At 43.6% G+C, this 71,784-nt stretch overlaps 1 protein-coding gene and 1 long non-coding RNA gene across 4 annotated transcripts in view; both read left to right on the plus strand.

Moving 5' to 3' along the window:
- The first annotated feature begins 3,565 nt into the window (after positions 1-3,565).
- FEM1C (fem-1 homolog C) lies at positions 3,566-25,701 on the plus strand. Of its 3 annotated transcripts, none has more exons than XM_063319991.1 (3): positions 3,566-3,703; positions 4,334-5,067; positions 20,065-25,701. In XM_063319991.1, the coding sequence occupies exons 2-3, from the start codon at positions 4,524-4,526 to the stop codon at positions 21,372-21,374; spliced, it is 1,854 nt and encodes a 617-aa protein (XP_063176061.1). In that variant the 5' UTR covers positions 3,566-3,703; positions 4,334-4,523; the 3' UTR covers positions 21,375-25,701. The 3 variants fall into 3 exon arrangements, with proteins under 3 accessions (XP_063176061.1, XP_063176062.1, XP_063176063.1); XM_063319992.1 differs by having other exon boundaries at positions 3,574-3,662; XM_063319993.1 differs by lacking the exon at positions 3,566-3,703 and adding an exon at positions 3,841-3,977.
- Positions 25,702-67,210: 41,509 nt separating this feature from the next.
- LOC134508669 (uncharacterized) overlaps positions 67,211-71,784 on the plus strand; it is a 4,662-nt gene continuing 88 nt past the window's right edge. The window contains exons 1-4 of the long non-coding RNA XR_010069119.1: positions 67,211-67,359; positions 68,623-68,674; positions 70,029-70,238; positions 71,773-71,784. The exon at positions 71,773-71,784 is cut by the window's right edge and continues 88 nt beyond it. This is a non-coding gene — a long non-coding RNA (uncharacterized LOC134508669). The remainder of the gene's footprint in view (positions 67,360-68,622; positions 68,675-70,028; positions 70,239-71,772) is intronic.

A 71,784-nucleotide genomic window follows, 5' to 3' on the forward strand; every position in this document is an offset into this window, starting at 1 on the left:
AACAGGTGGTTTTTGCTGTACTGAGGGAGAGAGGGATGTTTAGTGATGCTGAGGTTCAGGCAGGGTGAGGAGGTGCTGCCAATGCCTTGAGTTCTCGCCCCAGCCCTGGGGCACAGGTGGCCATCTTTGCATCCCCTGGACAGCTCAGGTGGTGCAGGGGTCTCCCACTGCCTCAGAAGGTGTCGCAGCCCCTGGGCGCAGATGTTTCCAGGGTGGGTGTCTCTGTCAGTCCTTGTGAAGCTCTTCTGCTTCATGTGAAAATGCATAAATATTCATGTGCAAGAAAGAGCAAGTGACAGCAACAGCATGCAGCATCACTGCCAGCATCTGTGCCACCACTGGGTCTGCCAGAGGTGTGGGCAGCCAGCAGGGGGTTTCACTAAGGTAAATTTGGCAGCAGATGCCACCACCACCTCTTCACACGGTCGTCAGTGCGTCTCAAGGAAGACCTAGGATTCAGGCTGTGCTTCAACAGGGTATTTCAGTTTATTGAATAATTTGGCCTAAGCACACATACTGGCATTCACTCCAGATGCCTTAGGCGCCTCTCTGCTCAGCTCGCCCTCTCATCCAGCTCCCCTTCCTGGGAGCCTTCCTGACCTTATACCCTGTATTCCCCTCCTGACCTACCTCTGAGCCAGTCCTGTGTAGGGGATTAGGTGCCAGTTCAGGATAGACACGTGCTACACGCACTACACAGAGCGGCTGGAGGGCACATCCCCCTTGCAAACCCCAACACAGAGTTTGGTGAGTTAGCTCAGGGCCCAGCAGAAGTATAGCCATGCTGGGGATACCGCCTGATGCATGCTGAAAAGCAGGATAAAAAATTTGAGGAAATCACCATTGTTAATGTAGACACATTGCTTCTCGTGCCAAAGCTAACAACTGAGATGCGGCTGAGGTTTCTCTTTGCTGTATTGCTATGCATAGCCTGCCTCGAGATGAAAACAAGCTCTGCACTATCCTCTTTTGTCCTTTGGGACATAGGAATAAAGAAGTGAAGAGTTGAAACTTAATAATACAGCACTTTACAACCAGATCTCTTGCTGAAAACAGAATTTGGCTCCCAAAATGTTATCAATGGCAGTTCTGAAAACCCTCCCACTGGTTCAGACCAAGCATACCATAAAGCATCGTCTGGTGACCTATGAGTTTTTTCGTTATGGTATTACCACTTGTACACAAAATGAACATCTCCCCCTCAATCTGGAGCGAAGGCCGTGGATGGAACAGTAGAACACTGGTCTGTGAGAGGCAGTGCCACAGCGGGTGACCCAGGCACGGAGAAGAGGTCTGCTCCACACCAAACCACAGGTAACTGCAAAGTGGGGAGCACATCAGTCCCTTGTGTATGTGACAGATCCCTTCAGCTGTCTCCTGTGAATAGCCGTGAGGACAAGAATACCCTGAGGTGAAAACTAAGCCATCATAACACGTGCCTTTTAACACCATTCACAGCTTTCAAAATCAGAATATATTTTGGGGAAGGAAACTGCAAAACTGATCACGCACCGAGGCTAACTGGTCTTTTCAATGGCATGGGCTGTGTTTGGGGCACCACCAAAAATCCCAGTCTGACAACACTCCTCTTCCCCATGGGCATGGTGCCTTTATTCGTGCATCCAGAGCCACAAGAGAGGGGGAGGAAAACCAGATCAAATTGTCCCTGGCACTGCATCCCCATGCCAGATTGACTGGCTGCCAATGATTAAAGTTGAAACCTTAAAGAAAGAATAGGTATCTCTTTTTTTTTTTTCCACAATGCTTCAGGTACGATGGGTCAAAATACTTGCTTTTTGCCTCTGCGAAGCAGGGCTTAGGTCTGCTCTGGGGGTCAGAAAATAACTGTGGCAGGGAAGCACTAGCTGGGGCTGTACCTGGACCCATGGCTCTTGGTGTCCCTGCAGAGTCAGGCTCTTGGTGTCCCTCCCTCCGTGTCCCTGTGGAGCCAGGCACTGCCAAGCAAGTGGAGTATAGCTCCTGTAAAATTTTGTTCAATAATTTATTTCTCTGCGTAATTAATAGATGCCTACACCTAATGACTCTAAGGTAGATTTTTGAAATGTCAAGGCAGATTTATTATTTGCCACATCAGACAGAGATTTTTATTTGACGAGGAAGCCTGGTGGTCCAACAGGCTGTGTCTAAACTCCCCGTTGTTGTGTCTCGCAGCTGCCTGCCGGGGTCCGTCTCCTGCTGTGGTCCAGGTGGGAGGTCTCTGCAGAAGCTGTTCATGTTCACCTGTGGCCTGCCTGCCCAATTTTCCTCCCATGGACCCTCTCCTGGGACCTCGGCCTAACTCAGGGCTGGGAGGGAGCAGGGACGTGCCGGTGTTTGACATCTGCAGAAGCACCGCCACATCCCCTACTTTACAACCAGCTGTAAAGCCCGGTATTTTGCGGGTCCATCAACACCGACTGCGCTGCATACCGCCTGCCCCAAAAGCTCCGGGGAGAAAGCTCTCTCAGGTTATCATCTCCCTGTCCCCTCCAGCACAGAGCTCTTCCCCGCAGTGCCTTATTTACATGAGATATGATTTGCACAGCTTTGTCGCAAATGACCCAATCAATGAGCTCCCACAACTTCTAAATGATTTTTCTGGCTTGAAGGAGCCTCCCTACCAGGATATTATTTTTGATGCTAAGTATGTGCTTTCCTCCTTTCATTTTCTTCCCAACTGCTGTTGACTAAAGCTTGTAAAACTCTTCGAGTAATTCCTCTGTTCCACTCACATCTCTAGAAAAAGTTGCCTGTTCTTCTTACCTCCACCTTACTTCTAATTTAGCATTTACACACATTTGCATCTTTTAATATGTCTCCATAAATAATACCACCAGCTCCTTAATAATTTTGACTGCTTTCCTCTAAATCCCCATGAGTTTGTTTTCATCTTTCTCATTCTGAGGTTTGCAGGCAAAACAATCATCTGCCTATGGACCGTCTTGCAAGGGGACAAACAGCAACCCAGGCTATGATATATTGCTTCTGTGCATAAAACTGCGAATTTAACTGTTTTCTCTATTATTTTTTGGTTTTTTTTTTTTTTTTTTTTTTTTTTTTTTTTTGTGGGGGCGGGTGGGAGGCTACTCGATTGCGTTGCAAACTGATGTCCAAATTACTGCCCGCGGATCTTCTCCCAAGTTTGTTTCTGCATATGGCGCCCCTCCTTTCCCAGGTTTGCTGGTAACACACCTGATTGTGAGAGAAGCTTCATTCCCTTGCAAAAAATCGGGCATTTTACCCAAAATTTATGAACTAACGAGGCATATATATAAGGTATGTGTTGTCTCATGGGTTCCTCGAGTCGGGGGGAGCCAGCACAACCAGCTCCGAAGACTCGGAATAAGCCCCGATCCCTCCCCTCCTCCCCCCGCCCCGCGCTATAGCGGGGTGCGGCGCGGGGCGGGCGGGAGAGCCCTGGGCCGCCCCCTAGCGGCCGCCTGCCGCCTTAAACTTCGCCTTTGAGCGGCGGCGTAGTCCCGCCCCCAACCCCCTCTGCGAGTGGCTGGAGGGCGCCCGCGCCCTTCTCTGATTGGTCCCGGCCGCGCCCAGGAGGCTACGTCACGCCGCGCCCCGGGCCGGTTCTGGGTGGCGGGGGCTGGCTGTCATGGAGGAGCTGAACCGGGCGCGGGAGGCGGCGGCGGTAGGCTCTTCCCTGTGAGGTCAGCTGCGGCGGGAAGGGGGCCGATAGCGCCCCGGGAAGGTAACCCGTAGCCCGGTGGCCCTTTCTGGCCGGCTGCGGGCGGGCGGGGAGGCCGGGGCGGGCCGCGAGGGAGCCGGGAGCGGGTTTGGGGCCCTGGAGGTGGGAGGGCGGAGGGGAAGGGGCTGGCTCTGAGGAGGGGCGGCAGGCCTCAGGGCGGACTGAGGGTGGCCGTGAGGTAGCGGGCAGGCTCAGGCTCTCCTGAAAGCCTGAGACTCGGCCGAAGCGCGGCGGCCGGGTCCTGCGTCGCCTTCCCCGCCTGGCTTTGCCCCGTGGGGTGCGTGTCTCCTTGGGGGAGCGGGGCGGGGGGGATTGGAGGGGAGTTCTTTCCTTAGACTGCGCCTCAAAGGCAACCGGGGGTACGGCTCGTAACGTTTTAAGGGAGAAGAGGAATTTTCTGCGGCTGGTATGGATAACACGCTGGTAGGATGAGGCCCCTCTTCCCCCCCTTCCCCCCCCCCGCAACAGCTTTCCTCAGGGGGTACCGCGCAGCCCGGGGGGTCCCAAGGAAGGCAGCTGGGCGTCAGTGCACCGCAGCAGCGAGTTGTTTGGGTATAGCTGTAGAAAAACACAGTTGCAGCTACTCGTTTGCCAAGTAGGAGGTGAAAACATCCAGAATTCTTTCTCTTGCAGATTTATAGCAAGCACAGCCTGTGCTTTGTCAGGACACTGTTCAGAGTCTCCATGTTGTCCCGTCTAGACAAAAAAAGTGATCTGAGAAGAAGCTGGGGACATTGTGTTTGGGCTGTGCGTTTCCAGTAAGCTTTCGACTCTGGAAAAAGGCAGGCGTGTATCCTTCAAGAAGCAGAGAGGTACAGACTAAATGGATCTAAAGACAGCAGTGTTCAACGCAGCTCGTGATGGCAAGCTGCGGCTCCTTTCCAAGTTACTGGCAAGCAAAACAAGAGAAGAGGTAGCCCTACTGATGTCAGAGAAAACCAATGGTGCCACACCACTTCTGATGGCAGCCCGTTATGGCCACCTTGACATGGTGGAATACTTGTTGGACCATTGCTCTGCGTCAATAGAAGTTGGTGGTTCGGTGAATTTTGATGGCGAGACCATTGAGGGGGCTCCGCCGTTATGGGCAGCATCAGCTGCTGGCCACTTGAAGGTGGTTCAGTGTCTGTTAGATCATGGTGCGTCTGTCAACAATACAACTCTGACAAATTCAACACCACTTAGAGCTGCCTGTTTTGATGGTCACTTGGAAATAGTAAAATATCTTGTGGAGCACAAAGCAGACCTGGAAGTATCAAACCGTCATGGGCATACGTGCTTGATGATCTCATGTTACAAAGGCCACAAAGAAATTGCTCAGTATTTACTTGAAAAAGGAGCTGATGTTAACAGAAAAAGTGTTAAAGGTAGGTGAATTTTTTCACTTTTCTTGGGGTAAGTAGGGGTAAAATTGATCATTTGCTGGTCTTAAGGAGGCCGATGTCAAAAAATATTCTTCTGGTCTCATAAAGTGGATAAGTAGGACATGAAGTGAATTTAGCTATGTTTTTACTGTGTTGGTTTTTTTTTTTCCCGACATACTCCTTTGTTAATATGGGCTGTGTAATTTCATCCCAAATGGATATATTTTAATCTTAAAGCCCTAATTCTTAAAAAAGCATGATCATATGAAACATCACATTCATGCATGCGTGAAAAGGTAATGAACTTGCTGAGAACTCTTTATAGTAGGTTGGTGTACCAACATATTCAAATATATGAGCATATATTCTTGTTTTTCATACTGTTTCTTAACGAACCCAATATGCTGCACATAAAACTGACCTATGACAATAAGGCTAGTCCAAGGAAAGATGCATAAAGGTGAAAAATGCTTTTCTACATTAGAAATTAATAACCACTTTGCATTTCACCCTCCTCTCCTCCCAAATTCTTGAATAATTTTGGACCTTTTTTCAGTGTTAGTAAACAAAAAACATGTATTAGGATTAAAGAAATGAAGCTGCGGGTGACAGTGATCCCAACAGAAGGACTTCAGTGATGCACAGATAGCAAAGGGCATCTCTTCACCCCGGTTTGCAGTTAACCTGGTGTTACCATTTGAAGTGAAGATTTCTGTCAGTTTTGTTGTGATTGTAATTATGTGGACCTCTTGGTTTAACCATTGGGGTGTTTTTATTACATCTCAAATTTGTATGCGGAGTCTGATATTTGCCTGAAAAGCATACCAATTATTTCACGTTACAGTTAATGTTTATCGCACTGAACCAGGATTGTGTTTCAGCGGCTTATTTTTAAATATGTATATATATTACTAATCTGCTAATAAGCCTTTTGTAGTGTAATACTTCCACTGCCTGCTTCTAGCTAATTACATTTGTAACAGGATACTGTACTTTACAGTTATTTCTTCTTAAAGTATATTTTGTATCTAGATTATTGTATGATACTGGTAAATGACAAATATGAGAGTAATTTTTGGAAAAGCTGTTCAGTTAAATATGCCATTTTTCAGCAAATCATGCAGATATGTGGGTTTAATGTAAAGAAAGCTAAACTACAGATTTGTCATAGAGGTGGGTAGAGCAAAATAAATCTTCCTTTGTAAGGATTTAAGGTTGCTTATGAATCATCATGGACTTGTGATAGGATAAAAATGTCATTTTTCTAGAGAGGGTTCTTGGAATAACAAGCTAAATATAAAGTGTGTATTGTTTTTTAGTTTTAAACCAATCACTTGATATGATGGGTATGAACAGAGCAGTGCTGTTAAATGTCTGATGTAACAGAGGAGAAGATATATCTCTGCACCTCTCTTTCCCCTCATTTTCTGTTAGTGGAGTAGGCTTTACTTTATTGGTCCCTATAATTCACTTGTGCATTAGTGTTATTTGCCTTCGTTTAAATGACTAGGTGGCAGCCACATGCTCCTGAGGAATTTTCTCAGTGCTCTCAGTTTCTCTATTATCTTAATTCCTTCTTCTCTCTGCTTCCTTTAGTTTCTGTGTAACTCGCAACTAGGCACATGAGCATAACTGATCCTTATTAAAATTAAAAAAAAGTCAGATTGGATACATTTTAGCTCATAAAAATTCATTTTTTTCTTTGAACTGCCATGTGTACAGGTGGATGTGTGTACATAATATTTCTCAGTTATCGGTCAAGTACGGCGTGCCTTTTTGTATGTGGAAGTCTGCTCTGATATGACACAAGCATAATTTTTCTTTTTGACATCTTAAAACAGTTTGACCTCTGAAGTTATTTAATAAGCAGTGGTGAGGTACAAGAAGAGAAAGTACTATAAACCCTGAAAGTGAAAGTCAGTTGTGGAAGGGCAGAAGACCCGAGCAAAACTGGTAGCCCTAAGTATTGCAGTAGCATGGGTATTGCAGTGGCTGAGGCTCAACGACTAACCTTTTGAGCTTTGTTTTGCAAGAATACTCAGTGGCTATTAACTTCAAAATTAGTATTTCCAACAGCATTCATTCTACATTGTCACATTCCACCTCAAAGCCTTTTATTTTCAGTTTCTACTCCTCCCTGCTGTGTACTGAATGGCTGATAGAATGTATCTACGCTTGTACTAGGAAGATACAGAGAACCTGAGTGCTTTGCTCTTGAGTAGTAAAAGTTGTTGCTGTCCTTGTATCTGAACTCTTTTTAGATAGGCCCCTTCCTGGGCCGTGTATGGAGAAGCCTATTGTTCTGTGTAAGATGTAAAAGCTTTAGTTACTGTAAATTTTGCTGCATTTAGAATTACAGTGGTCCTTGCAAGAACAAAAGTACCTAACTTCAGTAGTGGTGCTATTGTGGGAGATTACCATAGATTCTTTTCCAGATATTATTCTTAAAACCATGGGGGGCAGAATTACTTGAACTATTCCTTGTGGTTTTCCACTGGATTTTCCTATTGCAAAGTAGAACTTTATTCATATTTTAAAAACCAGGAAAATCTAAAGCTGGGAATAATACAAAAGAGTTTGGAAGTGTTAAAAGTTTCAGGGAAAAATACAAATACTTTGAGATGAGAAAATAGCTAAGTTCACAGGCATCTAAAAGTCAGGGTGGCAACTGAGGCAGAGTATGAAAGAGCAGGTGAAAACGTGCTAAAATTCTGCTTCTAAAATACAGACAGAATCCCACACTCCGATTTGGATTACAGAAATTCAGAATGCAGAGGTTCTTGAAAGACAGCTGTGTAAGGGCAAAAGTACAGCTAGGAGATGATTAAGATGTTCATAAAGACTTCAGAGTCTGAGTCAGATAAGATGCTACACCCAGGTAAAGTGTAGGTCTGACACTGTCTCACAGGAGATGGTGGTGAAGGAAGAGGTAACAAGAAGTTTTGGGTAGGTGAGGGCTATACTGTGAAAGATGGCTAATGGTTCTGAATTTAAAGTACAAGCCTGTTTTACAGATCCAAACTTTCACAATTTCCTGAGACTTTTATGAAGCACATAGGCAACACAGATGTAAACAAAGGATTTTTTTTAAAAAACATTTTATGTTACATGAACAGTGTTAGTGAGGGGGAAAAATTGGTACCTGGGCTAAGAAGGGTGGAATTTTTTCTCTGAGAATTGTGGAAAACAGCGAATGTATCTGTAGATATCTCTTTTTCTTTTTTTTTTTGGTAGAAAAGCAAAAAGCAGCCAAAGTGAGTTAATTCACCACTGTATTCCTAATTCAGAATCTTCTCCAGTCTATTCCTCCTGGTTTAAGAAGCTGCATATTAAAAATGACAAAGTTTTCACTGGTATAAAATACTATCTCAAATGTTATTTCCAAAAACAAAACAAAAAAACCCTCTTAAGACTTAAAGATCTTAAAGCTTTTATGCTGCTCTTAAAGGAGGAACAGTGTGGATAATGCTAGAGTAGCAGAAACCTGAGTTTTCAGGAGGAGGTAGAACCCTGGAACTAAACCTGAAGTGAAGCACAGACCTACCGTTGTGCTGGATGAGGAGGATGTTCTGTGTGTCGGCTGCAGGCAGTTTTCTGTTCTGCTGCATTGCGAAGTCTGCCAATGATCTGTCATTAGAGTGGTGCTCCCTTACCATGTTCAGAATAGACCTCTGGAATCTTGAACAGTGTTTCACTGGTGGCCTTCTATGCACAGTCTTCATTTGGCTGCTGTGTGTGGGGAGGGAAATAATTACTCTTGTAGTTCAGGTGGTAGCAGTCTTTGGGCCTTCAGATTATAGATTTGGTCTCTCTTGGGGATATTCCTGGGGTTGTGTTTGTTGGATTTTGTATTTAAAATAAAATATTTCACATCATTGGCCCAATAAAATTATTTTGCATGCAAACAATTTTAAAGGGAACTTATACTTCTGTTCTAACTCAAGACAGATACTTAGATCTTGTGTTCTGAAAATTAGCAACGCGCGTTTTGATAACTTCTGTCATGCTTTATCTTCCTCCACCAGACTTGCTGCAATAATGGAGATTTCCTTTCCTTTCTGCAATTAACGAGTTAAATTATAGATGAAGTACACAGGTGCTAATAGCCAGGATGGTCTGAATGTAATGGTGCAGGGAGTAAGGACTCTCTTCCAAAACACCTACTTGAAAGGCAGATATTTTTCCAGAACATGGCTTGTAAGTGTTTCCATTGCTCAGCTACTTGGTATGTGGTCTCTTTCTCTTCACTTCTGGTTTTTACTAGTGGTCTTCACTAACTCAGTCCCTCTTCTGTTGTTAGCAGACTCATCTGCTAGCCAAAAGCCTAATTTTCTTCCTATTGAGTATCATTAGAAGATTTCATAAGAACTACTGGAGTTAGGTGTGTGTTTAGGTGTCTTTTGAGATCTCCGCAGGAATGTTTATTTGCGAGCTGTGATTCTTTATTGTTTAGGGTCCTCCATACTACTGTAGCAGTCAGAGGGACTCATGTACTTTGAAAATGTGAAATAACACTATGATTCAGAATCTTGTTGTTCTTAGATTCCACTGGCACAGTATTTGATTAAAATAGCGTTGTAAAATAATACGGAGGATAAGGCCTGTTGACTTTACTTCCTCATTTTAGAAAGTATAGAAGCATACAGACCTCAGTCTCTATGGGTGCTGTATCAAGGTTACAGGTATAGTAGTACTATATCAGAGCTAGAGCTATTTCAGTATTGTCATTTATGTGAGATACTGCAAAGTGTAACACTCAAATCTGCTGGTAAGGGGATAAAAAAAATCTTTTACAGACTTGTCGGGCCCAAAAATAGGGGGATTAGAGAGATTCATGCTCTTTGCTCTATGATCGGTGTGGTTTAGTATGCGCTAAAAATTATTAATTTTCTCTTGCAGTAAACATTAAGGAGTCTGACAGGTTTGTTCTCTTCTGAGGTTTTGTGTCTTGTCTGCTTGCCAAGATTCATTGGGGTGGGGGGAAAACACTGAACAAAAAGCCAAAACAAAGCTCCCTTTTTTTTCCTCTTTTTTTTTTTTCACTTTGTGAATAAACCCTTGCTCTAAAAGTGTTTTGTGTCTTTTTTGTTTTGTTTGTGGGGTTTTTTTTTCCTTTTTCAGTTGGTATTACATGGCACAGTGCACTGCATTTTGTAGATACTTTGTGTGTGATGCTGTGTGGAAACTGAACTTCAGTAGGAATGTCTGTAAATAGGGAAGGTGCAGTTTAAAGGAATAAATTCTTGAATTTCAACTACAAAGGAGTTTATGTTGAACTTAAATGATTAACAGCATGCTTTTTATTGGTAATCTTGATAATACAAACTCTCATGAGGTACTCTGGAGAGCAAGAGAGCAATTGTTCCATTACAGAATATGGAAGCTAGATTAAAATAATTTGTTGAGATTAGCAGTTCTTTGCAATTTTTACTTAATCTCTTCTTAAAGGGAAGACATACCTTTAGTTTTTGTTTGTCATGCATACTAAGTGTAGGGATGTGCTTTTCTGCACTTTTCTTATGCACTATTCTTGTTTGGATGTATGTAGCAATACTGTTTTGTTTTTTGTTTTTTTTTTTTTTTAAATCAGTAAAGCTCTTGGAAGACTTCATTACTTCAAGTGCTCTGTTAGAGTCAATGTTAGGTGAACAATGTCACTTTAAATGTGATTGATTTCATCTGTAAGGCTGCAAAAATAAATACATGCAGTTAATTTTATACACTGGTCAGCCATTTAAATTAAATCTTTTTTCTCTTATTTTTTAATATCTTGGATATGAAATCAGATTGATACTAGATTTTAATGCAAGTTTTACTACCCAGAAATTTGATCAAGTATTTTGTAAGTATTAGGAAGTGGATGTACTTAATTGGTTTTAAATCAAGTCAGATCACTTTCTGTGTCACTGCTGCTTTTTCTTTCATACCGATGTCACAAGCTGACAGTCTATTTTGGGAGTTATTTGCTTCTGACATAGAAAGACATGGCCTGATTATGAATTTGAATGCCCACCCCCCACTCCAATAAGCTTTTGGTGACACTACATAGTTAGAGAATTAGTTCTGTGGTATGTGAAGTGTTTGTGTAACATTCATACTACTGCTAACAGAGTACTGTAACAAAAGAATAAAACACGAAGCTATGGTGTCAACTGACCATGTCTTTTTCCTTAATTTGTTTTTGCAAGATTTAGAAGTACTGGAGGTGGGGTTATTCCATTTCTTTTTTTTTTTTTTTAAAGTAGAGGAAGTTATTAGGTAGTGTCACTAGTAAAGTTTTATACAGATAGAAATGGTTTGTAAGCGGTGTTAGCAATACAGTGTAGTGGCACTCGCTTTCTAGCAGAGAAGTACTGTGACTACCAAAACACTTCCAGTCCAATTTTGTTTCTGTGCAAGAATAGCAAGCCTTTCATTATTGGTTTCATATTATTTCATCAATAAATTGTAATATTAGCTAACTTCTATATTTGATGAAATTCCTGCAGATCATTTTGGAATTAAAAGTGGATTAAGAAAGTTTAATGAAACCTATTTTGAAATAATTGTTTGTGCCTTTAAAAAAAATACTTTGATTTCACCAGCATCTTTGTATGTATCCCTTGGAAAACTGCCTATCAAAGTGAATGATTTTCAAATTACTTTTGCTTATTTTTAGCCTTTTTCCTTTTTAATACAGCAGTAGATATAATGTTGACTCACAGTTTGTTACTGAATAAATGATGTTACGGAAATTGAATTAACTGCTGAATTATGTTCAGCCATTGTTTATTCCCGTCACTGTAGACGATATAGTGTTTTTGAAATGGATGAGTTAGTTCACAGAATAACAGTTTATCTGCTATACATATTTGAACTCTTCAATTCCTGGCCAATATGTGGAACATAAACTTTGAATTAGGTATTAAGGCCATTGCCATCTTTTCTTACAAGTTTTTCCTGAAATTTAACACTTGATTCTTTGTAGGTGTAGGTGGCTGTTAATTTTGTTAATTCTTAAGGTTAGGGTTTATGGTTTTTGAAGTTGGCAGCTCTCAACTATCTGTCTCCCCATGCCCACTTTTAGTCTATGGAAACTTGTTTTTTTACCATGTATCCTTCCCACTGCTGTACCTGTACTATCCAGTCAAACTCTGAAGTGAGGTGCAGCCACTAAAAATTAGTGGTGATGGCCTTCCTTTGTTAGTTTGTACATGGCTTAAAGTAACCATGGTTATTTTAACTCTAAGGGCTACCACAATATAAGTAGCTAAAAAATTACACTGCTTTTGATATGCTGTCAGTAACAGCTGTTTAAGCCTAAGTCAGTAATAGTAATACGAATAAAAAACATAATTTTTTAAAAAAGGATGATAACCATTTGGACGGAGTAGTGAAATTCCTTGGAGTCTTAGTGCATTTCCACATCTTCTGCATAGCTGCATTGTAAATTAATGACATACAGACTGTTGGATTGGACCTGAATTTACCGAGACAATGGCCAAGATTAATTTGTGTGGATTTTTTTCAGTATTAATGTGTCATAGCATATATGCCTGGCAATTGATAACAGGGCGTCAAAGCAGCATTCATGTGATGGATCCATGTGATGGATCTACAATGTGAAATATGAATAGCTGCCATTGGTCCTATTGTCAAGGCCAGCAAAATGTATCTTAATAGTTGTGAAGCAATAGTAATAACTTTAGTGTTACTAATACCTTTTTGTTTATTTATCTTTAATATGCTTTTGTGTAACGACTTTTTAAATATCTTAAAATAATGACCTGAAGGTAGAAAATAAGTGCTAAATCCAGTGTTTTGGAGGTCTGCTGTGAGGACAGAATATGGACTTGAATACACCCAGAAGTGGCTGTAATTACTGGTGGCACAGCCAACACGCAGATGCGTGGGATGGAACAGAGGGATGAAACAAGGAAAGCCAAGGCTGCCTTGGAATTAAACCTGGCTAGGGATGTCAAGCTCAACAGGAAGGCCTTCTACAAGTATATTGGAAGCAAAAGGAAGACCAGAGAAGTTGTGGGCCCACTGTTGAATGAGACAGGAGCCATGGTGATGGAGGAAGCGGAGAAGGTGGAGTTACTGAATGCCTTCTTTGCTTTGGTCTTTGCTGCTCGGCCCAGCCCTCAGGAGTCCCAGGCTTTGGGAAAAGTAACGGGGAAAGAAGAAGACTTCCTCTGGGTTGAGGAGGATTGAGTGAGGGATCAATTAGATATTCACAAGTCCATGGGCCCCGATGGGATGCCCCTGGGAGTGCTGAGGGAGCTGGCAGAAGTCATTGCTGGGCCGCTCTCCATCATCTTTGAAAGGTCTGGGAGAACAAGCGAGGTGCCTGAGGACTGGAGGAAAGCCAATGTCGCTCCAGTCTTCAAAAAAGGCAAGAAGGAGGAGCTGGGGAACTACAGGCTGGTCAGCCTCACCTCCTTCCCTGGAAAGATGATGGAACAGCTCATTCTGGGCGTCATCTCAAGGCATGTGGAGGAAAAGAAAGCTATCAGAAGTACTCAACGTGGATTCACCAAGGGGAAATCATGTCTGACCGATCTGATAGCCTTCTGTGATGGCGTGACTGGATGGATAGATGAGGGAAGGGCAGTAGATGTGGTCTACCCTGACTTAAGCAAGGCGTTCGACACAGTCTCCCACAGCATCCTCATAGGGAAGCTTAAGAAGAGTGGGTTAGATGAACGGACAGTAAGGTGGATAGATAACTGGTTGAAAGACAGAGTTCAGAGGGTTGTGATTAGGGGCACAGAGTCTAGTTGGAGGTCAGTGACGAGTGGTGCTCCCCAGGGGTCAGTACTGGACCCAGTCCTCTTCAATATATTCATCAATGACCTGGATGAGGGGATAGAGTGCACCCTCAGCAAGTTTGCTAATGACACAAAGCTGGGGGGGTGGCTGGCACACCAGAAGGCTGTGCCACCATACAGAGAGACCTGGACAGGTTGGAGATTTGGGCAAAGAGGAACCTTATGAAATTCAACAAGGGCAAGTGTAGGGTGCTGTACCTGGGGAGGAATAACCCCATGCACCAGTACAGTTTGGGGGCTGACCTGCGGGAGAGCAGCTTGGTGGGGAGTCCTAGTGGACAACAGGATGACCATGAGCCAGCAATGTGCCCTTGTGGCCAGGAAGGCCAATGGCACCCTGGGGTGCATCAAGAAGAGTGTGGCCAGCAGGTGGAGGGAGGTCATCCTCCCCCTCTACTCTGCCCTGCTGAGGATGCACCTGGAGTACCGTGTCCAGTTCTGGGCTCCCCGGTTCAAGACGGACAGGGAACTGCCGGAGAGGGTGTAGTAAAGGGCTACCAAGATGATTAGGGGATTGGAACACCTCTCTTTAGGAGGAAGGGCTGAGGGATTTGGGTCTCTTCAGTCTGGAAAAAAGAAGACTGAGGGGGGGGATCTTATCAACACTTAAAAATACTTAAAGGGTGGGTGTCAGGAGGATGGGGCCAGGATCTTTTCAGTGGTGCCCAGCGACAGGACAAGAGGTAATGGGCACAAACTTGAGCACAGAAAGTTCCACCTAAACATGAGGAGGAACTTCTTTACTTTGAGGGTGGCAGAGCACTGGAACAGGTTGCCCAGAGGTGGTGGAGTCTCCTTCTCTGGAGATATTCAAAACCTGCCTGGATGCATTCCTGTGCAACCTGCTCTAGGTGAGCCTGCTCTGGCAGGGGGGTTGGACTAGATGATCTCCAGAGGTCCCTTCCAACCCTATGATTCTGTGCATCTGGTTTTGCCTTCATCACTGAGTGCAGAAGTGCAGATGGTCTGAGGAACCCAACAGCCTTTAGTTCTGGACTGACTGCTGTAGTTGCATTTTTACTAGGCTTTGTCCAGCATAGCAAGAAGACTTACAATGTATGTATGTTGGCAAGCTTGTGTATTTATCTGCTTTTGACACCTTCCCATCTGAGGAATTTAAAGGTCTCATGTTCATCAGTATTGAGGTATTGGCAGTTTTCTGGTCTGATGTGTGATAAGGACAGAGGGAATTATAGTTGAGAAACTATGCATGTCAAATATGCCAAACTTCACATATATTTGGTTAAATCTATTCCTGTGATTGGAAGTTTTGTTGGTCTTGGTAGAGACTGTAGTGTGGCCAGACTGACTGCACTCTATTAGTGATAAAGTACTTAAGGTATTAAAGATTAAAAATCACTTACCATTTTATGAACTGATTTAGCTTTGTGAATCTTGATCTAACAGATAATTTCAGGTGACACTTTGTGTCAGGGTGTCTTTCTCAGCTTGCTTACTAGCAAATTATAGTAAAATCACTGGCCACTATTCAGAAGCGTTTCAGGAAAGGAATATTTTTGCCTTAAGTTCACTGTCTGTTAATGAAAGAATCTGATATTTTCTGTGGTGGTATTTTTGGGGTTTTTTTTTAAGGTTTGTAACTGGCACTTAAAATAGCAGTTGTGGGACAAAATATGTTCATAGCTCTGCTATAATTGCAAAAAAAACTTTAAACTTGAGTCGTATGCTTTTGAAAATAACTTTTTACACATCTTTTCTATGAATTTGATTAGTGTGTCAGCTAAATTTTGGTATCTGATGATGAGCCTGGATTGAGCCATAGTTTGTCCTGAATAACTGCTGCTCCTTACCACTCTTCTTCTGGATGCTGGGATTGAGAGCAATAAAGAGTTTGTGAAATGTGCTGTCGGTTCTTCTTCAGATGGTCCACGAAGAAGTTTGAGGAAGAACCAGCAGACCAATAATACGTGTAAAGTTTTGAGAAGTGAAAGGCTGGAAGAGAAAGAGTGAGGAGGAGATGATTGAGGTACTAGTGGGGAAGCCAATGCCAAATGCCTGGTGCCTATTAGAAAATTGTTATCTAAACAGACTATGAGTCTCTCCATACTTCTTTTTGTGCATACCGAAACTTACAAAAGTATTGAATGAACCTTTCTTGCCTCGGTGGATGGTCAACAGAAGACAAAAGAAAGTTACTACATGATAGTCTGCTAGTTCAAAACACAGAATAGAGGTCTACGTTGTAGACTTCTAAGGTGTATGGTTCTGCTGGTGACAAGTGGGTATTGAATGTAGAGAACAGTTGTTATGGCTTGACCATCAATGCGTGCTTGCAGCCCAGAAAGCCAACTGCATCTTGGGCTGCATCGAAAGAAGCATAGCCAGCAGATCAAAGGAGGTGATTCTCCCTCTTTGCTCTGCTCTCATGAGGCCCCACCTGGAGTACTGCATCCAGCTCTGGGGCCCTCAATATAGGAGGGACATGGACCTATTGGAGCAAGTCCAGAGGAGGGCCATGAAAATGATCAGAGGGCGGGAGCACCTCTCCTCTGAAGACAGGCTGTGAGAGTTGGGGTTGTTCAGCCTGGAGAAAAGGCACCAGGGAGACCTTATAGCAGCCTTTCAGTACTTAAAGGGGCCTAAAGAAAAGATGGGGAGGGACTCTTTATCAGAGACTATAGCATTAGGACAAAGGGTAAGGGTTTTAAGCTGGAAGAGGGGAGATTTAGATTAGCTATTAGGAAGAAATTCTTTACTCTGAGGGTGGCGAGGTGCTGGAACAGGTTGCCCAGGAATGTTGTGAATGTCCTGTCCCTGGAAGTGTTCAAGGCCAGGCTGGATGGGGCTTTGAGCAACCTGGTCTAGTGGGAGGTGTCTCTGCCTATGGCAGGGACTTGAAACTGGAAGATCTTTAATTTGAAGCATTCTGTGATTCTATGACCTGATATTTCTGAATTTTGCTTTTGTGGTTTTTCTTTGACTTTATATCATCTTACGATGTCTTGTTAGAAAGAAGTTAAATATGCTATGAAGTCACATATGTAAAAGCTAGATGATGTCAAAATTATTTGTATAGACATATATCAGGTTCTTATAATTGAAATTAAAATTGAACAAATTTCATATTTCTGAAGCATATTTAATAACTATGAATCTTGTTTCCGTATATACATAGACACATACTGACTTCAAATGTTTTGCTTTTGAATTTGTCCTATTTAAGACAGTGTAAACAATGTTATTAGCAGAAAGACTTTACCTCCATTTTAGCTTTAATTTATTTCTATACAGTGTTCAGCTTTTAATTTGATTTGAGTTTCACTAGCTAAATATCCTAGTTAAAGATTGGAGACCTCTGTGTTTATACTCTAGTATAAACATTCTGGAGGTCAGAGCCTGGAAAAAAGAGAATTTGAATATATATAGATAAGTAGAAGCTGTTTAGATCAGTAGACTGTATATCTAGAAGTACACACTTATCCCAAACATGAGCTGGATATTTCAAGAGTACTGCTTTGTTTCCTAACCCACCATAGTTCTATTGGATACTACAAATACAATAGTAAAGTGCACTGTAAATGGCTGTCTTGTTGGCATTAAAAAAGAAAAAAAGCCTACCAAAATGAAAATAAGGAAGTTTCATGAAACTTCTCTCTTAACTTTTAAAAGCCAAATCTGATGACTATGAATGGACAGAGAACCCTTAGAAAAGGTCTCATTTGTGAATGTGGAAACTTGCTGACAGTGTAACACACACTGATGATCTGATGGGCAGTTAACTGGAATTTGCAGGGCTAGCAATGTAAGAAATCTTAATTGGGGGTGGGGGGGTGGCGTGTGATTTTACATGGGTGTTCTGTTTATAATTTACGTATTAATTTAGTGGGAGGCTGAAAAGTTACTGGACCTGAATCTGTAGTATGTACAATATATTATAAAGAACAAGATAGATTTAAATTGTGTAATTTTAAAAGCAGTCAACCACTTAGAGAGTTTGTTATGTTGGAAGGGAACCAGAAGAGTTTGTTTCCATCTTTTTCCTTTTCCTCCAGTAAAGTGCTCATATTTGAAGTTAAGCAAAATTTTAATCTAGTTGATGCCTAATAGTTAAATATTTAACTGTGGTGTCCAATGCTTGCTTTCTAACTTTCTGTGAGTAAGGTTTTCAAGCAGATAGCACTAGTGCTTACTAGAAATTTCCCCACGTGCTGTTAGAACCAGAGTGCCTTTAAATAAAAGACTGTGCAATGTCATGCTAATGAGAAATAATGTGCATGAAAATTATAATACACTTATAAGATAGATGGCTGCATGTTGTGTATTGAAGGCATTATTTTCTTCTTGGCTTTGGGAATCCTAAACAGAGGAGCAGAGGGATTAATGTGGGACTTCAGGATAAATATCTAAGAAAGCATTAAGAATAGTTTGTCTGGGTATATAGATGTGCTTGACAAAATATCCAGCTCCCTCAGAATATACTGGCAGTTTCAAATGCCACAGCTGAGATGAAGGGCCTGTTGTGAGGGATCGTATTTTCCATTGTGTAGAATTATTGCTTCAAAACTTGTAAATCAAAAGGGTTGGCAGACGGAGAGAGGAAGAGGTATAGCATAGAGGCAAACAAAGACGATGTTGAGTTAGCCCAGCTTTAATTATCATACAGATATCATTATTTTTTAATCATTGCTGGAGATAGGGAGGAAGGGAAATCTGACAAGAGAAGAAGGGAAAAGTGAAACAACGTGGAGATAGCAAGCTTAAGTTTCTGTTTTGTACTTGAAAGCAGATACAAAATCTCTTATGGAATGGATATTTCAGTTGGAAGGGACCTACAATTGTCATCTAGACCAACTGCCCAACTCCTTCAGGGCTGACCAAAAGTTAAAATATGTTATTAAGGGTATTGCCCAAATGCCTCTTAAACACTGAGAGGCCTGGGGCACCAACCGCTTCTGTAGGAGGCCAGTTCCAGTGTTTAACCACCTTCCCAGTAAAGAAATCTTTCCTAATGTCCAATCTGAAACTCTCTTGCCTCAGCTTTGAACCATTCCCAGGCATCCTGTCGCTGGATCTCAGTGAGAAGAGGTCAGCACTTCCCTCTCCCCTTGCCCTCCTCAGGAAGCTGTAGAGAGCAGTGAGGTCACCCCTCAGCCTCATTTTCTCCAAACTAGATACACCCAGAGTCCTCAGAGGGCATGTCTTCCAGACCTTCCACCAGCTTTGTTGCCCTCATCTGGATGAATTCAAGGACCTTCACATCCTTCTTAAATTGTGGGGCCCAGAACTGCACACGATACTCAAGATGAGGTTGCACCAATGCTAAGTACAGCAGGGTAGTTGCCTTTCTTGATCAGCTGGCCATGCTGTGTTTGACGCACCCCAGAATGCGGCTTGCCCTCTTGGCTGCCAGGGCACACTGCTGACTCCTACTGAGTCTGCTGTTGACCTGCACCCCCAGATCCCTTTGTGCAGGGCTGCTCCACAGCCACTCCTCTCCCAATTTATACTTGTGCCCAGTGTAACTCAATCCCAGGTGCAGAATCTGGCATTTGTTCTTGTTAGATTTTATGCCATTGATGATTTCCCAATGAGAGAGTCAACAGCACCTCCCAGTTTGGTATCATCAGCAAACTTGCTAATGGTGCATTCAATTCCTGCATCCACATCATTGATATTGAACAGAACTGACCTTAGGAACACTGGCCAGTTTCAACTCTGAGCTTTGGCCTTTTTTGTCTTCTCACTGCATATATGAACCACAGCTCTGTAATTTTCCTGAGAAGCCTGGCCTTGCTTCCAGAGATGGTACAATTTCTTTTTCCTCTTGACCTCCATGAGGAGCTCCCTTTTAGTCCAAGCTGGTCTTCTGGCCCACTGTTTTGACTTCTGACACAATGGAATTGCGTCATCCTGTGCTTATATGTGGTGGACAATTCTCTTTTAATGCTGTTGCCTTTTTTTTTTTAATAACGAGACAAAAATGTCCTTAAAACCTGTTTAATTCTTTCAGGCAATAATATCAAGCATTTTGATTTGTATAGCCGCCTGGCAGTCTTGATATTTAATCATATCTTGAATATTTTGACTTGTTATTGAAGCCTTTCATAGTTCATAGGCATCAAAACAGTTGTTTTTTGAGCTGTTAATGTTTGGGTGTGTTTACCTATTTTTTTATTATTCTCTTTTTTTAATTACGACTTGTGTAATTGTGTTTCTTCTCTTGCAGGAAACACCGCGTTACATGACTGTGCGGAATCTGGAAGTTTGGAGATCATGAAGATGCTTCTGAAGTATTGTGCTAAAATGGAAAAGGATGGTTATGGAATGACTCCCCTTCTGTCAGCTAGTGTGACAGGCCACACAAATATTGTGGACTTTCTGACCCAGCATGTACAAACCAGTAAGGCTGAGCGCATAAATGCTCTGGAACTCCTAGGAGCAACATTCGTGGACAAAAAGAGAGATCTGCTTGGTGCTTTGAAATACTGGAAGCGAGCTATGGAAATGAGATACAGCGATAGGACTAATATCCTGAGCAAACCTGTGCCACAAACACTAATTATGGCGTATGATTATGCTAAAGAGGTAAACAGCTCAGAAGAGCTAGAAAATCTTATTGCAGACCCTGATGAAATGAGAATGCAAGCACTATTAATTAGAGAGCGTATTCTTGGCCCTTCTCACCCAGACACATCCTACTATATTAGATACAGAGGTGCTGTCTATGCAGACTCTGGAAACTTCAAGCGTTGCATCAACTTATGGAAATATGCTTTGGACATGCAGCAGAGCAATCTTGATCCACTGAGCCCTATGACAGCCAGCAGCTTACTATCATTTGCTGAACTTTTCTCTTTCATGCTGCAAGATAGGGCAAAAGGCCTGCTAGGCACTACTGTCACATTTGATGATCTCATGGGTATACTGTGCAAAAGCGTTCTTGAAATAGAAAGGGCCATGAAACAAACCCAGTGTTCTCCTGATCCAATACAGCTGAACAAAGCCCTTACCATCATTTTGCATTTAATTTGCTTGTTGGAGAAAGTACCTTGCAGCTCAGAACAGGAGCATTTTAAGAAGCAGACCATTTACAAGTTTCTTAAGCTTCAGCCAAGAGGGAAGAATAACTTCAGTCCGCTTCATCTTGCTGTTGACAATAATACCACATGTGTGGGTCGCTACCCAGTTTGTAAATTCCCCTCTCTACAAGTTACTGCTATCCTGGTGGAATGTGGTGCTGATGTAAATGTCAGAGACTCTGATAACAACAGTCCATTACACATTGCTGCACTGAACAACCATCCAGACATCATGAATCTTCTTATCAAGTCAGGTTCACACTTTGATGCTACAAACTCACATAAACAAACTGCTAGTGATTTGCTGGATGAGAAGGAAATAGCAAAAAATTTAATCCAGCCCATAAATCATACTACGTTGCAGTGTCTTGCTGCTCGTGTAATAGTGAATCATAACATATACTATACAGGGCACATCCCTGAAAAACTAGAGAACTTTGTTTTGCTCCATAGATGATAGTATGGAGTCCCAGAGTACTGTTTTTGAAGCACGACTTGGTGATGATATATTCCTTGAGCACTGTTGTGATACACCAGCGTTCCCTTAGCTTGCTCCATCTTGCTCTCATTGGCTAAAGTGTTGTTAGCATCAGATCTGCAGAGTTGGTTACCCAGTATTTAATATGAATATGCCATATAATATATTTTGTGGATTATTTAGAAACGTAATGCCATATTTAGACTCTAAAAATTGTCTGCCAAAGGCTTGTCTATTCTGGTCTTATTTGCCTGTTGGGTGTTTGGGACTGAGTTGAGTATTTCCACCGATGTCTTTTTACTATAACTGTTCTGTGGATTTTATACAGTTGGAAGGTCATCTTTCTTTGATTTTGCTTGAGCATTTCTACTCTTACTCTGTTCTTTTTCTATGGACTCATTGCTAAAATGTACAAGTTGTATGGACTTGTTAACATTTGCAACTACCATAAGTGCTTTTATCTTCTCTATGCACTGGCTTAAACATGACTGTTGTGTGTGAGCATATTTCTATGCAGCACTTGGCCAATTTCAACTTAAATGCCAGTTTTGTTTTGCAGTTTGTTTGGAGCTCTTTTGAGAATGCTGTCTTCATAGCATGATGAATTTTGGAGTTACTTATCAGCTCTCCAAATTTGGGTTTGATTTTTTTGACTGCTGTATCTGAGGTTGCTTTCCTATTGATCCTCTGGAAATTTGTCCTAAATTTGGGAGAAGAAAATCTCGCTTTTTCTCATCGTAGTCCACTTGAACTTTAAATCTGAAAATCGTTTTATTGCATTGTGCAGTTGGGGAAGAGTCCTCATTATGTACAACTGACACCTTCCCCTTTGCACTAATGTCTTGCTTGTGCTGGTTATGTGACTAGATGTGAAGTTTGCTCAAAGTTTAACCTCAAACTTAATGATACACTTTAATGAGAAATAGATCAAATGTATGCTGTAGTTTAAAACTTACAAATCAACTTTAGCTACAAAAGAAACTAAAGCATGTTGGTGGCATGATGCTTATCAGTCCAGATCTAGACATCATCTAATATAGTACGTGGCTGTGTGCCAGGCTATTGGAAGTTCTATAGCAGTGTCCTTTTTTTCTTCATTTTAAGTATCTTTATAAGTACTTGCATGGATTTTTTCATCTCTACTATGTCAGCTGTACTTAACAAAAAGCGGAAGTTCTATTGTGTATATAGCTCCTAATTAAAGTACCTATTTTTATAATACTTGCACAACAGCTTAGCTTTTGCAACAGAAAGGGCTCTTTTGACTTGATAAGAAATCTATAAATGAAGATCACAAATGTGAGTGCGATTCAGGTAATTAATGTAATTCAGCACTTTACTGGTGATTAATATTAGAATTTATTATGGCACATTAGCCCTGCAAATGTCTTAAAATTCATTTCTTTTGGATAGAATATAGTTTACTTGCAAGTGTAGTGGTCTAGCATATTGGATATTTTCGGCTTGATGTTTCATTTCGGTGGTGGGCAGTAAGTGTACCTATGGGGTTCTTGCACCAGAAATTCAACAAGTTGATTTAGGCCTTTGTCAGGATAGAGATATTTAGAAGCCAAATTAATTAGATAAAGGTAAAGTTGGTTTTGCGAGGGTCTTTAATGTTCTGGTTTTAGTTTCATTTTCAAGATGGTGTTGAAACACTTATTTTTTTTGTTTGTGAATTAAGTTGAGGAAGAATGTGTCTTGGGAGCATATAAGAATAGTTCTTCCTTGCTTTTGGGCTGCTTTGGGGTTCCTGTTGGTGTACAGCGTGGTGCCTACTAGCTTAGCCATTCTTACGAAAAATATGGGGATTTTTTCAACAATAGTATGTTGAAAGCAGTGCTGTTTGTGTATTGCCGCTTTCAGACTCTGTATTTTGAAGCAACTTTCACCTGTTTGTCCCATGCCATGTCTACATTGTATGAAATTATGAGAATGAGGAAGTCCTGTTAGTTTCTCTTGCAAATACATGGGAGTAAAACTCTATTCAATTGGCTGAATCTCTCTGATTTGTAATGATTAAAAGACATGCTACTCAAGTTATTTGTGAGAAAATGTAGTTTGATTTTTTTATTTTATTTTTATTTTTATGCTTTTCTACTGCTCTCTAAGTAGGGCTAATCAACAAATCACACCATGCTAGAAATGACCCACGTAATACTTCAAGTTATAAAAATAATTCTTTTTCTATAGGTCACAGAGTAGGGGATTTTTAGAGTTTTATACTCTGGAATCTGTATGCTCTTTAGTGGTTTGAATTTATATTTCTGTCTTTATAACTGTCAGATATCCCGTTTAAAATTAGTTGGATGTTATTAGTCAGGAAATATAATCTAAAAATTGTTAAATGTTAGCAAATCTTTGAATGGAAACCATTCCCAAAAGAGAAGGCACATCACTATTTAGTATACATAAATCCAGTAGAAGTTGCTACAAGGAAGGCTTATTCTGTTAGCTACTCTTTAAAAACGAACCAGTTTAAAAGGTGTACTGATTTATTGTACTTATTCTGTCTAAATATCTACCAATGTGCATCAGTCCTAAAGACTGTCACCTTCATGCAGAATTTAATTTCTCGTGGTGATGAGGCCATCTGTTGAACTCTTACCTTGCCAGATACTTGGACTTAGGTGTCCAGGCAGATTGAGTTCATGCATTTAATACCACTTTCCACTTAGCCCTGTATGTTTACCCTACCCTGTTTAATTTTTCTTAATTTTAAAACAAACTAGTACAGAGCCTGTGCTGGGTGGTTAGGGCTTAGTTCAGGATTTGCTGATTGGGAGCGAGGGTTGAGACAGCCGACACTGTCTGAGATGGATGTGCCACTAAGGCCTGTGCTAATGAGTAGTAGCAGTTTTGCCCCCTTGACCCCTGACTCAAACCAGTTTTGTCTCCACTTCTGTATATATACCAAGTTTCTGGACCAGATTTTTTTTTTTATTGTTACTATTCAGAGGTGGGAATAAGTTTTAGTGAAATGTGTTGATGCAGCAGTGTTCCTAACTGGACTCAAACTGTGGTAAGGACAAGGAACTAAAGAGCATTCAGAACACAAAGCTTTATTTTTGTCATATTTTTACTCCCGCTTTTCCTGTTCTTCTCTTTTCTTCCTGTTTGGGCTTTTTTTCTGGTGAAATGTACTGCTTCTGAGCTACCAACACAGAAAAATGTTGAGAACACTGTGGAAAAAACTGTATGCCCTGCAGGGGTGAAACAGGTTTTAAAATTGATTACACAATTTACAGGTATGGCTCCTTAGAGACAAAGACACTGATACCTCCTTGCTTGTTGAGACCCCTGAAGTTGTACTTTTTGGGGTAGGGGATAAATGTTCAAAGCAGTTTTTCTTCTAATCGTCTTGGGTTTCAACTGAAATCCTTCAACCGGGAAGATGAAGAGTATTCTCATTAAAAAAAAAAAAAAAAAAAAGTTTTTCCTACCAAATTCTAAAATTATATTCCTATTTTTATATCACTTATGCTGGTAACAAGATTCCAGCTGTCTGTGGTGTCTTTGTTCTGTTTAAGTGCAGTTTAAAGACACTTTCTGAAATGCAAGGCAACAGCGTGGTTAGTTTTCCATATATACTTTGCAACAGTCCCTGGACAGGAAATAATTTTGTGTTATTTCCTAAGTCCCCAAAGAGCTCTCTTTTAACGACTGTTTTGCAACTGGTTAAAATTAACCTCTTTCCATTTTTACAAAATGCTACTTTAAAAAGAATAGAGTGCTATAGTAAAATCCTTTTAGGAGGATTTCTAAAAAGATAATAACCTCATGAGGAAAAAATGTGCCTCTCCTCAGTTTTATATCAACTGCTAGGTGACAGTGGCAGGATATGACCGCACTTGAAATAGCTTCCTCATGCTTTGAAATATAGAGTGGAATGCCTGTTATACTCTAACATGTTGACAAACGTGAGTAAGTACACTAAACACTAATTTCTATCTTCTGTGACTACAGTGAAGTCAACTGTTATTTAATGCTTCAAGGAAATTTTGGGGATATTGATGGGGATATGTCTTGGCTTTGAGTGTGAAAGTAACTGTGGACCCCTCAGTGAGGGCAGAATGAAAAGCTGTTGTTGGCTTGGTTTTGACTAATGTTGTATTTGTGTTCCATTCTATCACAAAGATTTCTATGCGGGGCTAGCTCCGTGTATGGAAATATTGCAGTTTCTTTTTTACGTGAGGTAATTTAGCTTTAACGGTAATGTAAAAAAGGAATAACAAGCATATTTCTCTGCTCTTACTCTCTTTAGCCTCCAAATGCAGATTACATTAAAAATATGTTTTGGAGAACACCTGTCTGAGTCTATATATCTGTTTCCTTCACGGTTACTGCAATATGGGTTGTTAAGCTGCTTTTTTTCTGTTGAGTATAAATAGTTAAATGTGAATGCTGCAGCTTTAGACTTCAATCTTCATGTCATTAAGAATTGTACCTTAACCAAAATGTCATATTTCATTCTCTTCCTGTGAAATGGTCGTCCAGCCAAGCCTTTAAATTCCAGTAGTAGGTAATAGTACAGAAAAGGTTTAAACTGGATAACGGGAGACATTATTTTTCCACTTTCTAGAAAATGCAGTTAGTCATGCTATTAACTCTGTGAAAACATAGTTTTAGTTTATAGCATAAAAGTAGTTATTAAGACACTGTAAGAAGTAAGCAACAGACACTTTTTCAAAAAGTTGCACAAACTGATTTTCTCATTAAAACTTCTGAAGTCTCTTCCCTATTGCAGGGACAGTTTTGAAAAATAGAGGCATAGAATACTCCAAGGGTGAGAGAAGTATGAGGAGATCCTTATTAAAGGCCGCTAGAGAATGGAAGACTCTGAAGAACGTTGCAATTGTAATTTCAAAAGATCTTTATAGTAAGGCATAATAGTCAAAATCCTTTATTAAAAGGCAGCATGCACTTCAAAGAGCTGAAATTCTAGATTTAGGCCTAATCAGTAACAAACAGCATCAAAAAAGATGAGGTACTGGATGAGGAAAACTGATACAGAGCTTTCACAGTAAGATTATTGTCACACACGTGGCTTTACTGAATTGAATATAGATTCTGTTAATTAGGAAAGGGAAGAACCGGAAAGGATCACTTGTATCATTATTCATCCCTCTGCAGTTGCAGATGATGAAAGCTGTTTTCGTCTGGAAGTGTCTGCTGGTTACCTAAGCTCTATCCCCATGCAAAAGTGCTTCTTGGCAGTAGCAGTTACTGCCTGTCAGTTGAAGACTAAAACTCACAGTACAAAATACAGCAGAAAGATGGCAAAAGAGGCTGAGTGTATGGTCGGTTACTCTGGCAAAGGCAATACATTTGTTTGTTTCCCACATAATATTCAAAGGGCTGTATACCATCCACAGTGAAAAGCAGAAAGCCCTTCCCCCTCTGGCCAAATCAAAGCCTTACCTTGCAGTTGTTCTACAGCATTCAGAAAAATTGAGGAGAGAGTTTCTACACTCACGGACAATGATGTTGAATTATGCACAAAGGGGGAAAAAGAACGGCTTTCTCATCCCTACAAGTGCCTGTCAGAAGCCAAAGAGACTATGATGTAAGTGGCAACCACATCTCCCAGCAGATCGTAAGACGTGGGGGTTCCTATCTGAAGTTCAAAGGGTTGCTTCTGTCATATCTCCTGAAGATTTACCAAGTCATGAGTTCCTTGCCAAATTTCTCTTTAGAAGGCTATTTGGAACTCCAGTCCTTCAATAATTAGAAATTTATTTTTTCACGGTTTTGTATGTTTGATCTTTTCATAGTTTCAGCATTTGTCCATCCTTCAAACAGTTACCCTCTGTCAACCTTCGTGTGGTTAGGCTAAACCAACTCAACAAATAAAAACCAAGCTGTCAGGATGAGCAAAAACAGAGAATAATCCAGAGTCAAGTAAGATGAATCGTTCAGTTTTCCTTTTTACCCTCCCTTGCTTGTATGTTACAAAAAAAAAAGGGAATTACTCATTCACTAAATGTTTTTTGCTGCTGAACCTGCAATTTAACTTGCCAAGTCTTTCTTTGTTACAATTGGAGGGTTTTTTTACAGTAGTCAGTCAATTATTTTCAGATACATTAGCTTGTACTGTCCTATTCCAATTTTTATTAGATGCCATTTTATTCTAATTATGAACAACATTAACCTAAATGGAACGTGAGGCAATGTGCTTGGTGGATGAGCCAGACTTGGATTTTTTTTTTTTTTTAATTTCCATCCCGTAGTTTCGGAATAGTGAACTTGCTTTTTCTCCTTTTCTTTCTTTTTACATGTGTGGCTACCAGGCTTGCACTATATTTTTATTTGCTAGCCTCTAAGACAGAGTCCTCCTAAGCTGTCTGTGCTCTTTATCCGTTTGTCTGGCTTTGCTGGGAAATATGTCACCACCTTTATCGTGCTTTTTTTTTTTTTTTTTTTTTTACCCTCACGCATGAAGTGGGAACTCCAGGGAGCTGCAAAAAATAAATAGTTCAACCCCATAAAAAGCCCCAACACCAAACCAAAAACCAGGGCCTACTGTAAAATAATATATGCTCTGGGAGGGAGATGCCCAGTGAGTTGTTAAATGAGGGGTGCATGTGGCTTACCTTTTACTTTCAATCCCACTTTGTGTTGACCTTAGAGCCAAACAGCAGACAGTCCTGTGACAAGGCTCTGTACCCGCCCCAGTGTTCTAGTGTGGATCAGGAACGTGCTTTTGATGGTCCTCACTTTGTGTGTTTGGGTTCATACCACAGAGTTGTCTCAGCCCCTGATCTGAATTCCTTCTGGATGAAAGTGGGTGAAGGATGTGCTCCAAAAGCTCACCGAACAGGCTCTGACCACTAATGGGTGTTCAGTTCATGGGAGCAGACTGCAAGTTGTTCTGAAATAATCCTGTTTTCCTCTCCTGTTCCCTCCATCCCCCCAAAGCATCACAGACTTTTGATCCTTGGCACCAGCTCCACTGTGCTACAGTTCTTCTACTTGCTAATATAGGTGTAGCCATAGTTCTCTGTTTCTCTTCTGATGTCAAACATAAGCTGACACATACACGGGTGGTTTTTTTTTTTTTCTCTTACCTGTAAATGGTTACTGCCTATCCAACGTAACATCCCATAATCCATGTTATGCTTTGAGCTGGAAAATTAAAATGAGATAATGTAGTTGATTGCTAAGGTGGATCTACCACATCATTAGCTGTTGGAGAATGAATCAGCCATGCTGTACGTGTCGCTGATACTTCCTCCTGACAGCATGACTGACCTTACTACAAAATGTTGTTGAAGTGGCATAAGGAAATATTGCTCCATTATACAAATGCAGAAATTAAAGCACACACTCAGTGACCTCTTAAAATGACCTTTTGAAGCTTGTGCTGTAGCAAGGAACAAGGTTCACGTCATCTGTCTCCAGGGACTTTAATTTTCAGACTCTTTGCTCCAGCTATGGTTTGACATTAGTAATTTCATACAAGAGTCCGCTCTAAAAAAAAAAAAAAATGTCACCAAGAATTTTTTAGGAAAGTTAGGCTGATGTCATTGCACCAGCTTACAGTATGTGTTTATGCCTCCCTCGTCTCCCTCACTAATTTTTGAACACGTTGGGCCACTTTAATAAATTCAACAGAAATAGAGCACCCTTAAAGATATGCATGTCTGTAGCTTCCTTGAGAATAGCAGATGGGGCAGAAGGCAGAGTCCCTGCTAACAGTTCCCCCCAAAGAAGAGGCTTCAGCATGAACTTGACTTTTACTAGGCATGAGAGAATCCACATGGGGATTAAAACGTTCAGGACAATGGAAAAGGCTTTGATCACAGCCCAGGTCTTACTAGAGAGCAGCAGATCCAGTCACCTGATGAGAGGTCAGGACACGTCTTACATTCATTACATTGTGTATCATAGAGTCCCTGCACCTGCTCATCAAGGTGGTAGCATCTGACCAATGGATTATCCTGGTTTGTACAGTCTGATCGCACTCATTAGTTACTCGATGTCCTGAGTGGTAGTTAGCTGTAATGACACAGAATGTAAATGACAATTGACTAAACTGCACAAAATTAAAAACTCTAGAACCGTCTATGGCTGTGTACTGACTATTGCACTAAGTTAAACCTCTTCAGCATACGTGCCAAAATTGTTTGCAGTTAATTTTGTTGAGAAGTTACGAGTGCCTGCTAAGAGGGTTGGGGGAAACAGTGACTCTCATTGCGGCTATAAGGGTTCTGACCTTGTTTGCGTCCTGGTTTCTGTTGACCTCCACGCAAGTTATGAGCAAGACCGGACTCCATAATCACCCTCTTGCAAAATCCTGCATTTCAGTTCTCCCAGATGGTAACTGTTGTATTAAAAAGCTTAAAATGACATGAAATGAATTCTGGAAAAGGAAATGTGCATCTGGTGGAAAACAATTCCGTGGGAAAAGGGATCTGGCACTTCTGAAAATCTGCCCTGTGAGGTCTGCTCCCTCCTGAGTCTCCAGCACGAGTTTTCCTGAGATCACCACCTCTGTCCATGCCTAGGGTTGATTTTCCAACTCTCTCAGGTTCTCTTTGTGGAGCAACGTTTCTCCAGCTGCGATACTTTGCCCCCACACCCCACCGAACGCAACCGTGCACTCTGCCTGGCCCCAGCTGCCCTTTGCTACTGGCAGCCAGCTGCCAAACCAGTCAGTGATGTCTGGGGAAGTCTGGTGCGGACCATGAGCAATAGTGGCCATTATAAATAAACACCTAAAAGCTCAGATTTCCCGCCATCCTTCGTGACCCTTTTCTAGCCGTGCCTTCATTGTTTCTCATTGTGTTCTCTGTCTCCTTTATTTGCCATTCCCATTTGTTCCAGGGAGCTTCCCATTCCTCACTCTTCCCCTGCTGCCGTTGTGGCTGACTCAAGCCTGTGTTGAAATGGGGAGTGCTTGGGAGATTCAGCCCTTGCCATGCCTTAAGCACCTTCTGCTGTTTCTAAACCATGTCAGTTGGGGAGTGCGAGGACTGGAAGAAATACAGGATTCAGCTTCCTTGTCCTGTCTTCATCTGCCTGGTTCTTAATCAAGGTAAGGATGCTACACAGCTGCTTAGTCTCCTCATTAATGTGAAATACAGGCTCCATTAATCACTCTGCACAATGTAGTTTTATCTCACGTGAGGTTGCACGTGCACTGCGCAAGTATTGCTGGTGTAGGGCTGTTAACGATTCCATAAGCAAATCTTGCCCTGGAATCAGTAATACTGGATTTCATCCTATGCACAAGATACTTAAAAAGTTTTGCCCCGGTTTAAACACCTGGTCCTACGTTTTCAAACTTGCTGATTTTGCAGTTTGTGGCTTCTGAAAATCTGCCTTAAAAGTCTGTCATTCTCACGGTGTCTTTCCAAGCCCCACTAGTTTGTCCACCAGATTGCTGCTTCATGACCCCGTTTTGCCCTTCTGTGCTGTGGAAATTTATGCTAATATCAGGAATGTGACATTTCATGTGTTTCCTCTCAAGACGTTTGTTGACACCACAAGGGTGGGAAGTGCATTAAAATTGTCTCTTACTGTTATGTTCTGCCTGACTGTCTTGCCATTAACAAGGCAAGGGTCACCTACCTGAAATTATAAATTCTGCTAGGCTAAAAATTCTATTTTAAAATAGCTGATAATGAAAAATTTTAAATGACTACTGTAGAAGCGTAATTTAATAACCTGAATTGAATGTGGGGCTATTTTCTTCAATCCAAAGAGGAGAAAATAAAAGGAAGCTGGTCATACTTCTAGCAAATGAAACACCAAGCATGCTGTGGTTGCACCTTGGGATGAGGTACGGGCACCTACTTGTGGGACTGGAGAAGCAAGTAAATTCACTTATGGGTACTTTACCCTGGCTGGATAATTAGACCTCTGTGGACTTAGAGCAAATAACACTAACTGCACAGAGCTGGCCCAAGGCTTCTTGGCAAAGTAGGCAAAAGAAAACGTAATCTTGCACTGGCAGGGAATTGCTTTTTTGGAACAGAAGAGGGAAGAAAGGCCAGAAAGGGGCTTATGGAAGGAGGAAAATGTGATGGTCAGCTGGACTTTAACAGGCTATAAGTAACTTAGGGGTGCCATAGGTGGATGTCTGTTGTCAACCCCTGCATTCCCCAGCTCCTCACAGCAGTCACTCCTGACCATCTGGCATCTTTCATGCTGTTGGGCAAAGGTCCAAGCTCATTCCCGCGGCAGCCAGCGCAAGGGATGAGGCTGAAGAGGAAACCTTCTGCGCTTTCTGTTGTGGCCAGCAGCGACAGGGGTAGCAATGGCTGCTGCTAGGAGTCCCCTTCTTTTGTCCCCTGTACACAACAGCCATCACTGTTCTCCAGAACAGGGACAGCAGAGCAGTGGGTTGATCTAGGCAGCCCCCTACTTTACTTTGGGTTGCACCGTGATCTGGAGCTAGGATGAAATACCAGTTCAGGTATCTGAACATACTGCTCTGACTGCAAGCAGCATGGAGACAAACCGGGGAGGGAGGGCGGGGAGAAACCACTCTTTCCTAATAAACGTCAAACTCTGCTTCGTTTAGTCTTCAACTGTGTGATACTGGTCTTACACCAGCAGAAAACAGCCAAGAGGAAAAGTGAAAGAAGGGCACGCAGCTACTGCAAAGCCAAGCTGATTTAGCAGGCAATAGTAAATTTTATTGTGGGGTGAGAAGATGCTGGAAGAACACTCAGTGGGAAAATGAAGTATCGTTACTGTACCAACGGCAAAAAGCAGTGCAAGGCAGCCACTATAGATAGATCAGACTGTGCTCACATATTGTGAACTGCCAGGCTGGAAAATAAGTCTGAAATATCACCTCAGTAATTTTAGCAAGCTGTGATCCCAGAAAAAGAAACATAAGTAGAAGTGTAGCTTTGTGTGTTTTCTAAGCGGCTAAGACTTTATGCGTAGTCATCAAACCATTCTCTGACATGATGCTAAAAATTCCTGAAATCTCCACCATGATTGATGCGAAGTGTCTTCTGTAAAGGGCCTCTGAGCACAAACTTTGTACCTTCTAGGCAGAGTTCATCTACGTAGTCAACTCTTTGGCAATCTACTCAGATAAAAGAGCACCCTTGAAACGAGGAAATACTCCTTCAGGGACAGAGAGAAAAAAGTTATAGGCATTGTGCAAAAGTATCAGAAAACTAAAAAGCAACTCAGTCCTGTTGCTGAAGAAACCCAGTTCTTCTTCAAAGGAGACATTTCAGAAGGTGGGGAGGAACATACATCTTTTCCTTAATTCAGGAAATCTGTCTATTGACAGATGGAACAACCCATTTCCTTTATCTGTAGAAACTGGCTAAAGACGTCTACAAGAAAAAGGTTAAGTGGTGTTGTCTAGATCTTTTATTATATGTTCTCTGGAAGACGGCTGATGATGCTTCTTCCAAGAAAGCACTTCTTAGCTCACAGTGGGAGACTATTCAGTAATTGTTCAGTCAGACAGCTGAGTTCTGAGACTGTTGCTGTTATTCAAATCAGGGAAATCATCTGCTTTCATACAGAGGTGGGATTTTTAACTAGTCATGGATATCAGAAAGATATCCTTACAAATCAAAAACCTTCCTAGAATTTGTAGTCTCTGTCTCCAGCCTGAGCGTTTAAACCGTGCGGACTGCTGAAAGGTGTCCTGAAGCTCCTGGACTTAGCGCCTGGGGTTGAGCACGTGCGGGTGCTGAACAGCTTGAAAGAGGCTCGAGATATTCCATCACCGTTAAACAGGCAGGGCTCGGCAAACACGCCTGTGTTACATCAAAATATGTGCCTATAGCTCATGGCATAAATATGCATGTGCACGTGTAGCAGAATGCTGTGTGCACAGGCATGTATATACTTAAAAATAGGCAAGCGAGCTCTTTTGTTTCAGGAGCTGTGAGCCTTCCTTAGGAATTAGCTGTGCTTTTAACACGTCTCTTCTCAGTTGCCTGAAGTAGCAAAGGCAAAGCAGAGTGACTTAAAGTCATTGAGGCAACCGCGGAGATAGCTAAACTGAGGCACTAAGTGAAGCAGAAGCGTTAACCATCATTGTTTTACGGCTTGCATGGCTGCTTGATACTGGCCATGGGGAAAAATGTGCACTTGGACAAAGATACTCACCAAACAGAAAACTTGTTTTCATAGGGATTACTGAATTTTGTGTATTTAAAGGCATATGATGCGACTGCATATATGGATAAGTACACGCTGTTTTTCTGGTTTGGCACGGTTACAAAAATGTGTGAAGACCTAGTGTAGAAGGGAAAACAAACCCAAAAGTGAATTTGTTTCCTTTCCTGCTGCGAGCATTTTATAATCGATTACAAGCCACCACATGCACTTTTGCCCAGCTGCCCCTGCAGGTATCTCTTGGGTGAAATCTGGCAGTTATGCACAGAACATCTCTGTTCAGGCTGCTCATTGAATGGAAAGAGTAAGAAGAGTGTTTCCAAGATTGATAAAGATAAGATGTTTTTAAGAGGAACGCCTACAGATTCAAGTTCTGTAGGATTGTTTTTCTTTCTTACAAGCTTTTGTGGGTTGGGTTTTTTTCCCCCAAATGGAATAACCATATGTAAAAGAGAACTGCAACAAAATGACTGGGTTTAACCTCCAAATGATCACACTGTCTGCAAAGTGGAAGTGCAGTTTGCTTAAATAGCTCACTTGCAAAACTACTCAACTGGGAACTTGTCTAATTCTTCACAGAATTGAAGACTAGAAATCTCTTTGGCTTGTCGCCACTATCTGAGAGAGTTCAAAGCACAGTAATTCTCCATCATGCCCAGTGAAACACTGCAATAGAGAGAGTGTGGTTTAGTTGGCGTGCACCTCGGTTTGTAATTACTACTACTAAAACATGTCCCTAGCTATGGTTTGTGCTACAGAACATGTACTGGTAAGAGATACCTGTGAAATGGGCCAAACTGCAAGTGTGAATATCAACAAGAGGAAAGAATGGAGACAGCAGGTTGCAGAACTAACATCTATCCCCTTTGCCTGCTTCCTAGTTTCAGACTTGTGTTTTTTTAAAACAAAATGAAGACATTAGTGTTTCTGTCTGCGACGTTAGTATTCAGGAGTGAACCAGTGGTAGACATCTCATGTTTGCCATCAGCCCGAAGCTTTGGCATGCAGAAGCAAGCTGTTTCCCAGCCATTTCTCCAGAATGACGACGTGAAGGCTCACAATGATACGGCAGCAATATTAACTATGTAAATGCCAGGTAAATCTTGTAGGAAAGGCAGAGAAATGTCAGGATTATTAATAGTGTTGCACTGGCTTACAAGAACCAGTGAAGCCTAGGAGGGTGCCATCACATTCCTTTTTTTTCCTGATCCCCGCTGTCTCCCACCTGCTGCTGTCGGCATGTCCAGATGCAGATGCTGAAATACCCGTTTTGCCGTCCTCTGAGGTCAAGACTCCGCTCTGGGAGAGAAGTCTATGTTGCATAAGGGCTTGCCAACATGGGGAAGTCTGTGCTACCAAAACACTTGTGCAGATACAGCACAGTAATGGCAGGCTGCTGGGGCTGTCCCTGTCTTCCAGTAATTCAAGGTATTTCTTAACATTTCAGAGCACTCGAGTCGAATTCACTAGATTTTGCCCGCTAGAGTAGGGAGAGCAACCAAGACTGTAACGACGCAGCCAAACTGGTGAAGGCCAGAAGGAGGAAAGAGATGCTGAGCAGTAGCTCAGCAGCAGGGCATCCTCCTGCCTGCTGTCAGTGGGAATAAGGCTTTATAAATCATGGTGGGACCCTTGTGCCAGCAATGTGACACAAGGTGGCCTGGAAAGTTAAGAAATTGCTCCAGTCAAGAGGGGTGGAAACAGCTGAATCGCTTTTTTTTTTTTTTTTTTTTTCCAGATTACACTCCTGCACCTTGTGTATGAGGAAGCGGATGCATGCAAAATGGGGACAGCCAGTAATAGCATCACCGTGGACATGGGAAACGGGGGAAATGCTTCTGAGGAGGGCTGCTTCCCATCGCAGCTCACATGATCTTCAGCCCCAAAGAGCATTCTTGTGAGGCGTGCAGGGGTGAGGCTGTGCGATTACCTGCTCCCCTCCTGCTCCTGGGGGAATTTTGCAGCTGCACGGTTCTGAATTATTGGTGTGCTCACTTCTCACCAACCCACAATACGTTAAAATAGGCTTGAGTTGTTCATACAGAGATAGGAATACGCTGTGTACCCTGCTACGTGAAGTGGAATTCTGCCAGGCACGTTAAGCCATTTAATAATATAAAATCTAGGTTGTCACAGAGTACAGGGAACTTCTGATTAAGCTAACTGTAGTTGTGTTTTCAAACATATAAAAACCTTTAAAAAATGTATTTGCAACAGGCCTTGGCAAATTCCTGGTTTTGATTGGTCTCATGCTTTTCAGCCAACTTTCATTCTTGTTATGCTGTTGGAAACTTCCAGATCAGAGTGGTTCTGGAACAGTGTGTTTTGTGGTATCGCAGCCCATCAAACCAGGCTGATAACTAAGAACATGCTTCTGCTCCACTTCTTCCTGTGAGTAGCTCCACTGCTGTCAAGGAGACTGGAAATATACTTTATGTGTGACTCTCAGCCAAATGCGAAGTGCACATGAGACACTGCATGTTTTCTGGCTGTTGGTGCCATTAGTTAGTCTTTTGCAGAATGATCTAATCTTGATGGGAGCTCAGGCTGTCTCTTCTCCAACCTCCAGCTGAAAGCCTGGCCAGCTATGAAGCCAGGCCAGGTTGCCTCAGGGCTTTACCCAGTTGGGTCTTGAAAATCTTGAAAATCTTATAGCCTCTTTGCTTTTGGAGTGAAAGATTTATCATTTATGCTCTCCAGTGTAGAACTATATGCGTGTTTTACCAAAGCCAGACCAAGGTGTGGGACATTTCTGCTTTTTGTCCTGGGCGGCTCAATCCACCAGCCTTTGGAGAGTACACTCCACAAACATATCATCCGTATGTTGGATGCATTGCTTGAGATGTATTTGTCCATTTGGATTTGTGCTTTTCTTCCCCTAATATTAATTTAATAGATCAGCAAACTGCAGATTTCTTTCCTCAGCATTTTCTGTTTGTCCGTAGTCATCTTCTTTCCCCTTCATGCTTCTTTGTCTCAGATTACTCTTCAGCCACCAGATGCACTCCAGGTTCCCATTGCTCTCATCTCTCTGATCCCATACTTCTTCCGGCATCATCTAGTTTCTCTGAACAGCTTCTTCATGTGGATAGACATGTGTGTATATAATTATGCAGAAGAGCAAAGTTAGAGGGAAAATATGATGACAAAGTCAAACAATTAAAAATTCAGTAGGGATTGCCAGCAGTCTCATTTTGCATTCCCACACGCACATGGCTGATCAAGCTGCTGATAATTACATGATCGAGTTATTTTATTCACAAAATCCTTCCTCGTTCCTTGGACAGGATGTGATTCTGGGTGTGAGTCAGGGCTGTGTGTTGAAGGAAGCTGTTTGCTGTTGCAGGAGCTGAAGGGTCTGTAGCAAAAGGACCTGCAGGAAAAGCAAAAGCGTGGCCTCGTGCTTAAGGGGACTGACCGCTGCTGTCCTGGCCAGTCGGATCCCACTCAACTCTGGCGCGGGGTTTTGGTGGTGGACAGCGAGTGGCTTCCACCTGAATTCTCACGGGTGGTTGCACCAGGCATTTCACACTTCATGGGTGCTTAACACTTGATACCTGACGTTGGCAACTCTGTGTCTTCACAGGCATGACTGAAGTCAATAGGAAAGATTTGGTTTAAATTTATAAAGAAATATGAAAAAGCTGGCTGTTTCTGTATTCTTAAAACACTGCCTCCTTCGTGTTTCAAATAGGACATCAAAAACTTAAAAGGAAAGGAGGCACAGCTTGTTTAAGACAGCATTAGGAATGTTTCTCAAGCTCTAAAATGAAAAGAAGGCCACAATCAGAGAGATGGGTGTGCTGAGAGGACTCGATTCATTTGTGCCTGTGAAGCATTCACGGTGGGAGCTCCATGAACATGCTGAGGAGGAAACACCTCCGACAGCTGAATCCAGACTTAGAGGTGTCCGTTAAAGGCCATGCTTTGAATGAAGGGAACAAAAGGAAATTGTGATTAATAAGATCTTTGTTTAAAGCAGGGAGTCTGTGAATTACCTGTGCTAACTACAGGAGGATGGGGTGTGCACGCGGGGCAGGAGGTGCTGGTGCTGGTGCTCCAGCCTCTTCCAGCCCCAGCCAGCACCAAACCTCTGGAGAAAGCAAATGCTGCATGTTGTTAATGAGACTGGTCCTTGACATCCTATACATCCTGCACGCATAACCACCCCACGCACCACTCTGAAATGAGCCAGACAAAAGACGTGTCTTTACCATGAGGAGGAGCGACGACTGCTGTTTGTGCCGGAGCTGGTAATGCCATGCAACCCCAGGCACTCCTCTCCCAGGGATGGACCTCCTTTCTGCCCTCCCACCTTCAACAGCTGGACCAGAAATTAATTGGTTTTGTAGCACCCCCAGTCCTGCAGCAAAGGCAGTCATCAGCTGTGCCAGCGTCAAGCATGCAAAGAGGAGGGCTGAAGAAAAGCTCCCTGTGGAACCTTTGGGTTCGTAATTTTCTAAAGTGTCTGCCTTCACAAATACAATGTATTTTGTTAGGCTTGGGGATTTTTTGGTTTTGTGGGTGACGGGCTGAGAAGGACGAGATGCGAGCGCGTATATCAGTGACTCTTAGGTTGCCATCCTTTTGGTGTCATTCGCTCTGGTGTTACAGATACTTAAAGCCTTATTGCATAAATCTATTACTCAGTACTTACTGAGACTTCAGCTAATTTTAGAGTTGAGTGTAAGGAGAAACAAGCCCATACACCTGGACCCTTCTTCTACCACAGCTTGCACTGGCTGCCACACACCTCCAGCCTCCCAACACAACCCTTGAGTCCGTCGCTGAACCTCCAGCCATGAAATATGAGGTGTGACCTTTACAGAGGGGAGCCCTTCCAGCGCTTGAGAGGGACTTCAGCTCTGAGCCCTGTCGTGGGTGCATGGGGTGATCTGACAAGCAGGACAACTTGTGCCCAAGCTGCTCGGAAGCCCTTTCACTCAGACACTGCCCTGTGTCTTGTTCACATACGCCTGAATGGTATATTTTGATAGGAAGCGTGCCATTTACCTTGTTTCCACCAAGGATGGAGAAGTAGGAAACAAATGTATAAACTGCCATGTGTCTGGGAAAGGGGAGTGCTTTATTGACTCTTGCTCCTGTGATCGGTGTGACAACGTGCACATTAAAGTGTGATTTAAGCAACGCTGGTGCAAGATGAGTCAGAGAGGATTGCACACATGTTGCACGACTTCCTTATAAAAAAGTGTTAACCAGCTAGAGTACGACATCGAGCCTGTCATTTCAGGACAGAAATTTCAAGCATGCGAGTAACAGGTGTCCCTACAAAACGCTGGATCCTTTGGGAGAAACGGCTCTTTAAATACCCAAGTGACCACATTTGTTTTGGTGACAGGTCACTAAGCAACCTGCACTGCACCGAGAAAATACAGTCTCAGCAGTGCTTCTCGGTACAGTCGGCGTCTTTGGTGTTGAATCACCGTACCGTGAATTAGCACTGATGGGAGCAAAATGCTGGAGACAGGTACCCTGCTATGTCAGTGGTTTCAAGTATCAATTAAAAAGGAGGTATGCAGGCTTAGAGTAAAGTTATTGTTTTTAAATCATACACATTATTGTCGGTTTTGCTAGTTAGCACCAAAATGGATTCATAGTTACAAAAGTCCATATTCAAATGTGGTAATTTGAGCATAAAAATGACCCTTATCTGAACACTGCTTGAAAGCGTATTTTTGTTGCAAAAATTGGAGGCAACCAAACAGGCTGAAAAAGTGTTGGAGAAGAAAAAAGGGACAATATCTTTTAGTGGCTGGGTGTATGTGAAATACAACAGTGCACACCTCTATGACTGAAACCCAAACAAACTGGGTGGCCTCACCCAGTGGTTCCTCAGTGAGCTCAACCTCAGCATCTGTCACACCTAACCGTTGTCATCAGTCACATGAAATTTAGTTTAGTGAAGCAAACAAGTGGGTCATTTGTCGTTAAGAATATAAAGCTTTTTTTCAATGTCTCGTATTGTGTTATGGGACATCTCCCCGAAAATAAATATCTCCACGACCTCTGCCCAAGGCGTTAGAAAGGTCTGTCTGTAGATGAGGGCAGGACACAGAGGATGTAGTTATGGCTTTGCCGGTATGCTACAAATACCTTAATGATCAGTAAAACTCATAGCTAGCTAATCAGCAGAGCATGGGAGGAGACACAGGAGTGCTCTCCTGCCCTTTGCTGTCCATGAAGGAGCCACCTCCTTGGGAAACCAGCTCCTCACGATGCCCTGGCATGCCATAGCCCAGACCAGGGCATGCCCTTACTTTTGTTGATACAAGACTTGTTAATGCTTCTAGCAAACTAGCTGAGAAGCGTGAGGTCTGCACAATACAAATTTCTAGCTCTCCTTTGCTGATAAGAGTGAGCTACCTCCGGGTATGGTCCGGCCCCAAGCTATGCGTAACAGGAGGGAGTAAACCATAACACCGAAAATTATCCTAGGAAACCATGTGAAAAAGCATTACGGAGCCACAAAATAGCACTTATGTAGTAAAATGAATTGTCACGAGCGGGAAGGCTGGGCGTCGGGACTGACGGTGTGCCCAGTCATGGCCCCGCGGTTTTCTTTTGTAACAGGAAGAGCAGCCAGTGTGTAATCCTTCACGCTGAATTTTCTGCTTCACTTCCTCTATGTCACAAGCTCAGTGTTGCCATAGCATGTTTTAGCGTGTCTGCATTTGCTAAAATATAAGTTACTTGAGTGTGGAGACATTTGAATGGGAAAGATTTACTTGATGCCTCCGGCTCCCCCTGAGCAACGGCAGGACGTGTGCCCCCGGTGAAGCGTGTGACTGATGCGAAACGAGTGTGATGCTAATCTTGGCCAAAAGCTTATGAGGAAGCAATGCCTGTTTCATTTCCAGGGAACACTGGTTTCAAAGGAGGTTGAAATCAGATATTAATTGGAACTGACACAGCAGTTTCACAAGAAAACTCCAGAAGGGTGAGTTTGTTAGACAGACAACTGTTTGTCTTGCATTGACTACATTTCCATATTGTTTTAATACCAGTTGCTAAAATGTATTTCTTACAGCTCACCCCATTTCCCACCAGCACAGTCACTACTTGGTGAGAGAGACTAACGTTTGTGGGACAGTATGAGGGATCAACAATTAGTTTAAACTTCTCCGACAGCGCAGCTGCTTGCCTCTCACGTCTACCATGATGATGTCTATACCAGCTCTCTGGTTTATAGGTCTATACATTTGCTAATACCAAATATCTTCACTCTGCCAGCAGCCCACTCAGCTCTAATCTCTCCAGGTCGTCTCACAGTTCATTTGTCTGGTCACAACTGAATTGATGCACAAAATCCTCAGGAGGAAAGTAATGCAATCAACTGCAACAAACACAGAACACGTAGAGGTTTTCTCTCTGTCCCCTTCCTTTTTCCTTCTCTCTCTCCTTTTCAAATTTCACGAGTTTTACAAGCCTTTAGGAACAAGGGCACACCACGGCTAGGGAAAGCACAAGTGTCCCCTTTGCTCTAGGGCAGACACATGCTGCTGACAGCGTGACAAGCCCCAGAGCTGCCGTGTGTGTCTGTGCATAGTCAGTGTTGTCCAGGGAGACCCTCAGCAGCCCTGCTCTGTAATGGGGTGGGGGTGTGTGGGGGGATGGTCTGTAATGGGAATTTATGGCTGAGCAGCAGCAGTGACTGAAATGACTTGGTGGACGGTCTGGCTGCCTCCTGCCTGCCACCCACTCAGCAGACAGGTCTGGTGGACCAGATATTTTGTGGGGGAGTTGTTTGTTTTGGGGAGATGGGGGTGGAAGCAAGTGCTGTTGTGCTCCTCTGGCAGCTGACCTTCAGTGGGAGATGCCAAGCGGCAGCAGGACCACCACCCACGAGTACCTACCGGTGCCTGCTGAAGTAGTTGGTGAGGTGTTGGGGCTCCTTCACTGCCAGGTGATGGAGAAGAAAGAAATGCAAACAGAAATGGCACCTTCCTGGTGGTGGCAGCTCAGCTGGGAGGGTTCGGCCGAGCAATGTGTGTACAGGTACTGCAGCATCTGTGCAGCACACCGTCTCCTGCCTCTAGAAGCAAAGGTGGGAACCAGTGGCGCCAGCTGCCCTCCTGGCCATCTCTTACAGGGCTGTGATCTGAGAACTGCTGATTTAGTGCAACACAAAGTGCTGAGGCCGTGGGAGGGAACCACCCACCTCCTAAAAATACCATTTATGTTTACAATTATCTTTACTGAAATACCCAAAAGGCAGAGTGGGTTATCTTCCTAGCGCCAGGATCTACCAACTTCTAATAAGTTACTGAAGTCCATTAATTTCAAATGAGTGTCTCAGTTCATGTGTCCCCGGTTTGGAAAAGCGAAGCACGCAGGAGGTGGCAGTGGGAACTCAGGTTGTTCAACAGCTGTGCAAATAGAGCTTCAGGCATTGCGAGCTGGGCAGAGGAAAAAAGGAGATCCCTAAGAGTGATGAACTGAGTTGATGCCTTGCGAAAACTTGAAGATATTAGCAGTTAAAAGAATTCTAGGGTTCATTTTGCTTAGTCTTGATGTTATGCTTTATTTAATTAATAGTGTTGAGGGCTTAATAATCCTTGAGATTGCCATTCTTCATAAACAGAAATAAAATAGCAGACTTTTAAAATAAATATAGTCCATGTTCATTGCAGAAGGAATCAAAATAGTGTTGGACTTGTATCTTTTAAATTTGACGCGATCTTTTCTTGACAATTCCTTGCAAATCTGTTGCATGTGTTAGATGGTCTTGCAGGGAATAATGCTGAGAACCAGATGAGAAACATGTGATTTCTTCAGCTTCTAAAGGCTTTTGCTTAAAGGAAAGATCCTGCCATTAATGTGCGTATGTGCGTTCTTCTCAGTGTAGAGACGGAGCAAAGATCGGTGTGTGAAATATTACAAAGGCTCGGGAGCACATCTGTATCTGTGTGGCTTTAAGAGCCTACGTAGAGGTGCTGTCACCTATTTGTAGCAGGTGCTGGACTATATGGGGTAATCACAGAATCTTAGAGTCATAGAATGTGTTGGGTTGGAAGGGACCTCTAAAGGTCGTCTAGTCCAACCCCCCTGCAGCAAGCAGGGACATCTTCAACTCGATCAGGTTGCTCAGAGCCTCATCCAGCCTGGCCTTGAATGTCTCCAAGGATGGGGCCTCCACCACCTCTCTGGGCGACCTGTGCCAGTGTCTCACCACCCTCGTTGTAAAGAACTTCTTCCTAATGTCTAATCTATACCTACCCTGCTCTAGTTTAAAGCCATTGCCCCTCGTCCTGTTACTACATGCCCTTGCAAATAGCCCCTCCCCAAAGGGGAGGGATAAGGTACATCTAGGCAAAATATGACAAAACACTTGGACACTGCAGACCCCAGCTGTTTTCCCCAGGTCTGTCCCTCTTCTACTTTCTGCCAACCAAGCGCCGGTGTGAGAAACTTGGTGTCTTTCCCCCATTCCTCACTTCCCTGCCACATCCTCTGCGATGGGCAGCAGCTGGAGCTCACGTGGGCTGGGGGACGTGGTGGGATGAGTGTGGGGCCTTGGCTGCAACCGGGGATTTAGCTTTGAACGACCCAGTTGCAGCCTCTGGTGTAGCCGAGAAGCCAGGCAATTAACTATTCTGCCCCTCCAGGTATGCTTGCTGCTGATGGTATGTTGGATGTCTCGAATCAGCTCTGGGCTTCCTCAACGGCAGCAGTGTCTCCTCCATATGACGTGCCTGTGCTGAGGGAGGCAAGTTTTGGGATGGCAGCACCTCGGGGCTACACTGCAAAGCCTTTGCCACCAGCAAAGGTTGCGAAGAGCATCTGTTGTTCATTTCAGTGGCCAGGCCGGCCCAAACCACGAGACCCCTGCAAGGCAGGGCAGGGGCAGCTGTGCTCTGCCATGGGGCACTCAGGGTGTGGGCTCCAGGGCCACTTCCCACGGCAAGCTGAGGTCCCTTCATCAGATGTGATCGCCCGTAGACAGAGGAGATAGATACATTAATATAATTCTGACTATCAGGTACCAGTTCTTTTAAGTGTGGTGTCTCACCGTGAAGGAAATCTGGCTACTGCTCTTGTGTAATGTGTGATGCGGGGTGTTGCAGGAAGGGAAGCTGAAAGTAAAACAGAAAGAAACTAACTCATATTTTGGGTCAGTCCTTCTGTTTTCTCTGGAACTCTGCAATAAGAGAATTTTCCACTTGCAGATTCACTTCTGAAGAGTCCAATTCATTTTCCTAAAGAAGTATTCTAGGGAATTGCTGGATTAATTTCTTGTTTAATTGGATAAAACATTGCATCGTGAAACCTTTACTGAAGCATTTCTTAGACTTTAATCAAGGTGAGATCTCATAGAAACTAAAGGGTTTGCTTTTTGGGTTGAAATTTTCCACTCTGTCCTCAGGTGGAAATGAGTGGTGTGGACCTGTTTTAACCCAGAGGAAGGTGGCCTTGGTAGCAGCAATCTTGGTTTTAGACCAGGCACAGAAACCAACTGGAAAGAGTTGAAATATCTCTAAGCCATGTCGTTACACTTCTACCAACAAAGCTGCTGAATACAGCCATTGCAGTGTGAAACAAGAACAGCCCAGCACACGCTACTAGCAAGTATGGCACTTCTTTGTCATCTTTTAGAAATTGATTTAACACCTTGGTTAAAAGAAAAAAATAATAATAAACAAACAAACAAACCAAGAGCCCCCCACAAAGGACCATTAGTTGGATTTTATGGTTTTTTTTCTATTTAACACCAACAAGCTGTAAACCAAAAGTATTACCTCAAACTAACTAAGCGATATATGTGTTTCAGGGTCTTCAGAATGAATGAACTAAATCGAGTCTGAGGGCTACACTATTGAAAGACGTTTGTATAAATACACCATTTCAGTATGAGAAAGTATCGTCTATTTCAGAAGAGGCGAGAGTTGGAAACTCTCCAGGAAAATGCATGCTTCTGCTGTATAACTTGTTGAAGAGCAGAATTTCCTTGCTGATACTCAGATCAAGGGAAGTGGAGCCCCTGCACGGGCTAGGGGAGGGGTCGCTAAAGCTCCTGCTGAAGCAGCACCTTCACAGGCAACCGTCACAGGCGGGTAAGACCCCACCGTAAGCAGCACCGGCGCTGGTTGTCAGTGCTACCTGTGCTATTTTGCCAGCAGTTTGCGCTGCTGATTGCAACTTTGCCACAGGGTTCGGGTGTCTAAAAGTACCAGTAGGTCCAGAAAGGGATTAGGCACGTTAAATTCACACTTCAAGGCAACACTGCACGGTCTGCTTGCACTAGAGCCCCTGAACAGCTGATTTCCAGTGTGCGTGCTGGGGAAAGGATTGCTTCATGCTCGTGGTGTGCGTGTGCTCTTGCCATAAGCATTTATTGCTGGCTGATGTCTGACTGAAACGTGGGGCTAGACAGGGCTCGTGCTAGCAAGCTGTTCCTCTGTTTTGCGTCACTTTGCCTTGTACTGCCGAGTGCGCTGTCATCTCTGCACCTCTGCCTTTTGCACTGAGGATCCTGAACCCACCACCTGTGGGTCCTTCTGCCAGACAGCTGGGCTCTGCCAGGGGTCTGACCCGTGGCACTCTACACGGTCCTTCCTTAAATGCCTGGGAATGGGCTTTTTTTTTCCCCTACATTCCTTTTTTTGTAAAAAAGAAAATCCCTCTTCTCATCCTCCCCAGGCCTGAACAATTTCTTCCTGCCGCAGCTCTTGGAAAAATAGTTTGCAGCCGCCAGGGTTGGCACTGAAAGGTGTGGATAACATCTGTGGATAACAAGCCCCGAGAAGGCAAGTTAATGAAGTTCTTGTTTCAGTGGTTGTGCTCCTCTCATCCCTAGAATAGCCAGAGTCATGTAGTACATGAGCACGGTGTTCATTGCATGCTGCTATTTTTGTCGCTTTCCCCTTCTCACCAGCTTTCAACAGCTCGCTGTGCGGATCCTCCCCCTGCGCTGGTCTGGCAGCTTACGACGGCGGTCTCCGAAGTCGGGGGGCATGCAGCCCAGGCAGTGTGCAAGAGAACCCATTGGGGTGCAGAAAGAAAAATAGTATTTGTACCATTAATAAAAAAAGATACAATTATATTTTTTAAATAGTGTTTATTTCATCTTTACATCATCTTTTTTTTTTAATTTTGTGGTTTTGTGTGTGTTTTACAATGTACCTAATATACTAGTACAGTAGTATATGTATATTATTTATAAATAAATAAATAGACATATATTGGGTGTGTATGCTCAAAAATTTTTTACTGGTAGGGGTGCAAAATCAAAAAAAAAAAAAAGAAAAATTGGAGGCGACTGGCTTAAGACATGTCTTGGAAAGCTGACTTCTGCAAATTTCTGCTCCTTGAAGACCCGGTCTGAATGAGTCTGCCCCACTGGGGCTGTCGTCTGCCTGATTGCCATCTACACGGGTACTTTGAGACTGCCCGTTACGTGGTTTTCAGTCCCGACTGAGGTCTGTACAAATGGTGGCGTAATTGCCAGTTTTGCTGGGGCGAATTGGTTGTACGTCGCAGGCAGAGCAGGAAGTTAAACCAATTAATCTGTCAAATTTCTGTGGGGGCCTGCAAAAGCCTGAATGCAAAGATATGTAATCGTTCTGCCCAGAAAGAGCAAACAAGTTTCAAGCACCAATCTGCCGGCTGGAGGTTTGGCTGGGAGATCAAAATCTGTGTCAGAAAATGATACTGACAACTCAGTAGTAAAACTAACGTGGTGTCAGAGCAGACCTAGTGTACTGTCCGCCCTCTGCCACAGGCTCGGGACGGGTGCATCCTCTCTCAGTGCCTCATTTTTGTGGTCCTGGCCATGAAGATCATCGTCCTCTTACTTGCTGTTTGTGTCAGCTTTAAGCGCCTTGTGACAGTGGTTGTAGCTGGCTGCGAGATCAATGAGATTGACCTCACCGTCCTCATGCTGACGGTGATCTCGGGTGGAAGGCGTAGGTCCTACAGCGGTCCTCCCCTGGCAAGGGCAGCTCAGCGTAGCTGCAGGCGCGTAACGAGGTTGGGTTTATACAAAAGGAGGGCAGCAACTAAATTCAGAACGACCTACTTAGGCCGTGCATATTGAGTTAGTAGGTACTAATGAAATTCATTGTAAAGAGCTACGAGGCAGCAAGGAAAGCAAACTGCAGTGACTGGCGGGGGGTCACCTTCAACTGTCTCCTTCTAGAGCAAGCCTGTTAATGGGGAAAGGTTGTGAAATTGACATAACTGAAACAGTAAATAAACCTTCTGTGTGAAATTTCAAATCAATACTTGCGAGGATTATGCCTGCCTTTAAAAACCTGACAGTAAAAGTGCTGGATGAAGGGCAGGGGAAAACAATCCTCACCTGGTTCAATAAAAGAGCTCTCCCCATGCCCGTTTCAAGGTATCCATCTCTGCCAACTGAAGCACCACTGGGAATTCTGAGGGAGGACTCCATGAGGAAATGGAGGGGTTTTTAATGCGTCCCCCTTTAGTAAGACATACATGGACCGCTCTGTGGATTTTTCCAGGTATCATTTGGCCTTACTGAAGGGGCATGTGATCATTCACTTTGACATGATGGCAGTCACACTGGGACACAAGCAGGTCTTCCTTGGAAGGAAATACAAAGTTTGGATTCTGTTCTTGGGAGAGTTTCTCCTCCAGCCCTTTGGGAATAGAAATTTGGCTGTCTGTGGGTGTTCGGTACCTGAACTGTGGCTGGCAAGGGCTGCTGTGAAGGGATGAGCTGGGCCTCAAGTAGTAAACTGTGTCTTAAGCCCTGGAGAGCTTTGCAGATGGGGATTTTGATTCATTTTATGATGTGAATATGTAGGTGATGGGAGCCTGCAGACCAGAGGTGATTTGTAGTGATGGGAGGGTCTACCCATGTGAAACCTGGAACATGCAGGGTCCTGGAGCTGCTAGAAGGTTGGCTGCTGTAAAAACGTCCTTACTACAAGATGGAAGTATGAAAACTGGACGGTAACATGGTGACATGGATGATCATGAAGGGTTTTTAAGCTGCAGGTCTGATCAACTGATCCTTGATCCAGGTGAATTAATTTAAAGAGGAAAACCTCCTACTATTAAGAACTTTGTTTCAAAGCTTGAAATCAACAGCTTCTGGGGTGGAGAGAGCCTGCTTTTGGCTCTATACACATCCTCGCAGCCTCGGACCAGCAGTACATGCTGCACAGGGCACTGTGGAGTCCGTGGCTTGCTGTAAATATTTAGGGCTTCCCAAAGAGAGCCAAGACCCTCATCAAAATAAATTAAACTGTCATTAATAGTCAGGGATTGATTTATAACCAAAGGTTTGCATGTGCCCTAGCAGTCTTCTTCCAGCCTCCTGGTTATTATCTGTAACATCTAAGCGAACTAGCAAGACCTCTCGAAGTGAAACACGGCTGTCTCCTGGCTACTTGCCTTTGCTTCTCTTCAAAGACATTTTTTGCAGAGAAAATAACCAACCGTCCGTTTTATGTAAGCCAGCACTCGGTAGGGCTGTCTTTGAAGGGAGGTCACTACGGGGACTTTTGGTCATTCCTCCCTGATCTCAGACGTCAGGGTCTCTAGAGGGGTGACGGAGGGCGAGCAGCAGCAGCTGTTGTTAGCCCACAGGCTGTGTCACCTGTTTGTCGGGCGCTGGGAGTGCTGACTTCTGATGTTGACCCTCTTTTGTTTATTTTTCAGCTGTTCCTCAACGAGTACAATGGCGAACATTATAAATGTCAGACGAGTCAGGGTTCACCATGAGCCAAAAGCAGCTCCTTGCCCCCACGTTAGTGCCAGGCAGAGTGGCGTGAATAGTGTCCGTCACTGGACACAGGGGCACAGCTTTGCCCTGCACTGTGACCAGCACTGCACCCTACCACGGTCTTCCGAGTCATAATTCTACAGCCACTCACACAGAACAATGCATTTAGGAGCATATATACGACACTGAGTGCAGAGCTATTCAGAACATTTATTTTAATGCTTTCAACTTGGATGAGATAAATCCTCCCTCCCATCCCTCTGGTGCACACTCTTCTCCATGACTGGATTGCATTTTAAAGGAGGGGATGTAAATACTTCCTCCATGTGATTTGTGCTGAATAACAAGTTAATGGTGATGTCTACCCCAGAGTAACCATTGGTAGGGTGGGGTTTTTGTTTGTTTGTGTCAATATCTATTTTATAAGGCCGTGGGTCTGAAGAAAATGACTCACACAGCTGGTAAGATAAGTACGGCTTGTCTGGATTTCTTTCCAATGGGCAATGCGAGAAGAGACTGAAAGCTGAAGAAAACTTCCCAGGGGCACGAAATCCTGCTAAGTAACTGACAGGGAAATTTCAAAAGGAGTGCAAAAAACATCTGGCAGCTTCTGGTTTACATTTCCTCTTTCCCTAAATAATTGGAGCACTTTAATTAAATTGCAATCTTGGCCATATTTATTACTGGACTTTTATGGAGCCTTTCATCCTCGGGCCTTAAAGCAAATGATTTAAATCACAAAACATCCCTGAGAGATGCACTGTCATTTTACAAAGAAACAGAGAACACAGAAATAGTCCACTGGCAAGACGACACAGGAAACTTTTAGCAGAGAGAGGAAGGAAGCCTGGGGTCTCTTGGGGTCTCAGGCAGCTTGCTGTCAGCTGCAGCTTCTTTATGGAAACCAAGCTTGACTATAAGATACCGTATCTGCTTTCTGTTACTTCAAAGCACTTTTACAGGAAAAGACGATTTCTAATATTGGAAATAACAGCTAAAATATGCATGCACCTTTCCAAGGGCAAAAATACTTTCCTAAGCCTCTGCAAACGCAGTGCTTGTGCAAGGCAAGGTCACTGCACAGTTCCTTCTGCTCTGTTTAAAAATATCTCACAGCTATAACCGAAGTAAACATATTGCGAGCTCCCAGGATAGGCCTCTTGAGTGCTCAACTTGACATCACAAATAGAGTTGCCTCTAAATATATAAGTAAGTAAATAAATTCACATTGACCCTTCTGAATACTAAAATCTTCCATTTTCCCTGTCTCTCTCATGGAACCTACCATAGTTTTATTTCAGCAGTTTTCAGAGAGCTGTGGTCTGTGTAAGACCTCCTCTAACATGGCCCCTGATGAAGCTATCCACATGACAAACTGTAAAAATCATCCTAGCCTTTTTCTGAGCCTCCCCGCATGCTGTCTGCACTACCCTCCTCAGCTCCACTGAACTCCCTAATTGCTTCCTTTTATGACTAGCATTTTCCTGCCTTAGATTTACTTCATGCCGATACACTGCTGCACTTTAAACGGTATGACTGTACTATTACTTTGTAAACAGCACATCTACGTTTGATTAAGTTTGGGGTGGAATTTAATGGAGGTGGTGCATAAAGCAGGCTAGTTCTCACCAAAAGTGAAACTTTCTCAAAATGGCAGGTGAACATCGTCATCAGATCTAAGTCCAAAATGCTTTTCTTAATGAAAGGGGAAAAAATATGCCCCCTTCCTACCTAGAACTCAATTATATCTTAATTGAAAAAAAAAAACCTTTCTTTGCCTGCATGTATAATGAAGCATGCTAAGATTAATCCATCTAGTGTGCAAAATACTCCTGAGCATAGATTTGCATCTGCTGTTGAGCCTCCTGTACCATTTCATGACTAGCATGAGTATTCTCGCAGAGGGGTGGTCAAGTATACTTAATACACCCGCGTGGAAGGGCTATTCTATCAGGTACTGTGGGGCCTTGCCATGCACTGTTGACTAACTTAGCTCTCCCCAATCCACTGCTCCCTCTCTCAGGAGCCTGTTGAAACTCATAAAACAACGGCTTTAAACTAATCAGAGATAAAAAATAAAACAGCTGGAGAAATGTCATGCCCCTCTCCTTAAAAGTGCTGTACTTTTGTGTATTTGCTGTGGTACCTCAGCACATTATCTATATGAAAGAAAAACCTTTACCTTTAGCGGAGTCACAGAATGTACAAAAAGTGAACTTAATTTGTGTGTAACATCAGTTGTGCTAGGAACTGCAGCTCAGAAAGGTTGTTTACACTGCTGTGAAACTGTCACACAGAGCATTTTATCTCAATGAAAAGACTTATTTCCTACAAAGGGGTTTGTAGGCAATGGGACAAAAAAAAAAAAAAAAAAAAAAAGGCAGCATATTTTATTCTGTAGTTTCACATAATACCACGGCAAGAGGTTTTTCATGGCAAGAAACAGTAAAAGACTTCAATAAAAAAACTTCACAGCATGAATGATGAAATGTAGCATTTCTGCTCACAAATTAATGCCTCCCAAATAAGAGAACTGTGCAGGCATTAGAGGAAAAAGTAATGGAATAATAGAAGGATGAAGGAAAGGGGCTGGCATTGTTAAGCTAACATCAAATGTGCTTCTTTTCTGTTCTCTTTACTTGGCTGAGCCAGTGTCAAAAACCTAAATAATCAAACCCGAAAACAATTTCAGTAATAGGCTCCATATCTGAATCAGTATAACTTGCACTGCGGCTGTTTTAGGATTATTTAATGTATCTTGGCAAACAGATATTAAAGAGCAGCAGTAAGGAGCATGAACGCAAAATGTCTCTGTCACCTGGGGAGGGGATGTGGGGGCAGTGCCAGTGCCAGCCGACAAGTTCCACCTCTGTGTCACTATCTGACTCCTGCTACGATTAATGTTACTCAGTGCTTTGTGCCTTTCAAAGGGACTTCAGGGACTTCAGAGAAATCACTTAGTTGCTAATGAGGGGTAATTTAATGATGGGTCAATTTAAGCCCCAACAGAGCACTTGCATTTCATGTCACAAACTGCCACCAGTGGCTGGTGGCCTCAGGAGAAATGCTGCTCACTGAGCAGAGGCAAGCCAACCCAGGCTCGAAGCCGGTCTCCATTAATGCTACTCGGCACAGAGAGAGGAGGAGCAGGGGTTGACCCTCCTGCATCGTTGCTCCTGTCTGCCCCTCCTGTAATGGAGCAGGAGGTCGCAGTCCCCTCTGTTGAGTTCCTGTCATTGCTTCTCCAAGCCACTTCTGAGCAGTCACCCAGCCGGGCAGCCCGGCTCCTCCAGGTATGGATGTGGCAGGGCAGCAGCTGCTGGTCCCACAGGGCTGGCATCCACCAAACCCATCAGCGATGGGCGAGGAGACAAAGCTGGCTCCATTCCCCACCTGGGAGGCTGCCATGCTCTGCGCAGAGCTGTCACCAGCAGCTGGGTGCCAGAGAGTGCTGGTGAAGCTGGAGAGGGGACGACTTGTCCCAGGATGGCGTGGAGGGCCAGGCTTGCAGAGCTGGCTCTGACCAGCTCTTCTCTCACGTGAGCTGCTGGGGTTTAAAACCTCACCAGTGCAGAAACAAATGCAGAACGAGCTCTCTATTCACACCCATGTTAATAAGAAAGTATCATCCAGAGGGACCTTGACAGGCCTGAGGAGTGGGCCCATGTGAACCTCATGAGGTTCAACAAGGCCCAACTGCAAGGTCCTGCACCTGGCTCAGGGCAACTGTGGTACCAATACAGGAGGAAGAGGAGGAAGAGGAAGAAGGGGAGGGAGGGGAAGAAGGGATTGAAAGCAGAGAAGGAGAAAGACTTGGGCATACTGGTGGACGAAAAATTGGATATGAGCCAGCTATATGCGCTTGTAGCCCAGAAAGCCAATTGTATCCTGGGCTGCATCAAAAGAAGGGTGGCCAGCAGGTCACTCCGCTCTGGTGAGACTCCACCTGGAGTATTGTTTCCAGCTCTGGAGGCCTCAGCACAGGAAAGACATGGACCTGTTGGAGTGGGTCCGGAGGAGGGCCATGAAAATATCTGCCATGAAGAAAAGCTGAGAGAGTTGGGGTTGTTCAGCCTGGAGAAGAGAAGGCTCTGGGGAAACCTTATTGCAGCCTTTCAATATGTAAAGTGGACTTTATAAAGACAGAGAGAGACTTTTTACCAGGGTCTGTAGTGACAGAACAAGGGGCAACGGTTTTAAACCGAGAGTAGGTTTAAATTGGACATAAGGAAGAAACTTTTTACAATGAAGGTCTTGAGAACCTGCAACAGGTTGCCCAGAGAAGCTGTGGATGGATGTCCCACCCCTGCAAGTGTTCAAGGACAGGTTGGATGGGGCTTTGAGCAACCTGATCTAGTGCAAGATGTCCCTACTCATGGCAGGGGAGTTAGACTAGATGACATTGAAAGGTCTCTTCCAACCCAAACCATTCTGTGATTCAGGATGGAAGCTGCCCTAAGTGCTAGTGCCTCCTTGGCTGTGTACAATGCATGGTTTTGACTTGCATAGATTGACTTTTTAGTTTCTCCCACCAGTGCCTAGCACAGCAGCTTCCATCTGCTGATGCATGTAGCACCCTGACGTGGACACTACAGAGGTCCCCTGCACAAATTGCACAATCAGTAAGCAATGGAAGCATCTGTGAAAGTGTGTTGACCATTAAGAGCTCAGCTGAGCTCCTGGTCAGATTCAGGACAGTGTGTTCTCCCTGGAACATTATTTCAGCTTTCCCAAGATGCTAGCTGCCAGTTTGGAGCACATGCTGCTACAATGCTTTTCACTACCTGTGATAGCAGAGGTCATGTTCTGCATGGAAATGCAGCAAACACGCAGCAAAGACACGACAGCAGCTCACAGCGCCCTTGTTTGCAGCAGCGATCCAGGACTTCCTCACTCTTCTCCCCTTGGGTCAGCCTTTGTGAACTTCTACAGAATTTATTTTACAGGGAGTAAACCAGTGCTCAGTGTGGAAGCCAAGTGCCCAGGGCTCACACTGGTGGATATCAAGGGCCTGAGATGCCCCTTCTGCTGTGTAAGTAGCGCTGGTATGTAGAGGGAGGACAGCTAATGCTGCGCTTGTTTACTGCATCCGCAATGCTATTTCCAACTGCATGACTCCGGCTGTGTTCCTGAGGGAGATTAAGGCTGCCCTTCTTTCTGCGAATCCTTAGCTGAGATCATCCGCAGCTTTAGTATCTGCGCCTCAGCAGGGCCGAATCCCATCTTGCAGATAGGTTGATAATCAGTGCTGCCGTGGTGGCTGCCATCTACGGCAAATGCGCCCACGGGACGCGCTGGGGACCCCCGCAGCCAAAAGCTCCTACCTATCCACATTGCAAAGCAGAAGTACACACTGGATAGTTGCTTCCTCTCCGCGCAGTCACCAAAGGGACCTCTAGCGTGATCACCTGAGAGTAAGTCCCAGGAAGACTCATGCAGGAGCAGTAGCCGTGCTCTCTGCCAGTTCAGCTAAATCCAGGATGACCAGAGCTTCCAGCCAAGCCTCCCCAGTGTGGGAGGATCATGCATGCAAAAGGCTTGGCAGCCTCATTAGTGGTGCTGTCACTGAGGTGACACATGACATGGTAGTGGCTGGTACTGATCCAGCTGGAAAGTTGAATACAAATATAAAAAATTCTAGATATGTTTCTAAGCATAGAGCATGGCCTTCAAGATGCTTCAGTAAATGGGACTGCGATGCCCAAGGCTGTGTGTGAGCAGCTGTTTGGCACGTGATGACCATGTCAGCTCATGGAGCCACCCCAGTCCAACTGTTGGTGCCTCCTGGAGCCCCTGGAGCAGTGCATCTGCCCAGGGTGTTGGAAACCTCTCAGGCTGGCATGTGTGGCAAGGGATGCTGTGGAAGGTGCTGCAGATCTTCCTTGTTTTGCGCTCCAGCTGAGCAAAAACATAAAGGCAGCAAGTGTCTGTGTTGTTCCCTCTGGGGCATCTTGTTTTTACTTTCAAAACCACATATGCAATACTGTAAGAAAAGTATGCATTTCTAGAAATTATAAAGAAGTGGCTATATTCTACACATTTTTGTCTATTCCATTTTTTTATCAGTGAAAAACCCTCAAACCTTGTATTTAGGTCTCTCAGTGTTAAAAGCAGGTAGTGTGTCAGAGTGATCGTCTGGCTCTTGTGCCACTTAGTTGTGTGTTATGGTGGGAGAAGAGGCTGAAACTGAACTGAAACACGTCTGTGTTTTCTTGTCTTTCCCCAAGTGCGACTTAATTTTTTTTCACCCCCTAGAATAAAAAATTTAGGAGGTACAGTTTTGACTTGAAAAGCCAGCCTTGCAGACAGTTCTAGTAACATGCTCTGGAGGACCTCCTGTGCCTTTTGCAAAGAAGAAAAACCAATATCACTTTGTGTGATTGGAGAAGTTTCCTTGCTAACACAGACTGAGTTTGCCCTGGACAGCAAGCGACTGCCTACATGTCTGGCTTGGCTTCTACCAAGCTGGGCTCCTGTGGTTTGGGCAGCTTCCCTAACCCCCTTTCTCCAGGAGGACCTCAGGCACTTAGATGGAAGCTAGGTCAGCCAAGTCTGGGGGAAAAAATTCAAAACTTCTGTCTGAGTGAAAATGTGGAAACACTGCATTTTACAATGAATTTTCTCCCTTTAAGAAGCATCTGTCTTGACATTTCTGTTAAAGTGGGGCCAAAATGACTTCCTAAATTTGCAGGTTTTTTGAATTTCCCAATCTCTTTTTTCTGAGAATTGACTAAGCAGCTTTGCCAAGCTGTAGTCACAAGATGCAAATGCGATGTCATCCACAGCTGATAAGTGTTGCTTCTGCCTTGCTTTCACATTTCCAGTGGTTCACAGTTTGAGATTTTGAGAAGATAGGTAGTTTGTGGACAGTCCTTCAAAGAAGAAATGCACAAGGTGCTCTTTCACAGACACAACTTCTGTGACACAATTTTTTTTTAATTGCCTTACATAGACCACGCAAAAATCATTTGCAATAGTGTTTTATCATTTTGCCTGAGTATAGAAAAATAGGACTATCAACTCTTCACATGGGCCATGTTTGTTTCTTGCTATAAGCGTTGTTTTGTAAATAATAATGCTACTTTTATAAAACCACAGGACAAGTTGTCTGTCCACCGGATACATTCCAGTGACGCTGAAACAGAAAACAATGAGGATTTCAGTGGACTCACTGTCCCAGCATCTTAACATAATTTAACCAACAGGATGTGATAAGAAGCTGCAGCTGGCTTCTTCCGCTCTATACCATCTTTAAGCCTGCAGCTGATTTGTGTAAACAGTTATTTTCTCAATAATCTCTTACACGACGAGACTTCCTGTGAACTGCGTAATTTGAGGCAGAAAAAAACAAACCACAGTGAACAAAAATATCACTGGGAGAGCCAACAGCATGAAAGGAAAACAATAAGTGCTTTTCTCTGCTCTGATTGCCAGCAGTGACGTGTGTTGCAAACAAGCTTCACACAGGTCTGGTGTCCCAAGGCAATGCCTGCAAATTCAATTGCTTCCCCAATGCTGCCTCCGAGCTTACAGCCTCCCCTCACCACTAGTTCAACGTGAGGTGTACACAGAAACTGGGACGGGTGGTTGGGAAAAGCAACGGTGACAAGCGGCAAGGGCTGGAGCTGTTAACTTCCCACATTTCTGAGCAGTGGAGAAAGAGCTTGAGAGTGAAGGGGTGCGGGGCGGGGGGAAGGTGGCAGAAACAGCAGAAGTGGTGGAAAAAGAAAACAGGTTGAGGAGTCAATAGCAAAGACTGATGAGGTAGGGAGTATGGCATCCCAGTAAGCTGTAAAATAGCTAGTTACAGGGAAATGAGGTGTATTGTCTCCTTAACCTGGAAGATACCTTTTTTCCCAGCCAGTGCATACATTCAGTTGATATCAAATGTCAGGGGATAAAGAGGTTTCTCTGTGTTATTATGACCCAAATCCTGTCATTTCTACAGAGGCAATGACTCAGAAAATAGATATCGATAATTTGTAGTATCATCACTACATTTCCCACAACACATTAGATTTCACAGTACCCTAGTTATACAGATAAAAATTACCTCTAAGCTAGAGTAGAGCTGCCATCTGGGAAACAAAAACCCCACAGACAAACCCACCAACCGAAAGGATGCAGGGGAAGCTCTCCACCTCTCTGCTAGGATGTCCCCGTCAGAAGGGCCAGAGCCGGGGCTGGGACCCCCACGCCTCCCACCCCACCCCAGCACCACGAGCGGGTATGTTCCCAGGAGGTACAGCGAGCCTCGTGTGCCTTAGAAAAACAGGGCAATCACTTAAAAAGTATGTTAGTGCAGAATGGCTGCAGGTTTAATACCAATCTGTAATTCAGATTTACCAGCCGGGGAAGGGGACGCTGCCTGCCTGCGCTCGGAAGCCGCGCAGCACCCTGCGTCGTGCTGTGCTCTGGTGGCGGCTGGCACACCTGTACACGGGACGTACTGCAAACACCCCAGTGTAGCAGCAGCCGAGGTGGTTTTCCAGGTTCCCGACTCTGTCTCACACATAGCCGAAGTGGTGATTTTTTCTTTTGGGAGTTGTATGCCTGTTTCCAGCGAGCAGGTGGCTCCTCTCCGCCTGCAGTCCTCCCTCCTACAAGTGGGTGTTCTGCAGAACGCAGTGGTTTTGGCCCAGATACAACACGGTGGGAGAAGTGACCCGACTGGGTTCATCCTATTTCTACTATTTTGGTGGGGTTTTTTCAGTTTTCTACTCCTACCCGCTTCCTGTGCGTTTGCTCTCAGCTTGCTAAACCTTCATCCTGGGTGCACAGTCGCAAAGAGCTTCATATGCTGAGACGATCCATGTTTCTTTACACCCCTCCTACACAACTTCAAAGATGAACTTGTTATGGGGCATTCCAAATAATAAGAAATCCCCACAGTGACTGTATGGACTGGCTTCTATTTTTGAGCTGTGCTATCGTAATCATCCTAGCTACAGGTCAGCACAAGCAGAGTCGTGCATTTATTGGACTGGTAATTTAGGCTGTGGTGAAGAGGAAGGCATGCTGTGTGTTTTGCCAATAGCGTATTCTGGTTTCCTCCTGAGAGGAAAGTAGGCTGATAACTGTTCTCTCCAACAAGACCAGCACTAAGACACAAACACTTAAGGATGTGTCCATATCCCACCTTGGCTTCTCTTACATGTCCTTATGGGAAATTCTTTATGTTCATAGATTCCATAGATGGCTCGCAGTGCAGTCCAGCGTATATCCACCTCTGAAATGATGAGATTTAACTGAATCAAAGATGAGCTGGTATAGAAAGGCGTGAGTAAAAGAGACAGAGAGGGCACCATACAGATGTTCACAGAACAAACAGGTACAGTCAGCAAATGTATTCTTGTGAATGTCACAGTGAGGAAGTAAAAAAGATTTCATCGTGCTAATGCTGTGGGAAGCCCTGTGTGTAGCTCAAGCAAGTCAGAAGAGAATAAGAGGAAGCTATTAGTGCATTGGTGACTTTTAAGAACTGCCTGGGGTTTTTTGTCAGTATTTAGCCCCTCTCCATCTCATTTATTTTATATGCCCAAGTTTCAAAATTATGATCTGATGAGAGTGGTAGATAAGCAATTAGCAGCTATCCTGCACAGAACAAGCTACTTGCTCTGCAGAAGGGCTCAGAGGCAAAAAGTATATCATCATTTTTCCAGAGAGTTAGTGTGCTTAATTTATATCCTCTAAAGATGACAGACTATTGTGGTTGACTTTTCCTTCTTGCTCTCCCTTTTCTCCCATTCTTTGATATTTCCATAAAGCGCAATAATCCCCCAGAACCACTAAAAAGGACTCGGCATCCTCTGCCCAGAGTTTGCCTGTCTCTGCAGCAAGTCTCTTGGATTTCATCAAATGTATGATGAGGGATGACACTGCAATTCTCATAAATGAATAGTGTCTTATGGCAGAAGTGTCCTATGTGACAAAAAGAGGACATTTTTATGGAGACCGTCATCACCTTTTATCTTCCTTCCTGAAGAATAGTCTGAATTCCACCTTTCAACCCCACTCCATGTCAAGAGAGATGCTTGTACAGAGTTTGCCCTGACAGCCTGGTCCAGGCGCGCAGCCACATGTAGGGCAGGCAGGGAAGGTGGATCCATTGCATTCCAGAGTGTGAAACACCAGCAGCGTGTTTCCCTGATCAGATTCTGGTTCACCACAACATTGGGAATTGTTTTGTGCTGCTCAACATCTCTCTAACTCTACCTGATAATTGCTGGGGGAGCAAGAGCAGCTCCCTTGCTGCACCAATGCACAACGCCAGCTCAATTAGGCAACCTACTTCCAGCTACTGCCTCCAAACCTCTGCTTTGGAGCAAGTTATTCCTGTGCCTGGAAGGGGAGCTGTGCCTGCTTCTCACTGTGGCAGGTGGATTGCCAGCCACATTTTGGAGACAACTGCAAGAGAGGGGAGAGTCCTACTTCAGACTCGGAAATCTCTTTTCTGCACCACAGGGAGCACAGAAAGTTGCCAGGTTCCCTATGAAGGAAAAATCAGTGAGTGAGAGGAAAAATAATTTCAGATCGTTGTTCGTTCTCAGCTGTCCCCTGGTTTTACAAAATCTTCTGCTTTAAAGTGGGTTGCCTCCCAGTCCAAGCTCTGTTTCTTTGTCTCCCAATAAATTCAGGTGGGATGGACCAAGTGTCACAGGCTACTTTGGTTTTCATGGCAGGTCATGGCAAATACCAAATGCCTGCGGCCAAATTACCCCACCTCATTCTAGTTTGGGACTGGGATGTGTGAGTTACATCTTGTGCTTTTCAGCAGTTGTATACAGGGTCCTGCATTTCATTTGAATTGGCCCTGAAAAATATCCTCGCTCTTGTAAATATTTTGACCTGCTGCTGGGCTATAGAAATCTATTCTTAGCAGCAAATGGTGCTATGGCAACTGTCCCTGCAATATGACACAGTAGCAAGAATTCTGTCTTCTTTTAATCCGTAACTCTCAAAATACCTTCTGCACATCGCAAGCCACCTGGCTTTCCCCACCCTCTTCAGAGCCGGGGAAGCAGCTCCTTCCCAATTTATTTTTCTAGTTCAGTCTGAGGCAAAGCTATCTTGAGCCAATTTAAGTAGATCTGAAATAACATACTCAGTCCCAGCTGTCATAACCTATATTGCAGGATATTCCCCTTGCTTTCCTATGACACTTTCCCAGTTGCTCATATGATCTCTTTTCCCCTCAGGACTTGCTAAATAATTCTTTGACATGGGCTCTATCATATACTACATTCCCCTTCGTATATCCTACCAAAGGTGAGCTGTCAACTTGAAATCTTCTGCTTGCACATTTTTTTACTCCGTATAACGTACTATTTATTCAGAGGTTAACATTTTTATACAAAGCCTCCTCTGACAAGACAACCTCGTGCATTATGAATTAATTTAAGTCCATTGCAATAGCTAGAAGCTTTAGGAGCCTGTATGTGTCTGCAGCTTGCTTTGGTTGGGACCTATCTACACCCAAACTAAGAGATGGGATCTGCCTTAAAGAGCAGAAGACCTGGTATTATAAACATGCCCATAGCTAGCTGTTACACATTCAGATCTGTTAGCGCTAAACCTATAGCAAAATCTGAAGTCTGACTATTCTCCCGATCCATGCTAATTATCTACTAATTTCTCAAGTACACTGTGGGCTTGTACATGGCATCCTGCTAGTAATTGGGAGCTGCAAGTGCTGCTTGCTTGAGTACCAAGCCACCTACAAGTTTCACAGCATTTGGTGAGTAATTGAAGGATTTGTGTGTTCAGTACATCCCATATGCCACGAATGTCTTCAAGTGGCAATACGGTGATAGCAACAACACAGCTATTGAAAAGTGCTGCGGATAACAGCTGAATTCATCCCTGATGTAACCCCTCTGGCTTTAGCATGCTGGCAGCTCCCCTGCAGGTGGAAAAGCAATGCATGAGGCTGTAGGATGCAAAGTGTCTCTTCCTGCGGTCCTGCTTGGTCCCTCTTGGTGCTCCTGCTCCGCCAGCATGCCGCTTGTGTGTGCGCAGCACTGATTTGCTGAGGCACGGCTGATAATATCATTTACCGCGGGGTCCCACAGGCATTAGAAAAGTAAATCGTCGTTGCCAGAACATGGGCATGCATAAAAATACTTGCCCTGATTTCTCTGCCATAATAATCATAATTTCTAATACAAATTATGTTAACCTTCTTCCTCTCATAAAAGGTATTTTAACCCTTCAGTGAGAAAGGCCTGTGACAGACTAAGTATAAAGTATTGTGTTTTAAAATTAAGCACTGCTCCTCGAATTCTTTCTTCTTACTTAATTTTACTGATCCTGAAAAGCATTTTAAGGCAACTATCTTCCTTTTATGAAATGCAATTTACTGGGACTTTTTTATCTCATCTAAGTTTTCCCCACTGGAAAGTAGAAACTCTAAAATACATGCTTTTCACATTCTGTGTATTTCTTCTGGTTTCCTAGTCGTCTTCCCACTCTGCAGGAGAATGAACCATCAGTATGTTAAAGCTTAGCAGGGAAAAGGGAGGGAAGGGCGAGGGGATCACAGTGCAAAGCCCCCCTCTGCCCCAGCTGAGGGGCCAGGGACCTGAGCTTCCCCCTCAGCCTCTGAAGCCAGGCAGTTTCACCCAATATTGGCACCTTTTACTTGGAGCCAAGGTCTGAACTTGATGCTGGTGCCTCAGGTGAATGCCCCAAGCCATCCAGCTACTGAACCAACCACGCAGCAACCAGCATCTCCAGGAGGAAAGAAAGTGATAGCCTAACATGCTCAGAGGAAGAATTTGGATCCTTAGCCCCCAAGGCCAGTGGTCTGTCTGCTAGGGTCCGCGACAAGTCTCTTGGCCTGGACAGCTTTGGGGTTAATCAAGCTATACCTTCATTTATCATTTATCTTTTTTTTTAAAAAAAAAAAAAAAAGCCACTTCCCCGGCAGAAAATGCCCTGCCGATGCAGTGCACCTCGAGCCCGTGTTTTTGTCAACAACCCCACGGGCAGGCTGCAGCCCCCTTGGACGTGACAGCAACATCCAGTGCTCGAGTCACTGCAGAAACTCCCTCCCGCTGCGCCTGCACAAATAACTCTCCGTTGTGCATGTGCACTTACGCAGTCAATCTGAGCTTTCTGAAGTTTCTGGGGGTGCAGGAGGGGGAAGAAGCGTAAAACCCACTGGGATTAACCCTGTCTGGGTGTGTACAGCTCTGCCTTCGTGTGTTTTCCCAATCTGCTCCTCTCCTGCCTCCTCTCAAGCTCTCGTCTCTTCTCCCGCTGACACCCACCGGCAGAGATGAGCTGTCGCGGCAGTGACTAATTGTATCAGTTCTGTGGCAGGACGGCGGCTCCCTCCCCTCCCCAGGCACTTTCTGGGGGCGGCACTAAAAGATGCAGGTTTTTTGAGTTTTTTTGGTTGGGCTTGTGCATGCCTACTGGCGATGCGAGGAGCTGGCTACCCAGCCACTGGGCACCGATGGCCAGCAGCGTCTGAGCTCGCTGTGACACCCAGGTGTTGGTAAATGAGGTGAAAGACACAGGAGCAGTCCACATCACCACCTCCCCGGGACCTACATGTAGCCAATCCTTTACGCTTTGCATCATGCCTTTTGGTTGTTACTGTCTATCATGCATTTAGCACGCGTTTTTAACTGGGTAATTATTTTATCCTTATGCTAAGCACGTACTCCAGCGCCCGTCATTAGCAGCACCATGTGTTCAGTTCATGCCGCGCATCTTTGAGTACTATATTTGGATGTCTTTGTCATAAAATACCACAGGTGTCTTGTGGAGGCCTCAATTAGTTCCTTGATGGACTCCAGACATCCTCCTCATTGGCCCATTATCAAGTTGTTTACCAGTTGCACTCTCCGTCACCCTATTACATTAATTGCAACGTTCCAATAATTAGGTTTCCTGTTTTTCAGGTCTGTATGCTATTATTTCAGCCTGCATCTACACACAGACCAGGAATGAGTGCTGCCAATTTGCATCGCATGCCGACCACAGGCAAACAGAGCAAACTTGCAGAGACAGCAGTGGAGGACACCCACCGATGTCTGGGAGGACACTGGGCACTGTGGGGCAGCGCGGACTCGTCACTTCACCTTCCCTGCACAGACTTCCCCACTGAAGAGAAAATTTGACCCCCAGCTCCACTTTAACCCGCAAGTATTGAGATTTCTCAAGCCATTAGCCAACTGCATTATGGATACCAGCAGTAGTGGTTTTGTGTCATCTTTAGCATCTTCAGCATTTATTTTACAAATGCAAGAACATACTGTCTTTCTCACACGAGCTCTCCTGGAAACTTCATCTTATTTTATTTTCCTTCAGTAAATCATGACATTCATAATCACTTGCTCTGTATGTGTCTTCCCACAGGAATTATTTGCAATATCATTTTATTCCTATAGAAATGCATTTATTTCCTATAGGAATCATTTGCAATAAACACAATTTATTCTGCTGCATTTCCCACATCGAAAAGACTGTCTCAGACTTAGGTATTTTCCTGTCCTGGTGCGAAAATACACGATCTTGTTCAGGTTCTGAAAATATTGAAGGATCTGCTTGACGCTAAATTAAGACTATTTACTTCCAGACCGCCTCCGCCAACCCCACCCTGCTACCCCGCCATCCTCACCCTCTCCATTACAAGGCTTCCTACACCTTGAGTGTTTATGCCAATGAAGTTGGTGGAGGAATCCTTTCTGCCGAATGAAGTCTTACTCATTAAGCAGCAATTTGTTATTATATTTAGCACCGGTTTCCTCACTAAGCAGACTCCACAACGTATCCCAGAAAGTATCTGTGGTTTCTGTGGGAGCTTCATGTCGGTTGCTTATGAAATTCTACCTGTTGCGCGTGTTCTCCACTGAGGACTGAGCGGGAGTGGAGATGTTTCCAGTGAAGGTCTTTTGGATCAGATGGGACTGAAATGATTCCAGCTCTGGCAAAAAAAAATAGCAGCATACTAAGCAATCCGGGAACTCCAACTTAGTTGACACAAGAAAACACCAGCCCCTAAAACTGGCAAGGACACTGCAATGGGGGCAGGGGGCATGGGTTGTTCACTGTGGGTAACAGTGTGCAATGATCTGCACATGACTGTGAGAGCCAAAGACATGGCCAGGACCCTCCAAACCCAGGCAGTTTAGCTGGGGCTAATCATCAGTCTGTCTAGAAAAATACTTTTTCTGGCCCGGTCTGTGCTCATGTCTCAATGGGATGCTGTGTTTTGGCATAAGATGGAAGGTGAGTGCAACACGAGCTGGGGGGTCGCAGGACTGGGGTTAGCATGGAGCAGCAGCGGGTGAAGGAGAGGTAGAAGAGACTGTGCTTGAGCACTGAAGTCATTCCTCATAGGAGATGCCAACCTTATAGTTGCTTCACAGTCTTTAGAAATACTTATTTATTCAGTGTTAACAAGAGTTAAAAAAAATGATTAAAATAACAGTGCCTGCTTTAGCTCTTGCTCAGGGAAAATGAAAGATTGGATGGGTTTTTAGGTTGAGTACACTCCCTGTTCTTATCAAATATGCAGCGCATTTCCTACTCCCCATATCTTCTACAGCATTCTTTAGTTCCTTTTAAAATACTCCTCCTGCTGAAGTGCAGAGAGGTACATCTGATTAATTGTATCATGGTAACATTCCTCAATAGCTACACAAATAGTTCCTTCTTCTCCTTCTCCTACTTTCCCAGCTTAAGTGACGTTTGTTTTTATGCACTGCTCGATTTGAGGTCCAAGTACCACTGAGGGCTCAAGAGAGACCTAGTGCCACATTTGCACTGTTTTGGGAAACTGGGAGTGACAATTCCTTTTTTCTGCTTTGTTCCACGATGGACAACACTGTAAATGGTGGCATTGTTGCTTTCCTGGGAGATACTGACCATAAACTACTCATTCTTGCCTGCAGTATGAGTCATGTTCCTAAAGAGGCTTTTTTGCCTGGAAAAAGATGATAAAGAAAATCTTCTATGTCAGTAGAAAATCCCATGCACTTCCATTCTTATTAACCAGAGCAACTACTTATCTTTTTCCTGCAGTGCAGCTTGGGCATAATATAGTCGTACTGTTGAGAGAAGATTCAACTGGTGGAACGATAGAAAGGTCACAGCAGAAAACAGAAAACAATCACAGCTCCTTGGGAACCAGCTACTAAAACCTTTTCTAGAAAAAAAATATATATATACATCACTGCACACAGAGAAATTCCTTATTTCAAAAAGGCATTAATGTAGAGAGTACCAGAATAAGCATTTTATTAGTGCATTGCTTTTTGGTATAACAACTTCACAGCCTAAATGCACTTCAGAAGCAATTATCTTTTGTAATATAAGCCCTGGATATAATGGAGACAGAAAAAAGGTCTCTGTAATTAATGACAACTTAAAATCTTCTGCATCAAAAGCCCTTTGCCTGCAAGTCTTTTCACATGCAGCTATGTCTGTGAGGCTAAAGCGTTTTTCATGTTTTCACACGCTGCGGTGCAGGTTTGGCAAATGGGGTGTGTGGCTGCCGGCTTCCAGGGTGGAATTCCAGGACCACCATGGCAGGGGCCAGTGGCTGGGGCATCTCCCCTTACTGCAGCTCAGGTGCTTTGCAAATGCCAGCAATAATACTTGCTTTTCCATCAGAATCTGGATGCTGGCACAAAGCCACTGATGCCTTTATTTCCAGCAATGCTCTCAACCAGGAAAGCTCTGATATCAAACCCTACTCCTGCCCTTCCAGGACAGAAAGGCAGCAAAATTATGTTTTCCTCAACATGATCTTATTATTGAAACATTGTCCAACACAGCTATAAAACTGCCATATAATTGCATGTTATATTTTAATCACCACGTAACCACATCCTTTATGTACTTTTTCCTTTAGGGAAGAGGATCTCTCCATGCTGGGACAGAGGGCTGGTGGGTATAAGTTTCTGTGCTTGTCTGGAGATTCCGATGTGTATAGGCACTCTGATCTACGCTTAGCTAGCCAAGGGGATATAGCCAAGCACATGGGGAAACCTAGGCCCTTTATGGTCAGCTAACCTGGTGTCAAGCATCCTAGCTTCATAACAAGCTTGTTAATAAGGATTAGGACTTCTGCTGTAACTTCACAGATCTAACGTGGCTGGAAAAACTCACACTTTTTGGCCATCATGGAAAGATGTCTAGGAAAGCTAAGAACAAATTCAAATCAACTAAAATATACTTTTTTTAAAGATTGTGGCTCCACTTGTGCTAAAAGGACTAATTCACTCTCCCTACACACCAGCTTAGAAACACTGATTATTTTTTTTCCTCTGCGGACTGCACAAAAGGTATAAAGTTTCCTTAGGTGATGTAAGTAGGGGTCCTAGATTTGCTGATAACCACTAAGACCTTTCTAGCTATCAGGTTTTTATGTTCCAGTTGGGAAACGCCACCTGTGCCTACTGCCCAGTACACAGGTCCACCAGAGCTCAAAGCCAGAGCGCCTGTTTGTTCACCCCACACAACCTCTGGGTAACTCAGGTTCAGGGATTGCACCCAGCCACCTTTGCACCAGTTTCAGTATTTCTTATTTGCATAGAGCACATCTAGCGCAAACTGGTGTGGTAAACCTGGGGGCTGAGCAGAGGCTAATTATGTTTGGGGTTTTTTTTCTTACTAAAGCTGTTGATTGGGAAGTTATTTTACACAAAACAGTGCATTGAGTCCCTGCTTTTGCAAAAGCGCAACATTATTCTTCAGGCTATTTCATGGCTGAGCGTTTCTTGTTAACCAAATTAGTGGTTGCAAGCACAAGGGAGGAATGCAATGGGCCTCTGTTGTAACAGAAATCCACTGGAGTCAGAACAATCTGTTTTGATCTATAAAATTCCTACAGGGAAGTTGTGAAAGCCACAAAGGTCTCAGAGCTACTTACCAAGGTAAATACTGGGTCACCATATATTTAGCAATGATAACACAAACCGCAGAAAAATACAGAGTAGGAAAAAAACTTCCTCCAAATTACTGTAGCGTGGGAAATAGGAAGGGGTTTGCCTGAATGTGTTCTCAGTTGCTTCTCTTCGTACAGATAAATCAGTGAATGCTCTGTTGTATTTTCTGTGCTCTAGGAGGTCAGAGTGCTCAGAGAATTATCTCACTCAGAGTCTTCCCACTACAGAGGGAGATGAAAAACCACTGCAGCAATCACATTGAAAAACTGGACTTTCAGGAGAGAAAGAAAATTTATCTTCTTCTGTCTTCTTCTGCCACCTGGTTGGTGCAATAATATTGTGTGGCTTAGAGGCATCTGTAAGATAACAAGGTGATACCCTAAAATTAGATCAACTGGGAATTAGCCTCATATAGAAGTGGATCGTACTGTAATGATGAGGTAAAATCAGAACAGACACCTCTTGGAGATTTTCTTAGGGCTTCTTTGATCCCCTGTACAGTCTTGCTTTTGCCACAGAGCAAAGAAGGTTGAGGCCAGGCACTTCCTGGAGGCATACGAACGTCTCTGATGGTACCCTGCCTGTATCATACGAAACAGATGCAAACCCTATTTACATGCATGGAGCAGCTCACGGCTGATGCTCCTGTAGATACTTTCTCATGGTGAACAGGGATCCAAGTCCTTGGGTAGCCCAAGGGTCAAAAGCTTCAGGCACTTCCATAACATGCTCTCGTAACTGGGGATCATTTCCAGATGCTTGCCAGGTTGCCTCCTGGGTGCTTTAGAAAGTTTTATTTAGATTAAAATGGTATCTGCCACACACAGTGTCTAGGCTATGCAGTTTTCTAATATGATTAGCGTAGTAATCATATCACCATAGTAGAGCTCATCTGAGAAGTAAGGGGTTCTATTTTCAGTAAAGCCTTTTCCTGCAACACCTCATGAAACCCAGATAGTACTAGTACTGCAGCCAGTAATGACAAGAACATCAGAGGTAAATAATAAATGAGCAGAAACCTGATACGGATTTTGCTGAGCATCATGGTATGAGCAGGAATGCCAGGTAGAGCTCACGTAAAATCTACAGTCAGGAGGTGGCTCACCAAAACCGAGGGACAATCAGTGAGTTCACATGAAATATGCAGATCTGGTGCGTCATGATGTGCTTCTTGACACACAAAGCACTGGAGCGTCCCTGGGTCCTGAACAGGTCCCCGCTGGACAGAGAGGAGGAGGTCTGAGCAGAGGTAGGTGTTTCCATACCATGCTAGTTTTAGCTGGGATAGAGTTAATTTTCTTCATAGTAGCTGGTATAGGGCTATGTTTTGGATATGTGCTGAAAAAAGTGTTGATGATAAAGGGATGCTTTAGCGATTGCTGAGCAGTGCTTACACAGAGTCAAGCGCTCTTTTCTGCTCCTCACACCACCCCACCAGCAAGCAGGCTGGGGGTGCACATGAAGTTGGGAAGGGACACAGCCAGGACAGCTGACCCCAACTCACCAATGGGATACTCCATAACATATGACATTGTGTTCAGTATATGAAGTCAGGGAAGAAGAAGGAAGCAGGGGAGGTTCGGAGTGATGGCGTTTGTCTTCCCAAGTAACCATTAGGCACGATGGAGCTCTGCTTTCCTGGAGATAGCTGAACACCTGCCTGCCAATGGGGAGCAATGAATGAATTCCCTGTTTTGCTTTGCTTGTGTGTGCAGTTTTTGTTCTACCTCTTAAACTGTCTTTGTCAACCTCTGAATTTTCTCACTTTTACCCTTCCAATTCTCTCCCTCACCCTGCTGTGGGAAGTGAGTGAGCAGCTGCGTGGGGCTTAGTCGCCAGCTGAGGTTAAACCGTGACACATACTTCTGGGTGGTGTATTTCCATTTCTCTTTTAAATATTTGGCCTTTCTTAACTATATCACACTGTTAGAATTGCAATGCTCAAACTTTTCTTCATTTTTCTCAGCTACTTACCAGCTTCTCTGAGTGTAGATTTATTCTTCTCTGACTCTCCTCCATTCCTCTAATTATTGTATAATTTTTTTTCTTGTGACACAGCACTCCTCTCCGCTAGTAAGACCTCCATACAGCATCCCCATGGGGTTTCTTCCCTCAGAAGCTCTAGCAACTTTCTTTCACTGTTTCAGTGAAACAGTGCTCTGTTCTTGTTCAATCTCTGATGTTGGTTGGCTGGTTGGTTGGTTGTTAATATTGCCAAGCACGGCAGTGCAGCAATGGAAGCTCTTCCAGCTCTCGCATTCTTCTCATTTGTGACACTTACTGTTTGAGTTTTAAATATCTGTTGTTGCCTTTATCCCATTGCACTGAGCTTATTAAGTTGATCCTCTATCACCGTTGTGTCAAAACATGTCCTAAAGCTCACACAATGGAAAACTCTTAGTTCTCTCCTTTTGAAGTCATTGTTTCTCTTTTTAAATGAATTCATACAAGTAATATTTTTGCTTACTGTATCTATGTTAACTTCAGCATTCCTCCCTCTTTTCCTCATCAGTGATTTCACTACCTTCTGCACCACTGAAGGCGTACTCTGCAGACAGCAAGAGGTAACGCTTCCTGTCCCACCATCCACTCTCACACTCAAAACTGTATCTGATGTCTGTGCCAGCACCCTAACTTTCTGTGCTGTTCTCTTAGCCTAGCTTTGTAATGAAAATCCAGTAAGTAAACATCTCCTAAAAATGTCCCTTTGTATCTTGGGCAAAATGTTGCAGTCCTTACTGACTTTGCACAGTCTGCACCAAGCAGTGTGCAGAGTTTCGTCCAAGCAGCACTAATATGACCATCCATTAAGACCTGGAAGTTGCCTGTTACACAGATCATCCCCTGAACATGATGATAGCTTGCAAGAAATGGGATGAAATAAGAGGGAAGAGCCTGTCCACGTGGAAAGACTCCTTCCGCAGCTGTTGGGTTCTGGTTCAGCCCCGCTGTGATGCTCATGCTGGGCACTTCTCAAGTGGTGTCTTAATGCAGATGTTCTCCTTTGTGCAGTTTTGTTTCCTTTTTGTCTGCTGACACATTTCTTTTCCAAGGTGGGCTGATTTCTAGATGCACCATAGATTAGGGAGCTGCTGAATTTAAACACTGACCTTTAGCTTTCCTACCGCCTCCACTGATGCACAATTTAGTTTCACTCATAGTGAAATTTGCAGAATTACTCTGGGTAAGAACAGAAAACATTTCCATCAGTCACGAATCTAGCAAACAGCTTGATTTATTCAGTTTCGCTTGATGTATTTTAATAGCAATAAACTTCAGAGTGATGCAGCCAGTTTGGGGAAAATTTGTCAGCTACTCTTGTTTGCTAAAAGTTACTCCACAAGAATCTATATGATTTTGAATTATTAGATGTGTTTGCTGAGGTTTGCATTATTTCTCCTCATGTTATGGAAAATATAAATGTTAGGAATGTTACAATTGAATGTTTTGATCTAACTTTCTGTCTTTCACAGGAAAAGACATATTTAGGCTTTAACTAAGTAAGTTTAATCTATGTTAAATGGTATAGCCAGAAGAGAGTAAATTAGAGGTGAGATTAACACTTGACTAATTAGAACAAAGCTCCAAAGATTAGGCAGTACTTTAGTGCTTTGACATTTCTGCTCTGAGAATTTGGGTATGAATGATAACCCTCATAATCCTTATTAATAGATGGCTGCACAAATCTCTAGGATGTGACAGCACAGTAAGGCACTAATGCTTTGTGAACAAGTGTGATGAGGTTATCGGCTTCACTAACTGGAACACCTATTATCTGCTTTTTGACAATCCTTTCTTCCAAACACCAATATTTCTGCATCAGAGAAATTTTGGGAACTCTGTGCAGTTGTTCATCTGCAGAGTGATGCTTGACCGGTGCTGTCACCTCACTGCCGTTCACTTCTCCCCACCCTACAGGTTTCAAACTGGGAGCCCCTGAGCAGGAGCCACCGCGAGCTTTGGGGAAGCAATGCCACAGGAAAAGGGACAGCAATAAAGCAAAGACACTACTCAGGAGCAACCCATGGGTTAAATCAGCTTTAATGGACGTACCCAGAGAAGAATACAATTAATTCCCACATCTTGAATCTGAATAACATGTCAATTCATTAGACAAGGCATAAACAAGTAAGTTGCTCAAATGGGATCTGACTGTCAGTGGGGGGAAATCTCCAACATTATTTCTGTGGCAGAGCAGTCCAGACAGGATTGCCAAAATCTGTTCTGCAGATCTCCTGAGCGGCTCTGATATCTGTAATTTTTATATTTGTTAACATTTTGGCACCTTCCTCCACACAAGATTAACCCTAACATTATTCATCCTCTGAATTCTTTTTGGTATTGAATGGTTTTTACTTCATCAACTGCTTAAAAATAGGGATGAGCTATTATATTTAAGTAAATAATTATATCCAGGTATCACCTATTGAACTTGTCATGGCTCTGCAATGCTTTTCATCTTTTAGATCAAATCCTTATGGCTGGATGTGACTTTTATCCCACCTTTCTTTAGGCAAATCTCTAACTGACATCACACACAGTGCCTCTCAATTCTTTACACGTACTGGATACACAAATCTCAAAGTTGCAGAAGCATTTCTTTTCATGTTAGAGCAAACTAAGAGCCAGCTCCCTCCCCCGTAGATATACAGCTATGCCACAAAGCTCCACGCTTTCGTGTCCCGTGGGGTTGATGCTTGCAATATCTTGCACCTGGAAAAGAGCCCATGGTCGCAGGAGGGTGCACTGTACAGCACCCTCCGATTCCAGCTGTTGGCATGGGGATGTCAGCCTAGTGCTCTGATTTCTCATGCTGTTTAAAACTAAAGCCCAAGACTAGATTTCCAAGGCCTACATGGTTCGGCTTGAGGTGTTGGAGGGGCTGAAATTGACAATCACAATATCCAATCTCCGGGATTCGGATAACAACCTTCTCCTGGTGCCGGCTTTGCAGGCAGGCTTTATTGTTTCATGGAAAAGTATTGCCATGAAACATCTTCTGAATCCCACTTGCCCAGGAGAGCCAAACTAACTGAGCAGTCGACGGTAGCTTGGCTGGTTGTGAGAGAGAGGTGCCATCCTGGGCTTTGCTACATGTGGGACCTGGCTGTGGCTGCAGGTCCTCGTGCAATGGGAGAGGACAGGAACATGGCTGCATCCAAATCTCCTCCGTGTGTTGCTTCCCCCGCGGCTTCTGTGAAATGCATCCCTCCTCTTAGATATGTCTGCTGTGCTTTTAGCAGAGTTAGATTTTTCTGGCTACACATTAGCTGTTAACTGTGCATTAAACTTCAAAAACAATTATAAATGAAGTTTATAAATAAGTAAATCAAACATGTCTTTGTTGATGCTTTAGAAGAGCTCTGGGACCACGTTAGCCTGGGTGAAGCACAAAAGAGCAAACAATAAAGGTGAAAAGCAAGTCGATGTATGTAGGTGGCTAAATGGAATTAAACATGTGATTATGTGACAGGGGGGTATGGGTATGAATCACAAACCATGCTGCCATTTTTAAAATGAGTGCTGCGGTGAAATAGACCACGCTATCATTTTAAATGACATAAATGGGGCTTAACCTTGTTTCTTTCTATCAATCTTGATTGATTATAACTTTTTAAAGAAGTATTTAATTGTTAGGAATGCATTTTGTTCTGTTTTTCAGAGCACACTGCTG

This window comes from Chroicocephalus ridibundus, chromosome Z (genome assembly GCF_963924245.1).
Source record: "Chroicocephalus ridibundus chromosome Z, bChrRid1.1, whole genome shotgun sequence".
Lineage (NCBI taxonomy): Eukaryota > Metazoa > Chordata > Aves > Charadriiformes > Laridae > Chroicocephalus > Chroicocephalus ridibundus.

Excerpts from the sequence above, each read along its gene's own strand:
- FEM1C (XM_063319991.1), top strand. The coding sequence starts at position 4,524 with ATGGATCTAAAGACAGCAGTGTTCAACGCAGCTCGTGATGGCAAGCTG. Across the intron at positions 5,068-20,064 it reads TAACAGAAAAAGTGTTAAAG|GAAACACCGCGTTACATGAC; the intron begins GTAGGTGAATTT and ends CTTCTCTTGCAG.